The 72,089-nt window shown below is 35.3% G+C and overlaps 6 protein-coding genes and 2 pseudogenes across 7 annotated transcripts; 1 reads left to right on the top strand and 7 right to left on the bottom strand.

Annotated features, from left to right (window-relative positions):
• Positions 1-5,209: 5,209 nt before the first annotated feature.
• LOC108988858 lies at positions 5,210-6,451 on the bottom strand (annotated as a pseudogene).
• Positions 6,452-7,808: 1,357 nt separating this feature from the next.
• On the bottom strand, positions 7,809-9,609 carry LOC108988867 (scopoletin glucosyltransferase-like). The gene has a single exon (XM_018962249.2). It carries the CDS (start codon positions 9,411-9,413, stop codon positions 7,941-7,943), a length of 1,473 nt encoding a protein of 490 aa, XP_018817794.1. The 5' UTR covers positions 9,414-9,609; the 3' UTR covers positions 7,809-7,940.
• Positions 9,610-13,720: 4,111 nt separating this feature from the next.
• On the bottom strand, positions 13,721-16,409 carry LOC108988870 (annotated as a pseudogene).
• A 9,811-nt stretch (positions 16,410-26,220) lies between these two features.
• LOC108988869 (scopoletin glucosyltransferase-like) lies at positions 26,221-35,523 on the bottom strand. Its single transcript, XM_018962252.2, has 2 exons — positions 34,768-35,523; positions 26,221-27,254 (listed from the first exon to the last, which is right to left on the bottom strand). The coding sequence occupies exons 1-2, from the start codon at positions 35,295-35,297 to the stop codon at positions 26,321-26,323; spliced, it is 1,464 nt and encodes a 487-aa protein (XP_018817797.1). The 5' UTR covers positions 35,298-35,523; the 3' UTR covers positions 26,221-26,320.
• Positions 35,524-37,532: 2,009 nt separating this feature from the next.
• LOC108988868 (scopoletin glucosyltransferase-like) lies at positions 37,533-39,282 on the bottom strand. Its single transcript, XM_018962250.2, has one exon. The coding sequence runs from the start codon at positions 39,128-39,130 to the stop codon at positions 37,661-37,663; it is 1,470 nt and encodes a 489-aa protein (XP_018817795.1). The 5' UTR covers positions 39,131-39,282; the 3' UTR covers positions 37,533-37,660.
• Positions 39,283-45,719: 6,437 nt separating this feature from the next.
• On the bottom strand, positions 45,720-52,853 carry LOC108988871 (CBS domain-containing protein CBSX1, chloroplastic-like). Its single transcript, XM_018962253.2, has 8 exons — positions 52,443-52,853; positions 51,253-51,340; positions 51,108-51,172; positions 49,040-49,088; positions 48,536-48,588; positions 46,705-46,820; positions 46,314-46,371; positions 45,720-46,213 (listed from the first exon to the last, which is right to left on the bottom strand). The coding sequence occupies exons 1-8, from the start codon at positions 52,653-52,655 to the stop codon at positions 46,139-46,141; spliced, it is 717 nt and encodes a 238-aa protein (XP_018817798.1). The 5' UTR covers positions 52,656-52,853; the 3' UTR covers positions 45,720-46,138.
• Positions 52,854-55,821: 2,968 nt separating this feature from the next.
• Positions 55,822-61,070, top strand: LOC108988866 (polyadenylate-binding protein 8-like). The gene is made up of 9 exons (XM_018962248.2): positions 55,822-56,454; positions 57,715-57,833; positions 57,971-58,627; positions 58,728-58,805; positions 58,897-58,986; positions 59,223-59,360; positions 59,506-59,679; positions 59,775-59,978; positions 60,553-61,070. Exons 1-9 carry the CDS (start codon positions 56,214-56,216, stop codon positions 60,793-60,795), a joined length of 1,944 nt encoding a protein of 647 aa, XP_018817793.1. The 5' UTR covers positions 55,822-56,213; the 3' UTR covers positions 60,796-61,070.
• A 323-nt stretch (positions 61,071-61,393) lies between these two features.
• Positions 61,394-68,769, bottom strand: LOC108988864 (probable E3 ubiquitin ligase SUD1). Of its 2 annotated transcripts, none has more exons than XM_018962246.2 (9): positions 68,274-68,769; positions 66,258-66,950; positions 64,419-65,186; positions 64,104-64,315; positions 63,629-63,994; positions 63,106-63,266; positions 62,856-63,019; positions 62,572-62,718; positions 61,394-62,205 (listed from the first exon to the last, which is right to left on the bottom strand). In XM_018962246.2, exons 1-9 carry the CDS (start codon positions 68,574-68,576, stop codon positions 61,699-61,701), a joined length of 3,321 nt encoding a protein of 1,106 aa, XP_018817791.1. In that variant the 5' UTR covers positions 68,577-68,769; the 3' UTR covers positions 61,394-61,698. The 2 variants fall into 2 exon arrangements, with proteins under 2 accessions (XP_018817791.1, XP_018817792.1); XM_018962247.2 differs by having other exon boundaries at positions 63,106-63,263; positions 68,274-68,755.
• Between the last annotated feature and the right edge of the window lie 3,320 nt (positions 68,770-72,089).

Below are 72,089 nucleotides of genomic sequence, written 5' to 3'. Positions count from 1 at the left end.
TATTTGTTCCTATTCTAGAAACAATATTAGTGCAACTGTAAAAAATGAAGGGAGTGAAAAGGAATGACAGTTTACTGGTTTTTATGGCTAGCCTAACACAAATAGAAGACAAGATGCTTGGGATTTACTAATTTCTTTGAAACCTGGGACCTTGGATGGTGTGTGGAGATTTTAATGAAATATTAACTTAGCATGAAAATGTGGGTGGTAGTTTAAGAAGTGAGGCTCGAATGGAGAGATTTTGAGGAGTTTTGGAGAAATGTGGATTATATGATATGGGATGGGAAGAGTCGAGATTCAAATGGAGTAATGAACATGGTGATTCAACTTTCATTAAGGAGAGACTAGATAGAGAGGTTGTAAATATAGAATGGATCAACATGTTCAATAAGGCTAAGGTAGAAGTGATGGCAACAAGGACTTCAAATCACAGACCAATTTTAATTAGTTGCTGGAAAGAATGTAATAGAAGAAATAATGAGAGTCAAATAATTTTTAGGTATGAAATGGCTTGTGGAAGTGATGAAGAGTGTTAGCAGAGGGTCAAAGAAGAGTGGAGCAAAGATGTGGGGCAGTGCATAAATTTGAAAGGGATTCAAAACTGTTTACAAAAGAGTTAAGTATTGTTCTCAAAGTGGTGTAGATTAAAAGCTTCAGAGGATGAAAAGAAAATAAGAGAGAAGGCTGCAGTGCTAAAAGAATTACAAAATGATGATGGACAACATAATGTGAATAATATGAGACTGGAACTAGTATGGAAAAGGAGGAGGAAATTTTTAGTGCTTTCAAGAGGTATTTTCAGAATGTTTATCAATCATCTTATCCAAGAAAGGAGGATATGGATGAGTGTCTGAAGCACGTAAACTCAAAGGTCTCAACAAAAATGAATATGACTCTTATGGCACCCTTTACAGCTGATGAGGTTGGAGGGGCATTAAAATAGATGGATGCATGGAAGTCACCAGGACGAGATTGATTTGGAGCATGATTTTATCAAGATCATTGGGAAGCAGTGGGACCTAAGGTTAGTATGGCCATCCTTGCTGTCTTAAATGGAAGTCAGTTGCCTAGTGCTATAAATCATACGAACATTGCACTGGTTCCTAAGGTAACAAACCCAATTTCAGTAAATGAGTTTAGGCTCATCTCTTTATGTAATGTTTTATACAAACTTATTGCTAAAGTTTTAGCAAATTGACTTAAAAGAGTGCTTCCTTATATTATTTCAAGTTGGCAAAGTGCTTTTGTACCAGGAAGGTCCATAATAGACAATGTAATGGTAGCTTTTGAGATCTTACATTCAAGGTTGAAAATAAAGAAAGGAAGGGTGGAGAGCTTAGTACAAAAATTGGATATATCAAAAGCCTATGATAGGATAGAGTAGAAATTTTTAGAAAATATAATGAGAATGCTGGGTTTTGTGGAAGGTTCAATAAGAATGGTGATGAATTGTGTGAGATTTGTGTCATTCTCAGTTTTAATGAATGGTAGACCTAGTGATAGTTTTAAACCAAGTAGAGGATTAAGACAATGCGATCATCTATCACCTTACATTTTTGTCCTATATGCAGAAGGTTTAAGTGCTATGTTATGTAAAGCTGAGAAAGAGGGAAAGATAAGTGGGGTGGCTGCAGCAAAAGGGGGTACCAAAATCAGTCATCTGTTGTTTGTAGATGACTGTGTTATATTCAATAAAGCTAATAAGGAGAATTGGAAGGTTATTCAAGAGGTATTGAAAAAATATGAAAGGGTCTCAAGTCAAGCACTTAACAAGCAAAAGACCTATATTCTATTTAGTGCTAATACTCATAGGGAGACTAAAAGAGAAATCATGCAGAATGCAGATGTGATATTGTATGGGGACTATGGTAAGTACCTGGGGCCCCCAACGATGATAGGCAGAGCTAAATTTCAAACTTTTGAAATAATAAAAGAAAGGATATGGAGAAAAGTACATTGTTGGAAGAATTCTTTACTCTCTATAGCAGGAAGAAAAATCATGATTAAAGCAGTGCTGTAATCGATACCAATTTACACAATGATGTCTGTTGCCTAAGAGATTATGTACTGAGATTAATGCATTGATATAAAGATTCTGGTGGAAGAAAAATGAAGAAGGAAAGATTATTTATTGGAGGAAGTGGTCTAAGATGGGAGATAACAAAGTGGATGGTGGGATGGGTTTTAGAGATATTGAGGTGTTTAATAGAGCACTGTTGGCAAAACATAGTTGGAAACTGCAATTGGATCAAGACTCTTTTGTAGCAAATGTGTTTAAAGAGAAATATTTCAGAAGAACTCAGCTTACAGATGCAAAACTTGGATTCAGACCATCATATATGTGGAGAAGTTTAATGGCATCACAGTCTATTATGAACGATGGTTTGACATGGAGGGTTGTGAATGGAAAAAAAGTGGCAATTTAGTTTGATAAATGGCTACCTCAGTCTAAAACACATTGAATTAGATCACTTGTAAGGCTGCTAGCAGAAAATGCAAAGGTGGAGGAATTAATAAATGAGGAAAATCACAGCTGGAATGAAGAACTAATAGAAGAAATTTCTAACACAAAATAAGCAACTCATATATGCAGTGTCCCATTGAGCAAGAGATGAGGGGTAGACAAAGCTGTTTGGGGGTATACAAAAGATGGGATATACACAGTGAGAAATGCTTATTATGAAGAAAAAGATAAAGAAAAGGTAGCTGTGGGGGAAAGCTCCAACTAGAAGATTAAAAAACAGATGTGGAAGCTTATGTGGAACTTGAATGTGCCAAGGAAAGTAAAACATTTCATGTGGAAAGCTTTGCAATCAATCTTGCCTACAAATTTGAATATATGGAAAAAGAATGTGGTGGAAGATGCAACATGTCCTATCTGTAAAAAGGAGGAATCAATTCAACATGTCTTATGAACCTGTCCAGCTGCCAGTGATGTATGGGCTGAGAGATCTAGTGGCTTGCATAAATGGTGTTGTGAAGAAGTAGAATTTGTTCAACTATGGCAAAGACTAATTAAGACAATGAAACAAGAGAAGTTGGAGAGAGTAGCAGTAATACGGGTAGGCATTTGGTTCAAAAGAAATAGATTTGTTTTTAATGAAAAGTTTGATGATCCAAGTCTTGTAATGAAACAAGCTGAACTGATGATGGAAGTGTTTGATGAAGCAGAAGAAAAACAAAGTGAACATAGTAGAGACACGAAAATAAGTAGGATAAATACAAAGTGGTTGCCACCTAATGAATATTTCATGAAAATTGACTATGATGCCTCAATAAATAGAGAATAAAAGAATATGAGAATTGGGATGGCAGCCAAAAATCCTGTATGAGCAATTCTGTTTTCATGCTGTGTTGTAAGGAAATTTGTGGGGGAAAATTGAAGTTGCTGAAACACTAGCATTGTGGAAGGCAATGAAGACAACTACAAAACTAAATTTGCAAGGAGTTATCTTTAAAGGGGATGCACAGACAATAGCAAAAGTAGTGAATAGTAAAGATGTTTATCATGGGTGGATAGATCAACAAGTACTGGATATTAAAGAGGTTTTATCACATAGGCCATCTTGGTCTGTACAATCCATTTTCAGTGAAGGTAATAATGTAGCACATATGTTGGCAAAGAGAGCTATGAAGAGAGATGTTGAATCATTTTGGATGGAAGAAATTCCTAGCGAGTTTGTATCTTTGGTAGAAATGGATAAACCTTGTAATGAGCTATGCTCAATAATTTTTTAATGAAATGTGATCAAGTGGTGATGTTTAGGGCTGAACAAAAAAGCTAAATACCTGACCCGTTCACAGGTAAAATTGGAAACGAAAATGGCTGCACAGATTTTTTTTTTTTTTTACCCGTTATTCGTTTTCATTTCTACCCTCTCAGACACTAACCCTTTCTCCTATCCTCTCCTATCCACTCTGAGCTCTCTCTATGTCTCACTTTTTGTCGCTGCTCACTCTCTCATTCTCACTGAGTTCAATCTGTGTCCCAAGTCTCATCTCCGTGGCTCTCTCATTCTCTCAGACTCAAGCGCATCTTTACTTTTTAAGGTAAGAATTATTTGAAGGTTAGGTTGAGTTTGGGTTTCGGCATAATCAATAATCCAAATACCCATTATATGTTTGTAGATCTACAATTTACAAATGTCTTTCTCTCTCTAAATTTTTAATTTTTTTTTTCTAGTTTTTATTCTATGGGTGTTTTTTCCTTTTTGTGGGTGCTTGAAATTCTTCGTAGTGGGTTTTAATCTGTTTCTTGCGGTCTATAGTTTTCAAAATTTGAAATGGCTGCTGTGATAAATAATGCCCAAACAGGGTATATCTTACAGACGAATTGATATATCTAATAACAGATGTTTAGACCATTTCTTAATTTGTGCGTGGCACCTAGAGAGCTCTGGTTTTGCCAATGAGAGAGCATACATGAATGAACTTGAATGGGGAGAGCTTTTAGGAATGAAGACTTGCTTCTAATTTTTCTTTACTAATACATCATTCTTTATACAGTCTCTACTACTTTGTCGTCTTTTTTCTCAAGTTACAGTTTTTTAATTTGGCAATGCATTGATCATTTTGGTTTGCTTTTTCTCTTTAATGGGTATTGTTTTATGTTTAAGGCTGATGCTATTCTAAGCTGATTCATATCTATTTCCTTGTTGTTTGTGATGTACATTTTCTTGTTCTCATAGAAAATTTGTGCATTTGAGCTTTTTTTGCCATGATTGTGTCTAGCAACAAGGTGAACTAATCTTATTTGTGTTCCATTTAACGTAGATTTTGTAAAAGACAGATTGTGTTGCAGAGAAGTTTCTAAGGTGGAATATCTACCAATCTAGCTGCTACTGAGCCTGGATTGAATTGTAAATATTGTTCTCTAGCGGTCAAGTTAAAAAACCAACAAAAAAATAATTTTTTGGTTCATATGTTATATCTCGGAGAACCAATGATAAATGCTTTAACAAACATATTTGTAAATGGATTTTTTCTTGTTGAAATGTACATGATTTGGAATCTATCAAAATGCCTTTATTTCATTCTAAATCATTGAAAAAAAAAAACCGTTTCGGAATACCCGTTTGTTCCGAAAAGAATTTCAGGTTGGGCAATTGGGTATTCAGCTAAACAGCCAAACGGAAACGCTTTGAATTGGGTCGGGTCGAAATATCAATTTTCGGATTGGTTGGGGCGGGTGAACGGTCCTAGTGATGTTTAAAAAAAAAACTTAATCCTGGTTTCTCGTAGAATGATAAGACCTTAATTCTTCCAATAAAGCACCCATATCAGAGTAAGATGAGCCCCCTTCTTCAACAGCCCTCTTTGCCATCTCCCCAAGCGCCCTGGCTCTGCTTCTCATTTCCCCAACTTTGTCACCCACCATAATCTCCTTAACCGCCTTCTCTATGGCTGCCTTTTTTATATAGTCTCCCACCAGCCTAACCCATCGCTGAGCACCAACCCCAACTCCAATCTTCAAAACATCGGTGATCAGCTTCTCGTTAAAGAATTGTTCGGCGAATATGGGCCATGTTACCATTGGCAGCCCCGCGCTGATTCCTTCGAGCGCTGAGTTCCAACCACAGTGAGTCACAAAACCTCCAACTGCTTCGTTATCAAGAATCAGAACCTGGGGTGCCCACCCTCTTATTATTAGTCCCTTACCTTCCATTCTCTTCTCATACCCTTCAGGCAACCAATCTTCCTTTTCTTCTTCTTCTTCCTCATTGTTCTTGTTCTTCCTCACAACCCAAATAAATTGTTGCCCTGATGCTTCAAGGCCTAATGCAATCTCGCGCAACTGAGAAGCTGGAAACTTTGAGGTCGTCCCAAAGCATACGTAGACAACCGAATTTGGTTTCTTGGAGCCTAGCCATTTCAAGCAGTACTCATGCTCGTTAATGGAGGCTGCCTTTCCTCCTCTCTGGGCCTTATCTTCGGCTTTCCTATTGCAAAGAGAAACTGGGCCTATATGTCAGGCTTTTCTCCCCATAACCTTCCTGTAATAATCGACATAGCCCGGTTCGAGCTCGTAAAAGCTATTGACAAGCATTCCAAAGCTTTGCTTTTCCGCTTTTTGGGCACTATCTAGCAACCTTGTAATATCGTTCTCGAGTCCTAGCCGTATGGGATCCGCGATTTGCGTTCTCGTCAATTGGATCTCGTCCGGTAGGCCAGGCAAGACAAATTTCTCATTGTCGGATGAGACAGTTTTGTGAGGGTTGTACTGTATTATGCTTCCCATAGCACACATGGAGAAGAAGCTGGTACCATGGAAGATCAACCTCGGAACTCCATACTTGGATGCTAGAGCCGTTGCCCACGGAAAGAACATGTCGGCAACAAGGGCATGCGGGCGTAGTTCTTGCATTAGGTTGCTGAGAGGATGTTGGAGCAAGGAAAGGGCATCGAAGAATTTGCGGTTGTGTTCTTGATTGGAGACCATATCGAGGTTATTGGTATTGGTTTATGAAGAAAAGTATATATTTTTTATAAATTTAAAATTTTTATATATAATCTTACAAATTAATAATTAGATTTATTAAAATAATAATATAATATTATGTTTTTAATAATAATATTTTTCTTTTTTTTTTTCATATTTTATAATCACATTAATTATATGTATATTAATAATTTAATTTAATACTTAAATTATTATTTTTTAACTAATTTTTTTCTTCAACTTAATTATTAACATCATACTTCTGTGACCTTATCATCTATTACTTATTTACTTACTATAATTATTGTTTGCTAGATTCAATAACTCTCATTTCATCAGTATATGCCATCACACGAAAAATAAAAAGACGTGGGATTCAATCGGAACAAAAAACATATTTGATTGGTGGACAGAAACGTTTTAAATATGAAGGAAAATAATTTTTATAAACTCATCTTTTGACTAATCTAATACAGCTGTATTGAAAGAAATAAATTATATTTTATATTTAGTTAAAATTTTAATAAATCCAATGATAATGCTAGTCTATAGAACTAGAGAAAAAAACAAGTGAAAAAAAGAAAAAGGTACAAAAAGACAAGGACCATGATTAGCCTAGTATTAGTGGAAACTTTTTCCCGCTAATAATTCTCCCCAGTAATCATGCAAGCCTACACAATTATTAGAAATATGCTTGCTGTAAGCTTTTGATGCAGACGGTGTGCAAAAGTGATTGATATGAAATTACTTGATAAGAGAAAGATTGAGCTGATGAGAGAGACCGAACTGATAAGAGAGAGATAATTCATTTTAAATGGCATAGACGACTGCGACTATATATAAAACAACTGAAATTTTTAAACCCTTTAACGAGATAACATCATGTCTCGAACAAAATCACGACACCCGACGCATACTAAGGGTAAAGCAAGTGCTCAAAGCAGTCTCTGTATTCTGTCTTAGAATATATTTGTGCTGTGCTCAAGTTACAGCACATTAAAGTGAACACCAATCATACGTTTTCGATTGATTCACAGCAATTAAGCAAGCGATGCAAGCTTTAGATCTTCGATCAAGGCATGCGCTTAACTCGGATTAAAAGGACACCCCATTCTTCAACGCCAGATCTCTTTGCCATCTAATTCCCAATTAGCGTTTTGCATTACTTTTTTTTTATTACTATTATTCATATATCATCTGAAATGATCTTAGCATCCAAATGACTAATGAGACCTCTTTTTTCGCTATGAACACCAAGCTAGTTTATATAGGTTTGCATTCACACTTTATACATGCACGAATAAATGGATCATCATCATGATTTTAATAATGAAAATTAGCAAGTAGAAGAAGAAAGAAAGGACCATCCTGATCTCCAAAGCTTACCTTTATAAAGGGCTATTAATATAATTGCGCACAAATCCAAATTACTTCATTGTAACAGACCATCAATATCAGAACATTTATATTATGAAACCTCCCCCAACGTTTCTAGCATATATCAACCGCTGAGGATCTTCAGTTCTTCAATTAAAGCTTTCAAATCGGAATCGGATGATCCGCCTTTTTCCATGGCTCTCCTTGCCATCTCCCCAAGTGCCTTGGCTCTGCTTCTCATTTCCTTTGCTTCTTCACTTACCATCATAATTCGCCTCACTGCATTCTCTATTGCTTCCTTTTTTATAATATAAGCATCATTCGCCATCAAATTAACGAATTGCTGATCAGCACCCACAGGGACTCCAATTTTCAACACTTCAGTCACTAGCTTCTCATTGTAAAACTGCTCAGCAAACATAGGCCATGTGACCATAGGCACCCCAGCAGTCACTCCTTCTAACGTTGAGTTCCATCCACAATGAGTCACAAATCCTCCTACCGCTCCATGATCCAGAATCAAAACCTGGGGTGCCCAACCTCTTATTATTAGTCCCTTACCTTCCATTCTCTTCTCGAATCCTTTCGGCAACCAATCTTCCTCTTCTTTCTCGTCTTTGCCTTTCTTCACTACCCAAATGAATTGTTGTTCAGAAGCCTCAAGACCCATTGCAATCTCCATTAGCTGAGAATTGGTTAAGTTGGCCAAACTTCCGAAGCATATATAAACAACTGAATCACTGTTCTTTGCATTAAGCCACTTCAAACATTCGTGTTTATCGATGGAGGATTCGTTTCCCCTCTGACCTTTGTCTTCAACATCCTTGTTGCATAGGGAAACTGGACCTATATGCCATGCCTTCCTTCCCAAGACCTTTATGTAATGATTTGCATAAGCCGGTTCGAGCTCATAGAAGCTGTTTACAACAACCCCATAGCTCCTCACATCTGCTTCATTGGCTTCTTTCAAAACCTTTGTAAATTCTGTTTCAAGTACGGCGCCTTCCTTATCATTGAACTGATTGGCCATTTTCATCCTTGTCAACTTTATCTCGTCAGGAAAATTAGGAATGACGAAAGGTTCAGAATCAGATAAAACTTTTTTGTGAGGTTCATACACTTGTAGACTCACCTGAGTAGACAGAGAAAAAAAACTGGTTACATGAAAAACAAGCCTTGGGATGCCAAATTTAGCAGCAACATCAGTTGCCCATGGAAAGAACATGTCGGCAACAATGCAATGAGGTCGGTAATCTTGTAGTAGCTGCTCGAGGGGTTGTCGGAGCATCCCCGTGGCTGTCAAGAAACTAGCACTGTTTTCGACGGAAGTAAGGGAGTCGATGTTCTCGCACCCTTCTGGCAGGCCAACCTCTACTGTCGGGAACTTGATGGTTTTGATATCAATATTGAAGCCGCTGCAAGTTTTGGTTCTTTCAATCGTTTTTGAGACAAAAGGCTCGTTGAGCGGGGTGGTGATTATGGTCGCTTTGACGCCTTGGGTTGTGATTAGCCTAGCCGTGTCGATGACTGGTAACATATGGCCAGGGGCCATCAAGGGAAAGAAGAATATGTGAAGCTGGCGACTTTTGCTACCCATAACACCTTTGAAAGCGGATTTTGATTTTACAAGAACAGGGTGATCAGTACGTACGATGCGACGATAACAAGGAGATCGGGAGGAGATACAGAGGGTAGGCTAGGCTTGGCTGTGTTGTCCCCGTGTTTGAATTATATGTTAGATGAACCTGATGTATAAGGTATATATAGAAAAAGGAAGATTGGATTTTTCGTTGTAGCGAATCAGCGATGAATGCAATCCACCCATTCTTGCACTGCTGTCCATAAACTGATGATGTTAAAATATTTGAATATTTAAGGCATGAGCTGCTCTGTAACATTCTCCATGACTCATGTATAATATAAAAAATATAAATTATTTAAAGAAGTTTATAAAATGAGTTACATCTCATTGTATAAAATAACATATAAATACAAATCGTTACATTAACCTCCTACATGTTGAGTACTGTTCATCTTGCAAACAATTTTTTTTTTATTTATACTTCAATTACTCTCTCATTTCTTTTTACTTTTACATTTGATTACAAATTCTTTTTATTGTTCATAATTTAAAACACGTCTATTTATTTTTTTTTCTAAAAAATATCTTAGAAATATTATTTATCCAATTTTTTCATATTTTGATTTTATTTTTTAACTTTTATTTGGCTTATATATTTTTATTTTGTGTGTATAGGACTGAATTATATTATATTATATATAATAATATATTGCAAATATTAAAAAAAATATGGATATTACAAATTTATTGATAGAAAGGAAATGTTTAAAAAGAATAAAAATTATTATTTAAATAATATGAAGAAAAAATAGATAAAGTAATATATCATATATTATAAAAATCAGTATATAAAATATAAATAAAATAAAATTTAGTGATATATTTTAAAAAATAAGATAAAAAAATCATTATGAATGCTCTTATAGTAGCATAAATGCCAGAAAATGATGACTTGCTTTTTATATAACAAAAAAAGTATAAAAAAAGTTATTATTATTATTTTTTTATAACGAAATTCACTTTTTTACCAATCGCACTTGCATAATTTAGAATAATACTAAAATGTGTCATCACTTTATTCTCTTATTTTAATCGCTTACATATTTTTTTAATTTTTTTTAATAATTATTAGTGTATTTATATCTTTCTTTTAAAAAATATTTAAAAAGTACTTCTAAAAAAAGTGCGGCGCACAGAATCGGCTCATAAAGAACAGAGTAGCACCACTCCGCATAAAGGGCAATTTATGCATGTACTGTACCTCGCTCTATATATACTATACAACCTCTCTAACTTCTATATATTATATTTTTTAAAATTTTTTAATTTTTTTTTAAGTTTATTTTCTTAATTAATTCAATTTTTTTATTTATTATTCATATATTAAATATTTAATAAAAAAAATATGATGTATGAAAATTATATAAATAGTAAGATATTATGTAGGGGAGACCGTACAAATCACATGAATGAAAGAAACGTGGAACTGGGGAGACCGTAGGGGACTCCCATCCTACCTATTCGTTAGTTTAACTATAAATACTTTACTTATAGAGAAAAAAAAAAAAAAAAAAAAGTGGAACTAGAACTGTTTCGGATATTTCTCATTTTTTGCATTATGCTGCGCATTGAAAGTCACAGCATATCACATAGGTTTTTTTTTTTTTTTTTTTTTCACTCAATCCATTGAATTGGAGACTTTTGGATTCGAAGATGACTTGAGATGACTTGAGATAAGCTGAGATGAGTTGAGATGGATTGTAAATAGTAATAAAATGAGTTGTGAATAGTAGTGAGATTTGTGAGTTAAAATTGTTGAATAGTAATGAATAGTAGTGAGATGAGTTGAGATGAGTTGAATGAACTGAGATGATTTGCGAATCCAAACGTAGCCGAGTGTGCGGCAGCTTCAACAAACAGTAAACTGATGTTTTTCATTTCACTTTTTGCATATACAGTGTACACATCACATGAGTACGGCAAACATTTTCAACTAGTTTTTTTATTTTTTTAAAAAACATTTTTAATTTCAATTCAATATATATTTGCAAGAGAAATAATATTTATAGTTATGACTATGTAAGTGTCGTATAATCATTTTGAAAAAAATAAATAAATATAGATTCATATGAAAAAAATTAATTTTTTAATAATAGATCCTACTTTTTTTCAAAACGACTACACGACGTTTACGTATTTCACAACTATATATAACATTACTCTATTTATAATAAATATAAGAAAATAATAGGATTACTACCTTCTTACTATTCATTTATTACTCTTTTTATATTTGATTTTTTTTATAATTTTTTATTTTACTTAATGGTTAAGAAAGTGATAATTAGTAAATTTATATATTTTTTAATTTTTTTTAATGATTAAAAATGTTAAAAAAATATTTAAAATAAAATAATAAAAAAATAAAAACATTACAAATAATAGATGAGTAGTAGATAGGTTGTAAGCCTATCACTACCCATAAATATATGGAAAATATTTGCTGCAGCCTAACATCTTCAACACACCGGGTTGAGTTGAAGAAAAAAAAAAAAAAATTCTGAAGGGTATGCTGCGGATGTAGGCTGTGTCAGCATTACTCTAAATATATTTTAGCATCCGCCACTGTGCGGGATCAGCCATTTGCACACCTTACGTCATCCGGTGGGGAGCCTTCGTCTTCAAACTCACCTTCAGTTCCCCACCTCAAGGCTCGCGACAACTTCGTCTTCAACCTCACCCCGACCCCAAGCACGTCGGCTGCTCCAGTCCAAGCCCTCGACCCCAAGCACCTTCAACCTCAGCCCGACGGAAGACGAAGTCCCCAAGCAGCGAAGCTTCCAGTCCAAACCCCTAACCCCAAGCACTTCCAGTCCAAGCCCCCGACCCCAAGCACGTCGTCTCTGTGATTTCTTGGTTTGCTGTGATTTCTTCCCTGTGATTTCTTGGTTTTATATGAAGTCCCATCCTCTTCCCAATGATTTATTGGTTTTACATTTTGAATGTCTCTGTGATTTCAGCTCACTGATTTATTGGTTGTACATTTTGAATGTCTCTGTAATTTTTTCCAAATTGATAATAATCTAGGGTTTTTTTCCACAATTTTATCGTATGTTTCCTTTTAGCTTTGTGATAAGGTAATTGAGGCCTTTTTGTATTTTTTCCCAGTTTTTTGGCATATGATAACTCATTATACGGTTGGGGTGGAATACGGTATACCTCAACAAACTTTGAAATTCAGCAAATTACAAAGAACCAAAAAAAAAAATTACAAGTAAAGAAATGGCTCTAAACTGGTAGGGTTGAAAGCTTCAGTTTTTGTACTATGAGAGATAGTGTGGTTTGCTTGCATATTTTAAGCAGATCCTTCAATTAAAATATTGTGAAGATCCTTAAAACATTGTTGTGCATTCCCTCATGTCATCTTGGATGGCTTATCAACAATTTCATTCTCCGAAAACAATGAGTTGGTAGTAGGAGGTTCTCTCATTTCATGTGGAAAGGCAATCCATGCTTTCATCCTTTGATTGAAACTGATGTTTATGTTTCTGAACTATATGTTCAAGAGTCGCTTCAGAAAGAGTGCTCTCAGATACATCTACCCTCTATTATTTATGCAATGTATGATTTATGAGTTTTGTAGGTATGCTAATAGAAAAGAACTGCTACTCGTGTTCTCAGGTTGAAGGAGGACAAGAAATTGTAAACCAAGCAGAGATGGATGCCATTTTCTCATAGCAAATAATTGGCTCTAATTCTCAGTGCACAATCATTAGAAGATGCAAGCTTGCTCAGTTGATTATTTGGAGTCTTGTTGTTTATATTTTTGGATTTCAAGTTTGCTCGAGTTGATATATTCGATATTGCTTAGTTGATGATTTGAATCATTTATGATGTATTCTCATATCAGTTCATCCATTGTATAGTTTTGGATTTCAAGTTTTTGATGATGTATTCTCCGACTTGTTATAGTTTTAGATTTCGAGTTTTAATGAAGAATTGAACTGCAATTTTTACTATTGGCAGTTTTTGAATTTGCTTCTGAGGTTATATTCTTGAGTGATGTCTATTTTTACCATTTACAATTTTTACTTTGCTGCTGCTGGAGAGTACACTCCTGTTTTCACAGATGCAAAGAGTGAATTCTGGAACATGCAATGTTTATCACAAATTCAATGATGGGATTCTGCCATTGTACATTACTTCACAGCATAACAACAGGAAGGTTGTGTTTGTCATCACTGAATATCATAAGTGGTGGAAACATTTCAACCTTCAGCTAGAAACTACTAACTAACGTCCACTTTCAATATAATTAGCTGGAAATCAAGCTGGAAATGCATAACAACCTGCTTATATAATAACCATTACATATAATTAGCTGCACCAGCCCTCCACATAACAGTACAAAAGGTTACAACATCGACACAATAAAATGGCCAACTTACAGCAAGTGTTTGCACACAAAACCCCTAGCCTACAATCTACACAAGCAACACCAAGTGCATCTCCACAATATATAAAAGGTTGAACCATCTCCAACAAATACAAGCCAAAAAGTGATTGGTTACATATAAGTTGGAACGATCTCCATGACTTCAGCATGTCTTCACCAACTTGTTTCACGACACAACCAACTTGTTTCACAACACATCTCCATGACTTTGCAAAATCTCCATGGAGTTACACAGCATCAATATGATCCCAGGATGTCACCCAATGCCGATTCATCATCAAAGATTTTCCTGCAAGTCTAGATCCCAAGACAACCAAACAAATATTAGAAAGGATGCTGGAGGGTTGTTTCAACTCACATCAGAAACAAAAGAAATACAAACAAGATTTCATGATCATATGATTGGTTTAGTATTACATAAAGAATAATGAAGAATCAATCCATGGTCCAGTTCTTCTATGTAATGATCAACTCCAACAAAACTTAATAGCTAAAATCATCTGTGAGAAGGATCACAAGAATAAAGCCATACTTTGTGCAGAAATAATTAAACCAAAACAATATTTCTCTGAACAAACTATTCACAAGATCATATTAGGCGCCAAGTGAAGAGAAGGAGTTGAAGCTTAGATCTCAAAAACAAAACAAATAGAAACAACAGTCACAATCAATTAATTGATTAAGTATAAGGACATCTAGTACCCCCATTTAATGGCAAAAGTTGTCTGCACTATATTTTCTTGAAGTTCATAGTAACATTTATTATGAAACACAATGACCATACAATTAGAAACACATTGACTGCACACACTCAAAAAGCTTAATAAAGGAACATAATGTAACAAAAACATTCATTGACAACTGAAATGAAAAGCATAGAAATAATTGAGAATAACAAAGATGTCTTACAAGAGGGGTAGAGAGACATTTTACCTCTGAAGACTTCTCTTTAGGATCCTCTAAAGATCTTGATACCTATGTTTAAACATTTAAACCAACATACCAGACCAAAAGCAAACCAAGTTGGTATCCAATGTCTCCATCAAAGTCTATGAAATATTTTTAAAAATAACATATTGGAAAAGAAAAAATGGATTTCAAGAAAGCAAAATAAAAAAACGCATACAGAATCAAATGATGACATATTTTGATGCCCATTCTCAAGCATTGATGCCCTGGGAGGAGAACCTTCTTCGGATCCTTCAGGGACAGGTGATGGGGGATTTGCAGGAATGTAAATGACCTTCAACTTGAACTCTTTGACAGCCTTGCCATCATCTTTGCTAAACTACAAGAGCAATACACCACGTCTTAAAGGGACGAAAACCAAAAAACAATATATATTTGAATCATTTTTAAAACCATAAATATATATTTTTTATTAATATTTATGCCTGTTCACAGCGGAGGCTCTCTGCAAGTGCAGGCGGTTCAAATCTGCCTATTGATAGTGTGGCATGCATGCAAACCTGATGCTTCAAGGCCTAATGCAATCTCGCGCAGCTGAGAAGCTGGAAACTTTGAGGTTGTCCCAAACCATACGTAGACAACCGAATTTGGTTTCTTGGAGCCTAGCCATTTCAAGCAGTACTCATGCTCGTTAATGGAGGCTGCCTTCTCCTCCTCTTTGGGCCTTATCTTCAGCTTTCCTATTGCAAAGAGAAACCGGGCCTATATGACAGGCTTTTCTCCCCATAACCTCCCTGTAATAATCGACATAGCCCGGTTCGAGCTTGTAAAAGCTTTGCTTTTCCGCTTTTTGGGCACTATCTAGCAACCTTGTAAAATCGTTCTCGAGTCCTAGCCGTATAGTATCCGTGAGCTGCGTTCTCGTCAATTGGATCTCGTCCGGTAGGCCAGGCAAGACAAATTTCTCATTGTCGGATGAGACAGTTTTGTGAGGGTTGTACTGTATTATGCTTCCCATAGCACATATGGAGAAGCTGGTAACATGGAAGATCAACCTTGGAACTCCATACTTGGATGCTAGAGCCGTTGCCCACGGAAAGAACATGTCGGCAACAAGGGCATGCGGGCATAGTTCTTGCATTAGGTTGCCGAGAGGATGTTGGAGCAAGGAGAGGGCATCGAAGAATTTGCGGTGGAGTTCTTGGTTGGAGACCAAATCGAGGTTTTCGAAGCCGTCGGGGAGGCCGGCCTGTTTGGCAGGGAATTCGCTGACTTTGAGGCTGATTTCGATGGGAGAGTTCTGGGTTTTTTCGATAGTTTTGGTGAAGTAATGGGCGTTGTGAGTGGTAGTGATTATGGAGGTCTTGACGCCTCTGGCTGCAAAGAGGCTAACCGTGTCTATGGTTGGTAAAATATGTCCCTGTGCCATCAGAGGGAAGAATAGGACGTGTAGCTGATCAATTTCAGTAGCCATGCTGGAAAAGTATTGGATTGGCCTCGAAGGAAGATAATACAAAGCTAGAAGTTTGGCTTAACAGAGATGAAGCAGCAGCAGCAGCAGCAGCAGCAAAATAAGAGTTTGGGGATATTGGCTATTCGTGCTTACCCAAAAACAAGTGGCCGCTTTTGCACAGGGATGGAGCAAAAGCAAGGGGGCCGGACTGACTTTCTCTTAACTCCTTCCTTTAGTAGCCGCGTAGGAAGCAGTGTACGTCACCATTAGACGTGTGTCGATCAGCAAAGCTTACACCCGCGTGATTATAATAGCACACTTTTGTATTATATAAAAAATATAAATTATTTGAAAATTTATTCTAAAAAAGAATTTTATCCGATTATGTAAAAAAAATTATGAAAGATAATTAGCTACAATAACCTCCTATATACAACGGGTACTATTTATTATGTAAATTTTTTTATTATTATTGATATTTTATTTACTCTCCCTTTTTTTTATTTTGATTTTTATCATATAAGTAAATTCTTTTTTATAGTTCATCATTTAAAATACATATATTTTCATTGTTTTATAAAAAATATTTTTAAAATATTTTTAAATCAATTTTTTCAATTTTTATTTTTATTTTTATTTTTTATTTTTTATTTGACTTGTATATTTTTATTTTATGTGTGAATTATTTTACATTGTATACAAAAAAAATTGCGAAGATAAGATAAAAATATATAAAAATATTATAAATTTATTGATAGAAATAAAATATTTAAAATAAATAAAAAAAATATTTAGAGGATGGGATAAATAATCTATTGATAGTGCTATAAGAGCATTAGTATTGACTTCATCAAAAGTCTAGTCAAATGTAAAATTTGATGAATTTCATTAAAATAAGACTGCATTAGATTAGTCAAATAGATAAATGTGAAACTTTGAACTACAGTAAATATATAGGTTTTTTCAAATTTGAAGGTCTACTATTCATTCATCAAATCTATTTTTTATTCACTTTTAATCTCTAAATGTCTTTTTTATTCATATTTAATCTCCAACCATCTTGTAATAATAATGTAAGAATTAAATTATTAATCAACATATGATTAGTATAATTATAAAATATGAAAAAAATAAAAATATTTTTATTAAAAAAATAATATTATATTATTATTTTGATAAATTTAATGACTAATTCAATGTGGAGTTATGATTAGAAAAATTTTAGATTTATAAAAATTATGTACTTTTTATCAAACTTTAAAAATAATTTTAATGAAATCAATACCAATGCTTAAGAGTTGAGAACAACGAAAAGTGGCAGCCAGTGGTGACGACATGAATGTTGTAACGTGTAAATAATTTCTTTTTACGTAAATTTAATATTTATTCAGTAGTGATAAAAAAAATAAATAAATAATTAAAAAATTAAAAAAAAAAAGAAAGAGTTAGTTTACATACTATTTTTAAATAGAAACTGTTCATATACTCTTTACAATTATATTTAAAAAAAATTTAAAATTATAATAATAATATTTTTAAAATAATATTTTTTTTCTTTTATTATCTTTTATTAACAGATTGCACATGCACAATCTTCACTCAAGATTGTAAATAGAATTTTTTTTTTAAAAAAAATATTATATAAAAATAAATTTATAAATTAATATTATTAAATTATAAATTTATTTTTATTATAAATTAAATTTAAAAAATTCTATAAACTCAAATTAATTTTTAAATTTATCTTAATATAATATCTTTATATATGCAGCAAGTCTCGAATTATAAATATAGAATTTGTACTTAAAGTGGACTGCTCCCTTTCGATTCAATCACGTGTTTAACCAGTGTGATGCTATATAGTATACACTCTTTTATATTTTTTTGAAAAGGATAAATACAAAATATTTTTTATGATATTTTATATAATTTTATTTTAAAATGATAGTTATTTTTTGTAACACCCGAGTCTAGCACTAAGCCTTTCTTTTATATATTTTTGGGTTAAGTATATGAAAATGTCAAATTTTATGGGCCTAAATTGGTTTTCAACAATTATCAAATTTTTTTCTAATAGACTTATCATTACAGTTAAATTTTTGAAATGGATTCTATCCGATCATTGTGTTCCCCCGTTTTTATTAAACGGAGACCCAGCCGTAGTTTGTTTTCGAAAAAAAAAAAAAAAGATCCCAACCTCTCTTTCCGTTAGTCGTAAGCTTACACGTCTCTAATGTATTTACCCACTCCATGCACACGCATGTCTCCCTCATTTCTCTAGGGTTTTTTTGTTACCTATATATATACATACTTCCTACAAAACACCAAGCCGCATCACCGTAACTCAGTTTCTTCACACCGTCCGAAAATGAGCCCAACGCCTCCATCCACGCACGTACGTTCGCAACATGCTTACATTGCGGCTCAGCCTCCATCAAACCCTCCACCAAGTTCCAGCCGCTGCTACCCTTCAACCACCACTTCACCGCCGCAAACGAGCCAGCAGAGACGCAACTTGGTGTCACTTTCCGTGACATTATTGCGGCAGAAAAACCAACACTCGTGTGCACTCAACCGAACAGAAACCACCTCGTGCCAGTTTCCCCCTGCATGACGGAAGCCACTTGCCATTGCCCAGCCCCATGTGAAACCGTAAGCCACCGATAGCCCAATCGTGAATCATCCCAAACGCCTCATTCCTCTGCCACCATGCACCATCAAGCGATACCAGCGGGTACAAGCTCCTTTCACCACCCAGAACCTCCTCCGTGCCCAACCCATGCGAGACCGGCAACGACCTGCATAGAGAGCCAAAGACCCTTGTTTTTTTTACTCCTCCATATTTGTTCCCTCACAGTTGCTCTCTCTCTCTCTCTCTCTCTCTCTCTCTCTCTCTCTCTCTCTCTCTCTCTCTCTCTCTCTCTCTCTCTCTCTCTCTCTCTCACACATTACTTAGCTGCCAATCACGCTACCAAAACCACCCCAGCCGCCTCGCCCAGCCTCTTGCTGTCGTGTCTCTCTGCTCCGTGCCCAACGTTATTTCCGACGGAATGCTCAAGTCGCACAGTTTTCTTCTCACGTAAGCCTATTATCCTATTATATTTTTTCCATTTTCGGTCCTCCCCAATTGCATGCAAGTTTTTCTTTAATTACTAAACTACCCTTAAATCATTTCTAAGTTGTGTAGTTTCAAGACACCCTTTCGATTAAATTACAGTTTGTTTTTAAAAGAGCCCGAGCTGCCATTGCTAAATCTCTAAAATACCATTGGTAGTTTTTTTCTTAAACTGTCTTTCTTAGATATAAGAGAATAAATGAGGTTTTAATTATAATTTCACATGTTTAAAATTTTTAGTTTAAGTCGTTTGAATGAAATTTTGATGACTGATATTTTTTTAAATGTATTATTCGAAAAAGGTCATCGATCAGTATGGAGAGTAATGTTTTTAAGACACAGGGTTACGGGAATTTTAGAGTTTTGGAAAAAATATGTTATTTTAGTATTCTAGGCTTAAATATCAACATACATGGTTGATTGAAAATTTACGGAAGTACGTAACAATTTTATAGGTCACGATTGATTTTTCGTTCAGTACTGTTGTGGAAAAGTTCTAATAAGCTAAGAAATTCAGGAAAACGGGATTCCTATGCTATACTTTGCATAAAAATAAAAATGAATTAAGGTTGATTTACGAAAATATGCATTATATATTTTGAAAAGAAATGTAAAAATAACCTCAGTTATTTGTTCGTAATTACTCATTGAACTTTGATGAAAGAGAAAGCATTTTTGTTATAACTAGTGTAGACATGAGCTTAGTTTTGGCATTCTATTTCTGACCTATGTAAAAAAAGTAAATATGAAAATTTGTGCATAATTATGTAATATATGTTTTAGATCTACTTTGATTATGAAGATGATATGATTATGTTCAGTACTCTATTTGGATAAGACGTGATTTCTGAAAACTTTTGATATGACTCTCTGATTCTGAATTTAATTATATTTCCACTCTATTCAGTTACAGCTCTGCCATGGGTGATAATATTGACATACGACCCAACTACGGGTTACAATATTGGATACGGCCCAACCACAAGTAATAATAGTGGATACGGCCTAACTACTGGTTATAATAGTGGATACGGCCCTACCACTGGTTATAGTAGTGGTCTCTGTTTTGAGTGCACACCTTGGTGACAGAGTGATTTATGTCTACTTGGCTATCCGCAGATGCACAACCCTACTATGGGGGTTATACATGATCTCTGTTCTGATATGATGTTCTGATGATGATCATCATCATTTATGCTATGCCAAAGGATATTTTTGAATGAAATTATTTTTGAATCTTCGCTCGGATGTTTTGATAACATATTCTGCTTCCACACTCTGAAAATGAAAATATTTTGTTCTGCATTTTTATCTCTGTAAATCCTCATATTTACACACTAATATATGTTCTCTACTTACTGCATTGTTGATAACTCACATTTTATCTCTAAATATTTTTTAAATAATTTTGATGGTTCAGCTGGAGAGCAAGAATATGAAATTTTAGCAAGGTGAAATGATAGTAGTGGAATAAGTACATGAGGGTACAAGTTTATTGGAGAGTCTTATTTAGTAGGTTTATGATTTTCGGATTTTGAATAAATGGATTTGTACTTTTTGAGAATATTGGAGTTTTTAAATATGTTATGAAAGTTGAATTTAGGTTGCAAGAGCTAACTCTCCAGACCTTTGGGATCGAGACGTTACTAACAAACTTCGAAGATAAGAAAACGTTCTTTCTTAACGTAGTTCACGGTAAAATAACTTTTGAAGCGGAACTTTTTTTTTCTTAAATTTGATCAAATAGCCATTATTTTTTAAAGAAAATTAATTTTAATAAAAGAGTTTATCTTCAAAGAATAATTCTGGGTGCAGTCCAAAATAAGGCTTCCCCATGCACGACGAAATGAAACGATGAGTTTTAATTAATATAAACGTTGACGTTTCAATACCTTCCCCAAATCCCTGCTAGGTCTCGTCTCCCCAACACCCCCCCCCCCCCCCAAAAAAAAAAAAAAGAAAAAAGAAAATGAGCTGACTCTCCCTCACTGCTCGAAGGTGTGCTCTGTCTCTCTCTCTCTCTCTCTCTCTCTCTCTCCAAGCTTAGTACGCTTGTATGAATCAGCTATAGTAGTACTACTGGAACCATTTTAACTCCTTTGAATTAGGAATAATCGAAATCTATAGCACTGATGAAAGCGATACGCAAGTGGGTTCTCTCTCTCTCTCAAATCTGGTATTTCTTCTTTCTGATTTTGATTTCAGAGAGTAAATTTTGCCGTTAAAATCATTTTTGTATTTGATTTTGATTTTAGAGGGTATTTCATCTTGAGGATTTTGATTTCAAAGGGTATTTCTTCTTTCTAATTTTGATTTTGATTTCTCGTTAAATTTTTTCTCATATGGTATTTTCACGTTAAAATCCTTTTCTCTCATCTGGTATTGTAACGTTAAACTCTAGGTGTATGAAGATCTTCACTGCCTTTTGAGAGAATTGAATGGCCCTTGAAAGTGTGATGGCACTTGTGTTCCTTTGCAGGCATATAGAAAAGATGAATTACTTTTTCATTGAGTTGCTTGTGTTTCGTTTCGGCTGTTTAATTCATTTTCATATGTTGCAATGCACAGATTCCTTTCTCCATGTTTATATTCTATGCTTGTCATATTGCAAATATTCATAGTGAGGTAATGGTTATTTCTTCCAAGTTTTCCAGCAATGATTATTATTTCACTTGATGTTTTTGTTTCAATGATTGTTTCACTTTATGTCTCTAGCTTGTCTTCAATTTATTTCAATGATTATTTATTTCACTTTATATTTTTGTGATATAATTTTAAATATTGTTTCACTTCCAGTATCTTTCTAGCATGTTCATAAATGGCATAACATTATGCTCGTGTGCTAGCTTCTAATATTTATTCTTTTATGCAGGCATCGGTGGAGCACAATGCAAGGGAACTGAAGTAATATATTGAGGGACTTTACTAGGGTTGATGTTGTGGCTGCATTGTCAGTTTACTGGTCTGATTTAAAACAAAAAAGTTTCTGGTTTGGGTCTGGTGCAGAGTCTCTATGGTGGCATCCCTTTAGCTTCTGTTACTCTTGGTGAAGACCAGATTGCTGACAAAGAAACCTGAATGATCATGAAATTTTTTATTTACAAGCTTCAATTTTAATCTAATTTTGGTTGCTAAGATCAAGATCAAATGATGATTAATGTTGTTAATGTTGTGTTGAGGACTTAGCTCCTTTGCCAAGTTTGTAACTGTTGTAGTTAGACTGGTCACTTGTAAGTGTTGTAAGCATCTAATATCACTTTATGTGCTACATTGTACCATTGTACCAGACTTGTGGAGTTACAATAAATTTTCTGCTTTTGTGGTTTTATTTATATAGCAGTGTACTGTCCAACAACTATACTTCATAAGCAAATTCTTTGCGCACAATAATAGTAAAAACTGCACTTCATTCATAAAGTAGCATCTTTGAAAATACATCATCAAAAACTCAAAACCAACATAGAGTAACAACTCTCAAAATACATTATCAAAAACTCAAAATCTAAAACATCAATTCGGGGAGGGGTTCATCAACTGAGTAAGATGGTCATGATGTGAGGATCCATCTATAAAAATCACCAAACTCTAAATTAATAACCACAAAAATAAACTCGAAATACTTTAAAAAAAAACATGTAATTACTTAAAAACTGCATACTTATGAAATGACACTTTGTTGTGAGCTAATCACTAACACAGTCTCTGTAAACAGTGTATGGCCACTCGTGATGTTGTCATTTTCCATTTATTTCTTTATTTACAATTAAATCAGATAGGAGAACGTGTTTCTTTTGCCTCCTTTTCTTATCCTTGAAATTTTAAAATACAAAATAAATATGATAGTTGGCCTTAAAAGAAATAAAGTGAGGCTTTTCACACACAACAAAATCTTAGAGAGAAACCTTGGGATATCTGAGTGAAGGAGAAGGTGTCGAAGGTGGTGGAGGAGAAGGACGTCAATCGGGAGGGATAATTGCTGGATTGGAGGGAATTTATTGAAAGGAGCTGTTTTGATATTTCACAACATAAATTTGAGAGGAATTTACTGAAAATTCAGTCCTCCGCACGCAGTCCACCCAACATGAACTGTACCTAGGAGCGCCCATCTTCAATTGACATTGACTGTGTTTATCTGTCTTTTACATCCTCCAATATAAATTTGACATGTAGGCGATTTATGTAACCAACTATGGATGCGAGTTTGAGCGAATCTTGTCTCTCCCCTGGGCCGCGAGCCCCTCTTTCTAAATCTGGAAACCTCTCCCTTTCTCTGGAACCTTATCCTCTCACTATCTTTGAACCTTATCCTCTCACTTTCTTTGGTGGTCATTTTGACGCTGGAACTTGCTATCATGACGAGGAAACCAAATGAGATATTTATTTCCCAGAAGTAATGGGCGGGACCCGGCCCAAGGTTTCGATTCATCTACATTAGTTTTATTAAATTCATTTCTAAAATTTGATAAAAAATATACATTTTTTAAATTTAAAACCTTCAAATTCATAACTCACATATTAATTATTAAATTCATTAAAATAATAATATAATATTATTTTTTTAATAATTTTTTTTTTAAATTTTTTTTTCATATTTTATAATTACACTAACCATATATACATTAATAATTTAATTTGATGCATAAATTATTGTTTTCCAATTAATTTTTTTTCTAAACCTAATTATATATTTACATCATACATTTGTGGCCTCATCATCTATTACTTGTTTACTATAATTATTGTTTGTTAAATTCAATGACTCTCATTCTATCACTATATGCTAAGCACTTGTTTACCTGTATTGATACCTTCACACAAAAATAAAAAGACTGTTGTGGGATTAAATCGGAATAAAAAATATATTTAGTTGGTGAACAATAGCACTTTAAATATGAAGGAAATGAATATTTTACTGTAATTTAAAGTTTTTAATTTATCTTTTAATTAATCTAATGCAGCTATATTTAAAAGAAATAAGTTATATTTTATATTGAGAAAAACAAAAGGAAAATGTACAAAAAGGAAGGACCATGTTAGCCTAGTATTAGTGGAAACTTTTTCCTCTAGCTAAGGATTGATACTCACGATAGGGCTGAATTGTGTGCAATATTTCTGGAGGGTCGAAGCCTGAACCCATGTTGCAGATTTCATTTTGGTGATGTTGAAGTGGAGTTTCAGTTCTTGTGATTGTTAACTGTCCTTGTTTTGACTTTTTGGATCAATTTTTGGCTTCTTGTAAAGGCTTTAGGGTACGATTAGGTAGTGTGAAGTGTTAAAAAATATTGAGAATGTTTGTGAATAATAGTGAAAAAATAATGAAAAAGTAATAATAAAATATTGAATAGTAATAAAAAATAGGTGAAAAGTAATAAATAGTAAAAAAATAGGTAAAAAGTAATAATAAAATAAAGAATTGTAGTGTACAGTTGACCAAACATACCCTTAGTGTACAGTTGACCAGGTTGTTTACAGAGGGAGATTGATTGAGGGAGGGAGGGGAGGCGAAAATTCTTGCAAGATTCCGCTAATAGTAGGGGTGCTGCCTGCCCCATAAGAGGCGGGGCCATCCCTTTCACGCACCCAAGATGCGGGAAACGGGTGCATGACAGATTTTCAATTCGTCGTATTTCTGTATACTTAAAAAAAATATTACATTTTATTTAATTTAAAAATTATTTATAAGTGTAAAAATAATTAAAAATATATTTTTAGACTTAAATTATAAATTTAAATTCTGTAAATATGACTATAATTTAAAAACTATATCATTTTTAAATTTGCTAGTGCATATTTTATGTAAATTGTAGTGTATTAACTTTTAAATTATGCAGTCTTTAAATTTACCAATACATATTTTGTGAATAAATCTAACAAATTAAAATATATATTTATATATACACAATTTATAAAATATAAATATATATTTATATTTATATATATAATATATATAAATGTAAGATGGGGCAAGGCCAAGGCCAGAAAAATGTAAGGCGGGATTGGACCCTCCTTGCCCCCGCTAGGGGCTCTAGATTTGAGACGAGGGGCTATGCCCCGTCATGGGCGGAGTGGGATTGCCGCCCACCCCTAGCTAATAGTTCCCCATGGTCTCAATCATGCAAGCCTACACAATTTTTAAACCCTTTGATGAGATAACGCCATATTTATTTTGTCTCAACAAAATCACGACACCCGATGCATGCTAAGGATAAATCAAGTGCTCAAAGCAGGCTCTCTAGTCTGTCTTGGAATATATTTGTGCTGTGCTCAAGTTACAGCACATGAAAGTGAAAACTAGTTGTACGTTTTCGATTGATTCACAACAATTAAGCAAGCAATGCAAGCTTTAAATCTTCGATCAAGGCATGCGCTCAACTCGGATTAAAAAGACACCCCTTCTTCAACGTCAGATCTCGTTGCCATCTAATTCCCGATTAGCATTTTTGCATTACTTTTTTTTACTACTATTCTTTCTTTCTTTTTACTATTATTCATATATCATCTTAAATCACTTTAACATCCAAATGAGACCTCTTTGTTCGCTGTGAACACCAAGCGAATTTATATAGATTTGCATTTACACTCTATACACGCACGAATAAATGGATCATCATCATGATTTTAAATATGAAAATTAGAAAGTGGCTGTAGTATGAAGACGTGAGAGACCTTAATTTGTCATTAAGATTAAGGCCTCGTTTGTTTACAGAAAATATCTCATCTCATCTAATCATTACAAATTTTTCAACTTTCAAAATAAAATAAACAATTCAACTTTTTCAAATTTCAAAATAAAAATAATATTAAAAAATATATTCTAAGAATACTTTATTCAATTTATCTAAAATCATTTTAACTTATCTCTAAATCCAAATGGGAATATAAAGAGCTATTAATATAATTGCGCACAAATCCAAATTACTTCACTGTAAAAAACCATCAATATCAGAACATTTATATTATGAGACCTCCCCCAACGTTTCTAGCATATATCAACCGCTGAGGATCTTCAGTTCTTCAATTAAAGCATTCAAATCGGAATAGGATGATCCGCCTTTTTCCATGGCTCTCCTTGCCATCTCCCCAAGTGCCTTGGCTCTGCTTCTCATTTCCTTTGCTTCTTCACTTACCATCATAATTCGCCTCACTGAATTCTCTATTGCTTCCTTTTTTATACTATAAGCATCATTCCCCATCATATTAACGCATTGCTGAGCACCCACAGGGACTCCAATTTTCAACACTTGAGTCACTAGCTTCTCATTGAAAAATTGCTCAGCAAACAAAGGCCATGTGACCATAGGCACCCCAGCAGTAACTCCTTCTAACGTTGAGTTCCATCCACAATGAGTCACAAATCCTCCTACCGCTTCATGATCCAGAATCAAAACTTGGGGTGCCCAACCTCTTATTATTAGTCCCTTGCCTTCCATTCTCTTCTCGAATCCTTTTGGCAACCAATCTTCCTCTTCTTTTTCGTCTTTGCCTCTCTTCACGACCCAAATGAATTGTTGTTCAGAAGCCTCAAGACCCATTGCAATCTCCATTAGCTGAGAATCGGTTAGGTTGGCCAAACTTCCGAAGCATATATAAACAACTGAATCGCTGTTCTTTGCATTAAGCCACTTCAAACATTCATGTTTATCGATGGAGGATTCTTTTCCCCTCTGACCTTTGTCTTCAGCCTCCTTGTTGCATAGTGAAACTGGACCTATATGCCATGCCTTCCTTCCCAAGACCTTTATGTAATGATTTGCATAAGCCGGTTCGAGCTCATAGAAGCTGTTTACAACAACCCCATAGCTCCTCCCCTCTGCTTCATTGGCTTCTTTCAAAACCTTGGTAAGGTGATCTGTTTCAAGTACGCCTTCCTTATCATTGAACTGGGGCATTTTCATCCTTGTCAACTTTATCTCGTCAGGAAAATTAGGAATGACGAAAGGTTCAGAATTAGATAAAACTTTTTTCTGAGGTTCATACACTTGTAGACTCACCATTGTAGACAGAGAGAAAAAACTGATTCCATGAAAAACAAGCCTTGGGATGCCAAATTTAGCGGCAACATCAGTTGCCCATGGAAAGAACATGTCGGCAACAATGCAATGAGGTCTGTAATCTTGTAGTAGCTGCTCGAGGGGTTGTCGGAGCATCCCCGTGGCTGTCAAGAAACTAGCACTGTTTTCGACGGAAGTAAAGGAGTCGATGTTCTCGCACCCTTCTGGCAGGCCAACCTCTACTGTCGGGAACTTGATGGTTTTGATATCAATATTGAAGCCGCTGCAAGTTTTGGTTCTTTCAATCGTTTTTGCGACAAAAGGCTCGTTGAGCGGGGTGGTGATTATGGTCGCTTTGACTCCTTGGGTTGTGAATAGCCTAGCCATGTCGATGATTGGTAACATATGGCCAGGGGCCATCAAGGGAAAGAAGAATATGTGAAGCTGGTGACTTTTGCTACCCATAACACCTTGAAAGCGGATTTTGATTTAACAAGAACAGGGTGATCAGTACGTTCGATGCGACGATAACAAGGAGATCGGGAGGAGATACAGAGGGTAGGCTAGGCTTAGCTAGGCTGTGTTGTCCCCTTGTTTGAATCATATGTTTACAAGATGAACATGATGCATGTATAAGGCATATAGATAAGGAAGATTGGATTTTTCGTTGTAGCGGTGAATGCAATCCGCCCATTCTTGCATGCACTCATATCCATAAAAACAATTCTACTTGCAGTCTTAAATAGAAGATTTTTGTACAGTTTTATTGATGAATGTAAATAAAATAAAAAATATCAGTTTTATAAAAAATATTATTATAATTTTAATTTTTTTTAAATATAATTATATAAACTTGTATAAGTAGTCCATTTAAAAATTATATGTAGACTAGACAGTATTTGGATATTGAATTGAATTAAGTTGAATTGAGATTATAAAATATTATTTTTTAATATTATTTTTATTTTAAGATTTAAAAAAATTGAATTATATTTTATATTTTATATTAAAATTTAAAAAAATTATAATAATAAATTAAGATAAGTTTATAAACCAAACGAAACCCGTCATCGAATAAATTGTTTCCTACCTCACCTCTTTGAAGACGTTAAAATATTTGAGGCATGAGCTGCTGTATAAATGCCAGAAAATGATGACTTGCTTTTTCCAATTGCACTTACACCATTTAAAATGCATGTACTGCGTACATCACTCAATATATACAAATCAGATTATGGAAGCTTCATCTACCTTCAGCAGCAAAGAATTTTCTTTGGAGAGCTTGTCGAAATATACCGCCCACTAAGAGCAATCTGTACAAAAGGAAAGTTGTGGATAATCTTATATGTCCAATGTGTACTCGAGAGCCAGAAAATATTGAGCATATATTGTGGGAGTGTGTATTAGCTAATGATGTTTTGAGTCAACTGTCCAGAAAAATACAGAAATGCAAGTGGTTCTACAGAAACTTTAGAGAGTTAATAGAAGACTTGTTCATCAAATTAGATAAGCAAGAACTGATAGAATTATTTTTAACTTTTTGGAATCTCTGGTGGAGAAGAAATGAGTTTGTTTTTAGGAATATTTTGATAGATCCCCAGGCTATGATCCATAGAGTGAAACAAGTGCAATTGGATTTATGTACTGATGATCCAAGTCATGAGCATCAAGTCAATGCAAATAATAGAAGATCAGTTGTTTGGATTTGTCCACCTCAAGGATTTTGTAAAATTAACTAGGATGTGGCTGTTGATAGTACGCTTTGTAAAATAGGTATCGGGGTAGTAGTTAGAGATAAAACAGGTAACTTTTTGACAACCTTAAGGTAAAAACTTGACTTAATCCCCGATCCTAAGCTTGCAGAAACCAAAGCAGTAGGGATAGCAGTTCAGTTTGGGCTTGAATTGGGAATGAAGAGGGTTATTCTTGAAGGAGACTCCAAAGTAGTAGTCAAAGAACTCAATCTTCAGAATCAAACTGAAAGCTACTTTAGGATGATCATACATGATACTCAAGTTTCAATAGCAAAGTTAGAAACATGTACAATAAATCATGTTAACAGGGAGGGCAATTCTATTGCCCATAATCTAGCTAAGGCTGCTTTACATGTTTCAGATTACTTAGTAGACATGGAGGAAACTCCATTATTTTAACAGATGTTGTAACACTTTTTGTCATCAACGAAGAAAGTTGTTTTAAAAAAAAAAAAAAAATGACTGAAAGAAACGTGGATAGTACTGTTTCGGATATTTCTTCTTTTTCGCATGTACACATCATATGAGTACGGCAAACATTTTCAACTAGTTTTAATTTTTTTTAAAACTTTTTTCATTTTCAATCCAAATATCTTTCAATATATATTTTTTATTTTAACAAATCTATTTTAAATTTTCAAATTTTCATCCAATTAAATTTTAGTAAAAAGTAGAAAAAAAAAATCAAAACAGATTTTATAAAATCCAATATAAAAACTATAAATTATATTCAAATAATTTTTTAATTTTACCTATTAACTTTTATAAAACACAATACAAAATATATTTTTAAAAACAATAATGCTAGTCTACCACCCTCACCATACCGCTCAGTTTGACTGCTTGTCAAATTTTTTTATTTTTTTTACTTAATGATTAAGAAAGTGATTTTAAGTATATTGAAATATTTTTTTTAATATTTAAAAATGATAAAAAAATATGAATAAAAAAATTAGATAAAAAAAACACTAGTTTTGCACTAGCGGTCACTTGTAGCGGTAAGCTGCAAGCGGCACGCTAGTGCTACTCTTTTTAAAAAAGAGTCGGGCTACTCTGCCGCCCAAAGTAGCCTGCTCAAAGTTACCGTCCCTCATATTTTGGATTTTTTTTTTCATTTTTTTTCACATTTTTTAATATATTTAAATATTTTTAAAAAATAAAAAAAATACTTCAATACATTTAAAATCACTTCCTTAATCACTAAGTTAAAAAATAATAATAAAAAATTAAAAAAAAAAAAAAAAAAAACAAACACAAGCAATCAGAAACTAACACAAGGAAAGAATAAGTGCTGCATTTAGAAACTAACACAAGGTGTTGGACACGGCACTCAGAAAAACCATGCAGAGTACGTAAGACAATGACGAGAATGGTTAGAAACAAATTTGTTAAGCTAAAAGGGAAAGCAGATAATTCAGCACTTCTCACATGTAAAAGTACCATACTTGTTCAATGTTCGCATCTACAAACATGACCTTTGCATTTTCAAGGCAAAGTTTAATGTGAAGCTTCAACAATCAAAGGGGAGAGAAACAAAAACATGGATATGATATAAGAACAGAAAAAGAAAATATTAACCAAACAACTATCCACCATTTTTGTACGCATGATATAAGAAGGTAGGAACAAGTGCTCACCCTTGTCATACCTGGAGGGAGTTTCAAAAGATTTTTAAAATAAGAATCTGAAAAAAAAAATACTAATGTAGTAGGCTACGACCACTTTTCCTTTACATTCCAAGTCAATCATTATATTCTAAGAACAAAAACATGACTTTTTGAATTATAGATACTTGGAAAAGATGAGAACTAAGCAAAGCATGTTCGCCTTGCAGCCACCCAAACCATTCCCAACAACAGGCCTCTCTAGAGAGAATCTTTTGTTTTTTTATAAGTAAGCCTCTCTAGAGAAAATTCCAACATTAATACCACTTATTCTATCTATATCATACCCTTTCCATTTTTTCGGAGGCACCAACATGGGCACATAAGGAATCAACATATGCTTAACTTGCATAAAAAGTTACACCAAAAAATAATTAAGTTGCAAGAGTTAAAAGTATCGAGATATCTATAATTTACATTGCATATATAGTTGCAATCTATATAGACTTATCAATCCAATAATTCATAATACGCAACCCAAATGGGTAAGATTACGATTAGACATAGCATTTTTGTTTACCATGTAGAACCAAAGAATTCACAATACATTTAATTGACTTTATAATAACATTAATTTAGAATGCATGAAACAGGTAGTATCAACACAATATTGTGGCTCACAGTTTTATCAAGCCCCGTAAAGACTAGAGGATCGCATTCTATAACTCCATAATTCCTCACAAAATTTTGCCTACAAGGACCAAGGAATGATTCAGAACTACAATTGTGTACATATGCATACTGCATAAATATACATGGATATTGACAAAGAGTCATCAATCCAGGCAAATACATAACTGAGAAATGGCCAAACGATTGACTGTATAAGGTGATCAAATTGAGAGGCATTTGCTCCAATCCTACAAGGCAATTCACTGATAAATGCTCACCGTGGGATTTTTACTACAGCTTTATATTTGTACCTGAAAGCAGGTCGAATGTCAGGAGGTCCATCTGCTGACTGGTTAAGAGGAGGTTGTACATAAGTCAATTCAGTTAATAATTCTATTAATAGACACCCCAACTACAAAATTGCACTTGATTAATATTAGTTTCTGAATCTGCAAAATAATCAAAACTAAATAGTAAAACTTGGTAGGTTAGCCAAGAGTAGCAAACCTTAACCTGTGTATCTCGACTCCAGGACTTAATTTCTTCTTTCTTCAAAAGCATTTGCACCTACTTCAGTCTTCTCTTTCTAACTAAACTATTTACATGTTTCATAAGTATTTCCTTTTCCTTTCGCAGACCCTCTTCAGTACCAGCTACAATGTTCTTGCTCCGGTAATTCTTAGTTTTCTCCAAGAAACTATGAATTCTAACATGAAAGAAGCTGAAGACGAAAGGAGAGATGGTTTCTGCAGGAGACGAGAGTGAGCCCATGGTGGAATCGGTTCTATGGGAGACGAAACAGAGGCTGCGGTGGAATCGTCTTCGGCTCAGGATAGACGTGCTGTCGAGGGCCCGGAGGGGGAGGGACGCCCCGTCGAGGAAGGGAGGCTGTGCTTCGTGCGGAAAAAACACAAAGAGGGAGGGAATTGGGGAGGGAAACTGATGAGATGAAAAACTGAGGAACGGGAAGCAAGCAGTTTTAATTTTTAAATGAAACGGTAGGTTTTGTTTTTTCTACGTCAATACCATTTAAACACCGACTGTATGGGACCATGGGTAGTCTGTATCCAGCGTTTTTCTACATAGAATATAGATGTTTTTCTTACCTTTTCATATAGTGGGTTCAGGTGAAGATCATCTGCTAGTCCTAGTTATTATCCTTTGCTTTAGATGGAATTGAAAACGATCTTTATCCTCACTGAAGTATGCCACTCTGATCAACTGTACAGCAACTTCAATTTATAATGTTATGGGCTTAACAAATATTTATACTTTCACTAAGAGTTTTGACTGTTTGAATATAAATTACATCAAAATACTGACTACAATGTCAGCTTAGGCTGCACCAAGTCAAATCCAATCCTCTAAGCCAATCTTTCTCAATTTATATAACAAAGAACATAAACTGATAATTACAGGCGCAAGCTACGTATACCCCCCAGTGTATAACAGAAGAAGAAGAAATCTATCAGTCACTTTAAAAAAAAAAAAATCTAAATGCTGTACTCGGGCAGCAAATAACTGGGACAGACAAAATTATAAAGCCCCCTCCAAACGAACCCATAATAAGAGAGCACCACAGTGACGCCAAAAGAACGATGCATCAATGCGATTCAAAGACTGCACCAGCAAAGTAGTTCCAACAGTAGTCTTCTCAACTAAGCCGACTTTTCGCCGGCATGTTTTATCTGAAGAGCAGCTCTAACAACATTTCCCCTGGTTATTATTCCAACCTACCAAATTTAATCAGAGAGATCAATCAGAAACTACATATTCCTGTTAAGCATCTTTCAAATGCAATTTCAAACAGAAAAACAAGCAAATAATTTTCTTACCAGCTTACCATCACCATCTACCACAGGCAATCGACGGGATTTTGTTTCAAGCAACAACCTAGCATTAGAAGAATTGGTTAAGAGCATTTAGAGTTCAAATTTTGTGACCAAGAAAATGACTATGGGCTCATCATATCATACACAATGCTTGGGGTTGCAGTCTGTAGTTCATGTATGCATATAAACAGTAAAACCACCACTTCTGTAAGAAACAATCAGTTCCCTCCCTCCTACATATGGTGCCGGAATAGTCTGAAACACACTTGTGTCACTTTGACTGCCACAAAAGAATAAATAAGAAACTGTTTTATGAAAAAAAAAAAAAGACAGGTAATAAAAAATTTGCAATTAGTGTCTAACGAGCTGTAGTCCAAATTATAATAAAAACTTCTTTATGGCTCATAAAATATCACTAATATTACAAAGGAAAACAAAAAAGGGCATGCAAACCAAAAAATTATACAACCAATTTTATGATTCCCTGCCAAAGGAAAAAGGATAAAAGAGACAAACTAAAAGATTTGAGTTTTTTAATCAAAGAAAAGAAGTTATGCCAACACAGAAGATGTTATGATGACAGCAATGACATCTTATATGATATGTCATGCCAGAAATTCCCAAATCCTGAACAAATTTAAGCAACCGCACATTCCCAATCTTTTTAATGAGTACACATTCCCAAATATAGAGTCATTTATAAAGCAAATTCTAGATCATAATACCCATTCTACCTGATATTGAATCGAGTGCTAACAAGTCATAGTCTGAAACGACACCAACCTGCCACAGGAAAAAATCTCAAGTCAACGCATTGGAATAAACAATCTCAAAAAATTAAATTGTTTTAACATAGCCAGATTACCTTATTTTTTTTTAAGTATAAAAATGACAATAAAAATAATAGAAGCTTACAGTAATAGAAGATCTTGTTCAAAAACTAATGATAATCTTTAATAACAAAAAAAACCATGTTCAACTAAAAAAGTTGGACACGTGCTCATTGTCAAAAGGGATTAAATTATGATCTACATATACCAATATGAGTTCGATATAGAACAAATCTAGAGAACCTGTCTACATCTGGTGAGCTCGGAATTTTTGGAAAATTACTGTGTTAAGAACTTGGAAATGTATAAACTTGATAAGGCTTTATACCAAGCTTTTAAATTTCGTTTCGTATCTGTCGTAATATGCCGATATAATTTAGATGAGATTATTTATGATTTATATATATTTATATAGAAATTATTTCAAACAGTACCGATATCGAGAAATATATTATTTCAATATCTTGACCGAAACGTATTCTATACATTGTTTTATAATCCAAACACAACTTGGAAAAGATTGATCTTGAAGGTGTGTGAAGAGGGGATGAAACAAGAAAATAAGGTTGCAAGAATTAGAGGCAGCAGTAATTTTTTTTTATCAGTAAATAAAAATTTTATTGACGAGGACTAGGCATAGCCCAAATACACGGCACAGCTCAAATACACAGCACATATACAAGAGCAACCTTGTAAAATCGTTCTCGAGTCCTAGCCGTATAGGATCCGCGAGTTGCGTTCTCGTCCGGTAGGCCAGGCAAGACAAATTTCTCATTGTCGGATGAGACAGTTTTGTGAGGGTTGTACTGTATTATGCTTCCCATAGCACACATGGAGAAGAAGCTGGTACCATGGAAGATCAACCTCGGAACTCCATACTTGGATGCTAGAGCCGTTGCCCACGGAAAGAACATGTCAGCAACAACGGCATGCGGGCGTAGTTCTTGCATTAGGTTGCTGAGAGGATGTTGGAGCAAGGAGAGGGCATCGAAGAATTTGTGGTGGTGTTCTTGGTTGGAGACCAAATCGAGGTTTTCGAAGCCTTCGGGGAGGCCGGCCTGTTTGGCAGGGAATTCGGTGACTTTGAGGCTGATTTCGGTGGGAGAGTTTTGGGTTTTTTCGATAGTTTTGGTGAAGTACTGGGCGTTGTGAGTGGTGGTGATTATGGAGGTCTTGACGCCTCTGGCTGTAAAGAGCCTAACCATGTCTATGGTTGGTAAAATATGTCCCTGTGCCATCAGACGGAAGAATAGGACGTGAAGCTGATCAATTTCAGTAGCCATGCTTGAAATGTATTGGATTGGCCTCGAAGGAAGATAGTACAAAGCTAGAAGTTCGGCTTAACAGAGATGAAGCAGCAGCAGCAGGAGGCAGCAAAATTAGAGATTGGGGATATTGGCTATTCGTGCTTACCCAAAAACAAGTGGCCGCAGCCCGCTTCTGCACAGGGATGGAGCAAAAGCAAGGGGCCCGGACTGACTCTCTTTAACTATTGCTGTGGGTGAGGAATATTTCGTTTCTGACAGGGGATTGTACAGGTTGAATATAATGGATAGGGTGATGCTACAGCCCGCCTGGAGGCTTCCGCTGAGAGCTTTCGTTAGGATGTAATATTATTTTATGAGTAATATTAAAGAAAAGTTATTATAACAATATCTATTTTATATTTTTTATGTGATTATTTTTAGTTGATTATTTCTAATATTTATTTAGAGATATGTGTGGTCTAAATGATGTTATATTATGTGTGTAAAATGAATATTCTTAATAGTAACTTCTATCTATATTTATTATTATTTTATATGTGTTTTATTTAAGTAATTTTTTATATAAATTTTTTAATATTTTAAAATATTTTAAAAAAATAAAATAAATTTAAAACATCATTAAAAAAATATTTTTTAATCAAAAAGTAAAAAATAATATATTAAAAAATACTTCCTTAATCAAGAAGTAAAATAAAAAATTATAAAAAAAATATTTTCTATAATTTTTTATTTTACTTTGTGATTAAGAAAGTATTTTTAATAATATTATAAATTTTTTTAAAAAAAATATTTTAAATGGTCATGCTACAGCCCTGCTGGGACTCCTGTTGGGTTTAATATGTACTTTTTTATGTGTATTTTTTTAATTTCTTTTTTATATAGATTTTTTTTACACTTTTAAATATTTTTAAAAAATAAAATAAATTTAAAATATCATTAAAAAACACTTCTTTAATCAGAAAATAAAAAAAAATTATTAAAAAATACTTCTTTAATCACGAAATAGAATAAATATTATTTTTTATTCTATTTCGTGATTAAAAAAATATTTTTTAATAATATTATAATTTTAATTTTAATTTTTTAAAATATTTAAAATTGTTAAAAATATTTATATAAAAAAATTAAAAAAAACACATATAAAAAAATATTAGAACAACGGGCATTTAGCATTTTCCTATTAATAAAGTGTCGGAGGTGTCTCTTTTTGGCAAAAAAAAAAAAGCAGTGTACGTCACCATTAGACGCGTGTCGATCAGCAAAGCTTACACCTGCGTGATTATAATTTTCTAATGCAAGAGTTGAGAACAACGAAAAGTGGCAGCCAGTGGTGACGACATGAATGTTGTAACGTGTAAATAATTTCTTTTTACATAAATTTAATATTTATTCAGTCGTGATAAAAAGAAAATTATACAAAAATAAATTTATAAATTAACGTTATGAAATTATAAATTTATTTTTATTATAAATTAAATTTAATAAATTCTATAAATTCACATTAATTTATAGATTTATCTTAATATAATATCTTTATATATTTATCTTTATATATGCAGCAAGTCTCTAATTATAAATATAGAATTTGTACTTAAAGTGAGCTGCTCCCTTTCGATTCATTCACATGTATAACCAGTGTGATGCTATATGGTATACACTCTTTTATATTTTTTTGAAAAGGATAAATACAAAATATTTTCTTATGATATTTTACAAAATTTTATTTTAAAATGATAATTATTTTTATAACAAATTTCGAAGACAAGAAAACGCTTTATTTCTTAACGGTTCATGGTAAACCAAATGAGATATTTATTTCCTAGGAGTAATGGACCTGGGGATTTGATCGATTCATCTTGGTGTAGGTGTGTGATTCATCAAAATCATCTTTAAAATTTGATAAAAAGTACATTTTTTATAAATTTAAAACTTTCATATCCATAATCTCATAGATTAGTTATTAAATTCATTAAAATAATAATATAAGATTATTTTTTCAAATAAAAATATTTTTTATTTTTTTTATATTTTATAATTATACTAACTATATATATTAATAATTTAATTTGATACTTAAATTATTATTTTTTAATTAATTTTTTTTCTAAAACTAATTATCCTTATCATACTTCTGTAGTAGGCTCATCATCTATTACTTATTTACTTTAATTATTGCTTGCTAGATTCAATGACTCTCATTCCATCATTATATATGCCAAGTACTTATTTAGCAGTATTGGCACCATATGCTAGATTCAAAACACTCTCATTCACACTATATCATTACGGCCCTGCCACAGGTATATTTTTATTGTAACAGTCCATCAATATCAGAACATTTATATTATGAAACCTCCCCCCAACGTTTCTAGCATATATCAACCGCTGAGGATCTTCAGTTCTTCAATTAAAGCATTCAAATCGGAATAGGATGATCCGCCTTTTTCCATGGCTCTCCTTGCCATCTCCCCAAGTGCCTTGGCTCTGCTTCTCATTTCCTTTGCTTCTTCACTTACCATTATAATTCGCCTCACTGCATTCTCTATTGCTTCCTTTTTTATACTATAAGCATCATTCCCCATCATATCAAGGTACCGCCGATCAGCACCCACAGGGACTCCAATTTTCAACACTTCAGTCACTAGCTTCTCATTGTAAAATTGCTCAGAAAACATAGGCCATGTGACCATAGGCACCCCAGCAGTCACTCCTTCTAACGTTGAGTTCCATCCACAATGAGTCACAAATCCTCCTATCGCTTCATGATCCAGAATCAAAACTTGGGGTGCCCAACCTCTTATTATTAGTCCCTTACCTTCCATTCTCTTCTCGAATCCTTTCGGCAACCAATCTTCCTCTTCTTTCTCGTCTTTGCCTTTCTTCACGACCCAAATGAATTGTTGTTCAGAAGCCTCAAGACCCATTGCAATCTCCATTAGCTGAGAATTGGTTAAGTTGGCCAAACTTCCGAAGCATATATAAACAACTGAATCGCTGTTCTTTGCATTAAGCCACTTCAAACATTCGTGTTTATCGATGGAGGATTCGTTCCCCCTCTGACCTTTGTCTTCAACATCCTTGTTGCATAGTGAAACTGGACCTATATGCCATGCCTTCCTTCCCAAGACCTTTATGTAATGATTTGCATAAGCCGGTTCGAGCTCATAGAAGCTGTTTACAACAACCCCATAGCTCCTCACCTCTGCTTCATTGGCTTCTTTCCAAACCTTTGTAAATTCTGTTTCAAGTACGCCTTCCTTATCATTGAACTGATGGATGATGAGAATTTTCATCCTTGTCAACTTTATCTCGTCAGGAAAATTAGGAATGACGAAAGGTTCAGAATCAGATAAAACTTTTTTGTGAGGTTCATACAATTCTAGACTCACCTGAGTAGACAGAGAGAAAAAACTGGTTACATGAAAAACAAGCCTTGGGATGCCAAATTTAGCAGCAACATCAGTTGCCCATGGAAAATACATGTCGGCAACAAGGCAATGAGGTCGGTAATCTTGTAGTAGCTGTTCGAGGGGTTGTCGGAGCATCCCCAGGGCTGTCAAGAAACTAGCACAGTTTTCGACGGAAGTAAAGGAGTCGACGTTCTCGCAGCCTTCAGGCAGGCCAACCTCTACTGTCGGGAACTTGATGGTTTTGATATCAATATTGAAGCAAGTTTTGGTTCTTTCAATCGTTTTTGCGACAAAAGGCTCGTTGAGCGGGGTGGTGATTATGGTCGCTTTGACGCCTTGGGTTGTGGATAGCCTAGCCATGTCGATGACTGGTAACATATGGCCAGGGGCCATCAAGGGAAAGAAGAATATGTGAAGCTGGCGACTTTTGCTACCCATAACACCTTTGAAAGCGGATTTTGATTTAACAAGAAAAGGGTTATCTGTACGTACGATGCGACGATAACAAGGAGATCGGGAGGAGATACAGAGGGTAGGCTAGGCTTGGCTGTGTTGTCCCCGTGTTTGAATTATATGTTTACAAGATGAACCTGATGTATAAGGTATATATAGAAAAGGAAGATTGGATTTTTCGTTGTAGCGAATCAGCGATGAGTGCAATCCACCCATTCTTGCACTCCTTTTCATAAACTGTTTTCTGCCTCACCTCTTTGAAGATGTTAAAATATTTGAATATTTGAGGCATGAGCTGCGCTGTTATAGCATTCTCCATGACTTATGTATAATATAAAAAATATAAATTATTTAAAGAATTGTTTATAAAATGAGTTACATCCTATTATATAAAAATAAATAAATAAAATACAAATTGTCACAGCAACCCGATACATATTAAGAATACTGTTCATCCTTTAAATAATTTTTTAATTATTTATATTTCAATTACTCTTTCATTTCTTTTTATTTTTACATTTGAATACAAATTCTTTTTATTGTTTATCATTTAAAACACCTCTATTCATTTTTGTTTCTAAAAAATATCTTGGAAATATTATTTATCCAATTTTTTCATATTTTGATTTTATTTTAAATTTTTATTTAGCTTATATATATATTTTTTTTGTGTATAGGATTGAAGTATAGGATTGAATTATATTACATTATATATAATAATATATTACAAATATTAAAAAGATATATGGATATTACAAATTTATTGATAAAAAAGAAATGTTTAAAAAGAATAAAAATGACTATGTAAATGATATGAAAAAAATAGATAAATTGATTTATTATATATTATAAAAATTAATATATAAAAAAATTTTGATGATATATTTTAAAAAATAAGATAAAAAATCGTTGTGAATGCTCATAAATGCCAGAAAATGATAACTTGCTTTTTATATCACAAAACATTTATAAAAAAAGTTATTATTAATTTTTTTTTATAGTAAAACTCACTTTTTTACCAATTGCATTTCACAATTTAGAATAATATTAAAATGTCTCGTCATTTTATTTTCTTATTTATTTATTTAATTTTTTTTAATAATTAAGAAAATGATTATTAATATATTTAAAAATACTTTTAAAAAAAGTGCGGCGCACAGAATCGGCACATAAAAGGACATGAAGGGCAATTTATGCATATACTGTATACATCACTCAATATATACAAACAATAGGAATGAAAGAAACGGGGAATTAGTACTGTTTCAGATATTTCTTCTTTTTGCATGTACAGTTACACATCATATATCTATCAACTTTTATAGATCACAACATAAAATATATTTTAAAAATAATATAATTGCATAATATATAAGTGCTATAAGTTATTTTAAAAAAATATAAAATTTATTATTAAAAAATTAATTTATTTTTATATAAATTTTATATTTACTTATTTACTTATAAATATAAATCTCATTTCTTTTTAAAAATATATATCAAAATTTTCTAAACGTCACGCATGACATAAACATTGAAGAAACTAGAAAGTGAAGGTACTTTGCCAGGCCCTGTCCATGGTTTTGTGGAGCGTCGGTCGAGAGGACTCTCAAATAATAGTTGTCACGCAACAAGGACAGTACTTTGTCCCATCCAGCTCCACGTGTCAAGCACAAGAAACAGCTGACAAAAGGGGTCATGTCCCCCTCTCAGCTGTAGGACCACCCACAATCGTCTCATCCTGTATCGTTGGACCCAAACTGTACGGCAGGTTTGGGCATTAGATCATACACAATTTTTATGCATATGACTTCATTTTCAAATATAATTTAAATATAAATATTTTAAAATTTTATTTTTAACTGTATTGTTACATGTTCTAACACCATCCATAATTACAACCTTTACCAATGACACCATATACTATAAAAAATAAATAAACATTTATGACGGTTTATTTACGATAAAAATAATTATTTACGATGAAAATAGATTCATTTTAACAAAAAATAATAATTTTCATAAAAAATAACTAACTGGTCACAAATAAATAATTTTTTTATAGTGATATCCAACAACGTTCATGTACCCTCCATCGACTAATCCGGAGAGTTCGGGCAATGTTCAACAAACGAACTAGGTATATTCATTTCTTAATTTTTTTTTTATTTGTGCGTTGTTACCCGTTCTAACACCATGCATGATTGCAGTCTCTACCAATGCCACATTTTTCAACAACGTTCATGTACCCTCTGTCGACTAATGCGGAGAGTTCGGGCCATGTTCAACAAACGAACTAGGTATATTCTTTTCTTAAATTTTTTTATTTATTTGTGCGTTGTTACCCGTTCTAACACCGTGCATGATTGCAGCCACCATCAATGCTACATTTTTCAACAACGTTCATGTACCCTCTATCGACTAATGCGGAGAGTTTGGGTCATATTCAGCAAACGAATCAGATATATTCCTTTCTTAATTTTTTGTTTTTTTTTGTATGTGTGCGTTGTTATCCGTTCTAACACCGTACATGATTGTAGCCCCCACCAATGCTACATTTTCCACAACGTTCATGTACCCTCCGTCGACTAATGCAGAGAGTTCGGGCCATGTTCAACAAACGAACCAGGTATATTCATTTTTTTTTTTTTGTATGTGTATTGTTACCCATTCTAACACCGTCATACCCTCCGTCAAAACGGAGAACTCGGGCCGTCCCAAACAAATTGATGGCCCTCCATCAAATACCGGAGAGGACATGGGAAGTTTTGAAAAGACCGCAAATAATGCAGAGGCTGCACCATTTATATCTGAAAGTGAAAATAATGTGAGAGGTACATCACTTTTAACTATATACATACAAATCCGAGCAATGTGAAGTATCGGAAGCTCCAGAAAGTGGTCAGGTAATACATTTTTCTGTGTATAAATTCTATATTGCTTCCCACTTAGTTCATAAGCAATTTCTAATGATTATTTTTTTTGGTATCTTAAATTTATTAAGATACCCAGTGTAGGCAATGATGATTTTGTTATTTTAACACAGTGCAGTACTGTCGCACAACCAACGCTACCTGACAATGAGTAGGTGCTCCAAGAAGACTGATGTATTTTGGGAGACTGCAATATCCAAGATTGTAGTTTGGTCTTTGTAATGTTTTATGTGTAGGTTGGGAGACTATTATGTATTTTGGGAGGAAAATCAGTTTTTATGTGTAATATTTGGGAGACTATGATGGTTTATGTGCAATTTGAGAGACTGATATATTTTGATATTTTGGGTGTTGCCATGTATTTTTATCGATGTTGGAAGATTGTGATGTTTTTTTATTTTTTTTTATCGTAGGAAAGTATGATAATACATGGGATTCATTAATGTTATTTGTTACAACCATGCATACATGTTATTTGTTCCAACCATGCATACATTGTTATTTTGGAAGGTTTGAAAATTGTTTACATTAGTGGGTGGTGACCACTTGTGAGTGTTTGTGTGAACTTTGAGTAAGTCTCTGAATAAATAAGAATCATACTTGAAATAATACTACATGGGATTCATTAATACAACCAGGTACTATTAACACATAAGTTAATTGGAACTTGTTCAAAATACATTTATAGTTGAAGTCAATAAAAAATTATTACAATTGATAATACCCAATAAGTACATAATAATATCTGTGCACATCTATTCTCTACGAGCTACTTTTCAATTTTCTCCTCTTGCTTGTAAAGGACACACTCTCTCTCAACTAGTTTATCTTTCGTTTTCTGAACTTCATACTCGCACAACAATAAATTGTCCTCCATTTTTCGAGCTGCATTCTCTCTTGTGCGAATTTTCTTCTCTACTAGTGCAAGTATATCTGTCCATATAAAGAATTGACCCATTGCTTCTCCCTGCATATAAATTGTCAATTCGGCAAACGTTAAATATGACAAAGAGAAAAAGTAACACAAAATTATGATAAAAAAAATATGATTTACCATGTTATACTTCGAGCAGGCGTAAAATTTCCTTTTAAGATTTTTGCTAGTATGGGAGGTCTTTAATGGGGCTGTTAAAACTGTGAGTGCCACTGTTTATCAAGATTGTCCTGCGCATATTTTGCCAGCATTTAGGAAGAATATGAAGTATCATCTACTGAAAAAGAAATAATTCAGATAAGTGTAGAGAAAGGTTTCTAAATTTTACAGCTTCCAGGAAGAATGCCCAAACTCAAGTTCGTATGAGAAAGGAATCAACTACCTCCTTGAAGTTGAAGGCTCTTCCTAGTCTTGCAGTTGTACTCCACTTGCTACTTTGGTAAGTAAGTTTGCACCAAGTTTATCGGCATTACCATTATCAGCATCAAGTTAAGTATGAAATAGAGGATCAGATAAAAGGAACATAACATTTCAAATTTAACTATGCGATCCAAAGAACTACTGGAAAAGAAAGGAACATAACATTTAGTCTTCAAATGTTTTATATCACAATACTGTTAAATTTAAGTCTTGGCCTCTCAAAATGGAGAGGGAGAAAGATAAGACTCGTGATACGGACATGAAGTAGACAAACCAAAGCACAACTCCAACAGCCTTTAGTGTGTCTCTCCCCTAATTTATGGCTAAAATTGAGAGAAAAGAGATGTTCAAGCTTTAGGGGAGTGGATTGTGTCCACTCCAAAGTCTTCATTTATCAGGTACATTATTTCTCTGAAGAGTTAAGACTCCAATTACATCTAGCGTTTCTAAGGAAATCAAATACCTTATTCTTTAGTGAGTTACTATACTAAGATATAGAGCCATTGGTCAAGGCTTGCCCAAACAAACAGTACGAAAATGTAGCAGAAAACTTGATCACATTCTCGGCAATATGATGAACTTACTACAAGGAAAACCCCTCTCGCGACTAACTACAACAACAGTCAACATCGGAATTTCATTTTCAATGTAAAGTAGAGGGGAAAAGAGAGTAATATGTACAGATGCTCTCTCTCTCTATATATATATATTTCTCTCTCTCTCTCTCTCTCTCTCTAAAGATTGTAAGCAACAATACATCACGAGGCTTGCAATTTTACCAAGGACAAAGATACCGTTAATAGAGAATGAGGCAAACAATCAAATCTCAATTAGATTTCATCTCAAGATCTTCATTTTCCTTGTTGGCATCATGATTATCCCGTGGTAAGAGGCCGAGGAGTGGCAAAGGCAACAATGAACTCAAATTACAAAGGATTATCCAAGCCATCAAGTTATCAAATCTGTCTTTTGTAATACCAAACAGCTGGGTCAAACCAGCACCAATCAGGTTTTTCAAAAGTCCCTCTCAACCAATGATATGAGTCCCCCAACCCCAATGTATTTTGAACAAATACTACTATTAACATAAGTTAATCATAGAAAAAATTTATACTTCAATAATCAACCACATCCACATGTTACCCATAAAATTCATTGTTTCACCATAATTGGGTAGCAAGCAAGACATGCAGTAAAAGTCGCATTACTATTGTAGTGAACATTCACACAGAATGACCTTACCATCGTGGAGTGGAAGATGCGCACCAGATGAAAACGATGGAGAAGAATCGACTATTTAGGGTTTCTTCGACTGGCGAAAAAGGGAGGGGGGAGATTTGGAGTTGGAGGGATTTCTGGAGATGCATTCGTGGGGATTCACCTGACATTCGCAAATGGAGATGCGTTTGTGGGGATTCGGCCCAGATGGAGATGCGTTTTACTTGAAGGAACCTCAAATTTTTGAGAACCTGCAAAATGTTGAGAACGTGACCGTTGAGAAAGGAAAAATGGTCAAAACCTGCAAAATGTTGAGAAAGGAACTACTTTGGTTCAGAACTTGCAAAATGTTGAGAAATGAACACTGCGATTTTGGTGGGTGCGGGTCATTTCCTGAGATTTTGGGCGATTTTGATGGGTTGCAAACAAAGGGAAGTGAGAGAAAGTGAGGGAGACGGGAGGAATGAAGCTGTGAAGGGACGAACCCCATCATCTGAGTCGGAAGTGTAAAACCGTGATGTGACGATCAGACCAAGCTCATCACGTCACGATGTGTGGTGTTAGTGACTTCAACCAGCTTAGGGATAGATTTATTGAAGAGAAATGCTTCGGAATCCAAAAAGTGTCCCGAATGGAATTTTTTTTTTTGAATGATTAAAAAAATATTTTTTAATGATATTGTGAATTTTTTATTTTTTTAAAAAATATTTATAATAATTAAAAAAAATACCCTATTCGAAAATTTTTTGAATCTCGAATTTGTGATCCATAACAGTGCTTCCTTATTGAATAGAGAAGGACATTCTAGCTCAGAGGATGCCGGATCCATTGGGCACGGCGCCTTCTAGGAAGATGTTTCCCTCCGGCTGGAAGTGCTTTTCTCAAGATTTGTATGGCTTTTTCGATGAATGGGTCCTACATAGAATATAGATGTTTTTCTTACCTTTTCATATAGTGGGTTCAGGAGAAGATCATCTGCTAGTGCTAGTTATTATCCTTTGCTTTAGATGGATTGAAAACGATCTTTATCCTCACTGAAGTATGCCACTCTGATCAACTGTACAGCAACTTCAATTTATAATGTTATGGGCTTAACAAATATTTATACTTTCACAAGAGTTTGACTGTTTGAATATAAATTACATCAAAATACTGACCACAATGTCAGCTTAGGCTGCACCAAGTCAAATCCAATCCTCTAGCCAATCTTTCTCAATTTATATAACAAAGAACATAAACTGATAATTACAGGCGCAAGCTACCTATACCCCCCAGTGTATAACAGAAGAAGAAATCAATCAGTCACTTAAAAAAAAAAAAAATCTAAATGCTGTACTAGGGCAGCAAATAACTGGGACAAACAAAATTATAAAGCCCCCTCCAAACGAACCCATAATAAGAGAGCACCACAGTGACGCCAAAAGAACGATGCATCAATGCGATTCAAAGACTGCACCAGCAAAGTAGTTCCAACAGTAGTCTTCTCAACTAAGCCGACTTTTCGCCGGCATGTTTTATCTGAAGAGCAGCTCTAACAACATTTCCCCTGGTTATTATTCCAACCTACCAAATTTAATCAGAGATCAATCAGAAACTACATATTCCTGTGAAGCATCTTTCAAATGCAATTTCAAACAGAAAAACAAGCAAATAATTTTCTTACCAGCTTACCATCACCATCTACCACAGGCAATCGGCGGAATTTTGTTTCAAGCAACAACCTAGCATTAGAAGAATTGGTTTAGAGCATTTAGAGTTCAAATTTTGCGACCAAGAAAATGACTATTGGCTCATCCATATCATACACAATGCTTGGGGTTGCAATCTGTAGTTCATGTATGCATATAAACAGTAAAACCACCACTTCTGTAAGAAACAATCAGTTCCCTCCCTCCTACATATGGTGCCGGAATAGTCTCGCCGTCAAATACACGAGGATACATAGAAACAAGCACAAATACAAACAAATTTCCAGAAAACAAAACAGACACAAGGATATATTTTTTGTAGGTACACAAAGAAGATGTATTAAAAGAAGCAAAAGACATAAATACCTAGCAGCATCTTCCAGATTGGTGGATTCGTGAACAACAAGTGGAGCAGGTGTCATCAAGTCGCCGACAACCTTGCCATTAGTTTTATTTAGTAGGTTATGTATCTCATTGAATGTCTGCAACAATGATCAAAATTAGACGAAGCGGTAGTTGATCAAGCAATTACAATTTAATGAATTCATTGATCGGGAGTCTATTTGATCTAAGGAGAGAGAGAGAGAGCATGGCTCTGTTCAAGGCCAGGTTTTTTACTCCATCTTTTGTGGACTCACACCAGGCATACTAATTTTAGCAATGGCTTATGTGGAGACTGAGACCAAGAGTAGTAAAGCCTATCTTGATGATAATGAAAAATTGCATTTTTCACCCCAAACTATCTGTCCTTTTTATTTAAACTCTAAACTACTAAAACTGATAACTTGCGCCACAATGTAGCAGTTCAGGGTACAAATTGTCAAATCTTAGTCGAGGGCAAATTGCCAAAATTTGGTAGTTTAGGTACAAATAGCCAATGTTGGAAGTTTAGGATGTAAATTGAAAAAAAATGTGATAGTTTCGGGTGCAAAACGTCATTTTTCCTAATTATGATTTTAGCAATTTCAATAGAATAACACTTGAGTAAGGTCATGTTCATATGATATGGTCCAATGACTCAACAGCTTAATATTTCTTGCATAATCAAACTTCAGTGGCATAGTTGCCCTTGCCTTGGCAGTGTCATGACATGGCTGCCCAAGCCAAATCCACCAAATTTTTTTCAACATGTATACAAAGTTCTGACCGAACTAATCTAAATAGTTCATCGAGAGGGCTATGCTCGCGGAATCAAAAGGGTTCTAATAAACTCCTAGATACCATGAACAAGGCCAAATATTTTCATTTGATTGTCAATATTTAATCTTTTTCCAAAAAATAACTCACGATTAGATGTCAGAGCAATTGATATAAGTCCATTATAATCCCTAGAATAGGTGATAAAGTTATCAAACGAATTAAAGTTTTGCATGTGGTCTAACTGAAAAGTATTCTTTATCAGGAGTACATAGAATTCATGAATGCATGTCAGGGTCACACCAATTGAGTATAAAATAAGAAGTCAGTTGAGATAATTTGGACACGTGCAATAGAGGCCTATGAATGCTCCAATACCAGCAAAAAAAGAGATTATATTAATAAAGGAAACAAAAGGGAAGGAGGGGGGGGGGGGGGGGGGGGGGTGCCAAAATCACTTGTACAGAACTGCGAAGGAAAACATGATTACTATTGATTTGTAACTAAATCAGGCCTAGTGGTATTAAAGATCCATGTAATAAAAACCCTATTCTGTTGGGACGATGGCTCATTGAGTAAGTTGAGAGTAACTGTACACGTCCAATATACCAAACCTACTGGACTGCAATGCTCTCGTAGCATAGAAGGAATCATACAAAATAGATAGTCAAGTTGCTATGATGCTAAGCACTTTCTCAAAGACAATAAGGTTTATGCTAAAATGCATAATATTATAAGACCAAGGCAGTAGAAGTCTTAAATGTTGCATGTATAGATCCTGGAAACAAAATCCCAATGATTTCTAATAGCTAATTGGGCATAATTTATCATAGCCGTATGACTCGACAATCGACATGATAGTGGAGAATAGCTGGTATAATATTCTCATAATCCGGGATTTGGTCTTTTGACTTCAGAAGACTCTCAATATCAAACGTCTAACCAGAGAGGTTTCCAAGTGCCTGTGTACGGGCACAATCCAAGAATCTCACTAGGCAATGAACAAAATCAAATCAATAATAGAAGACTGGCATTTAAAAAGAGGATGCTTCTTACATACTTTCCATGAACTATTGACATCAGGAAACACACTTGTGTCACTTTGACTGCCACCTACCAGCCACAAAAGAATAAATAAGAAACTGTTTTATGAAAAAAAAAAAAGAGGTAATAAAAAATTTGCAATTAGTATCTAACGAGCTGTAGTCCAAATTATAATCAAAACTTCTTTATGGCTCATAAAATATAACTAATATTCCAAAGGAAAAAAAAGACATGCAAACCAAAAAATTATACAACCAATTTTATGATTCCCTGCCAAAGGAAAAAGGATAAAAGGGACAAACTGAAAGATTTGAGTTTTTTAATCAAAGAAAAGAAGTTATGCCAACACAGAAGATGTTATGATGACAGCAATGACATCTTATATGATATGTCATGCCAGAAATTCCCAAATCCTGAACAAATTTAAGCAACCGCACATTCCCAATTTTTTTAATAAGTGCACATACCCAAATTTAGAGTCATTTATAAAGCAAATTCTAGATCATAATACCCATTCTACCTGATATTGAATCGAGTGCTAACAAGTCATAGTCTGAAACGACACCAACCTGCCACAGGAAAAAATCTCAAGTCAATGCATTGGAATAAACAATCTCAAAAAATTAAATTGTTACAACATAGCCAGATTACCTTTTTTTAAGTATAAAAATGACAATAAAAATAATAGAAGCTTACAGTAATAGAAGATCTTGTTAAAAAAATAATGATAATCTTTAATAACAAAAAATACCATGTTCAACTAAAGAAGTTGGACACGTGCTCATTGTCAAAAGGGATTAAATTATGATCTACATACCAATATGAGTGTGATATAGGACAAATCTAGAGAACCTGTCTACATCTGGTGAGCTCGGATTTTTGAAAAATTACTGTGTTAAGAACTTGGAAATGTATAAACTTGATAAAGCTTTATAGCAAGGTTTTGAATTTCGTTTCGTATCGGCCGGCATGGCTGAAATATGCCGTACCGGCTGAATAGCCAGTACACAGAAGGATATAGTTTCGTACCGGTCATAATTTCGGCCCATACTGGCCAATATTTCAAATTTCGGCCAATATACAGATTTTGGCCTTTACTTTTTTCTTTTCTTTTTTTCATTTCTTCAAACTGTAAGTTCATTTTTGGACCCCCCCAATTCAGACTAGACTATTTTAATTTATACATATATTTTATATATAATTTATTCATATATAGACTATTCCAAAATGGTATCCAAAACAATACCGATACCGAAATATCTCATTTCAATGCCTCGACCGAAATGGTCACCGAAATGGTATTCAAAACATTGCTTTATAGTCCAAACACAACTTGGAAAAGATTGGTCTTGAAGGGGTGTGAAGAGGGGATGAAACAAAGGAAATAAGGTTGCAAGAATTAGAGGCAGCAGTAATTTTTTTAATCAGTAAATAAGAATTTTATTGATGAGGACTAGGCATAGCCCAAGTACATGGCACATATACAAGAGCAACACCTAAGCATAAGTGAAGAACTTAAATTCAAAATTTTAAAGTCGATTATAACATAATTCAAAATTTTTGGCTTATGTAAGGCTCTTATGCCAGGGACCAAGGTACTTCTTGTTCCTCTCACTCTATCTCTTCCTGGCTTCACCATACTGTCCATAGCCTATAGATAGATTCCATTGCAGCATGCGAAGCGTATAGCAACAATTGGACTAATAAAAAAACTCCTCATGGGACTCGAATAAAGCCATCACGCAAAGTCCATTCTCAATAAAATCCATAAAATGAAACCAAAGCTACCTATGGCCCAAAACAGCATTGCAGAATTATGAAAAGGCTATTGCTTTCTAATTCTTGTGTGAGTCTCTTTGAAAGAAACTTCAGACAATTTATTTTTCCAGGACCTCGGATTCCAATTTAGACAAGGTATTCATATGACCATTAAACAGTCCATCAGTAGATGGCATAAGTGCTAGGTTCTCATCCTCACTTGCACCCAATCTTGCATCCAGACTTCCTCATCTCCTATCCCACAGCAACCTACTCATGGCAGAGGAGAGTGTTTGGGAAACAGAAAACTCGTTACTTCCTCAGGTACTAATATCATAAGGACATAATTTAACCTCATAGACATCATATCACATTATGACCATAGTGCTGTTTCTAAATTCAACATGTTTGAAACACATATCCTTCAGCAAGTTTCACCTTGTCCTTGGCGAGACATATAAAGGGCTCAAATTCTTCCTTTTTCGTGATCTTTGGAAGGAATATTTAAATTTATAAATTCACATTTAACTTGGTGAAGCCCCCTCAGCAGTAACTTATTTAATCAGGGAAACATATCGATTACCAACCACATATTCTAATTTCTGTAAATCATTCTTTAGCATTCCACAGATAACTATCTCCAAGAAACAAAGCTGCTGTTAAAACATGTAATCAAACAGCAATCTTATCAATGTTGTCGACTAGATCTACAATGCAACATTGAGAACGATGAATGATTCACGTGCCATAAGATACCACACCATATCACGCTGTATATATGAATGCAATTCCTTCTTTACTTATAATGATTAAAATGTTAGTGGAATTACCAATTTCCAGTCATCATCAATCACTGGAAAGCCAGTTATTCTCTTCTCCACGAGAGCCTCCAATGCTGTAACAACAAAATCCAGTGAATGAAAACATGAACCGATATGATACACATGAAAGTAGAAGCACAAGTATCAGCAATACCTTCATCAACACTTGTTGTTGGTTTCACAACATGTAAATTCTCCTTCCTTGTCATAAAATCACCTACTGTGTATGTTTCACTTCCAGGCTGAAAACCAACATAATAAATCAGAAGGGTAATACTAGAGGCTAACCCACCAAAGAATTTGTTTACGTAATCCATCAAAGAATATTGTAAAATGCATATAACAAGCAATGCCATCGCTACCCCAACTGGAAGATATGAATGGGTGAACGAAATTCAGTAGCAATACATATGTAAGTGAAACCTTTGCAGAATTAATTCTTAATTTTTTATTTGAGCAGAATTCTTGATTTTTGCAAGTACAGATAACATCCAAGAAAACTAAAAAGGACATGCATATGTGTCTGTCTAATACGATTGCAAAGGCAAGTTAGCTACACAGAACCATCCTTCCTTTTCAACAAATTTCTTTTGTCGTAGTCAACGAAAAGGACAGAGCTAAACGTTCATATGATTAAATTCTTAATTTTGTAAACAAAACACGTCAATAGCATGTGCCTTGCTCTCTAGTATGATGAATAAATAAATAAATGAAATTGCATTGCCAACCGAGGCGTGTTGTTTGGAATTTTTTAGCGCGATGTCGAAGCTTCTAATCGGTCTGTGACCAAAACCCAGAATCAAAATTGAAGGCTTAAACAAGGGCGTACTCGCTCTTCAGGCTACATACATGCTGAATCTGAAGTAATTTTTCTCCAAAGGTGCTTCATAAATAGGAATGGTACCGTTTGAACAGTGAGTTTGACGTAAGATAAGTTGATATAAAATTTGAAGGTTAAATAAAATATTATTATTTTTTATAAGTTATTAGAATATTATTTTTAATATTATTATTATTTTAAAATTTTATTATTTTAATATTTTAATATCAGATGGTTCAACTAGATTCAAGATTAAAAAACTTAAATGCAAAATCAACAGTAGAATTTTTTGAATAGCAAACATTAAAAAAAAAAAAAAAAACTTATGAAATAGTAATTGGAAGGGGCAAAGGAACATCATAAAATGCTGCCAAATCTGACAGAAAGAAAGCCAGAAGGGCAAAGAGTACTATAATTATAAACCATTCCCATCAATAGCTGCTTTTCCAATTTAGGCATACAAAGAGAGAAAATAAATTAAGAGAAACAAAAAAAAATGCAAACAATGAGATAGAAGGAATCACCGGCACGGAGTTGGTGAAGCCGACGGCGGGCCCTTGGAGTGCGGAAGGGCGGCGGTAAAGTTGTAAAGAGAATCGTTTGGAGAGAGAAGTAGGGAGAGGCAGAGGTGATCTGGGGGGGCAGCGAGGGTAAGAGCAAAGTAGATCAGAAGGTAAGCGAGGGTGAGAATGGAGAACAGCGGAGCTGGCACACGGTGAGAGAGTGATCAACCCCATGGTGAGTCCCGTCTCCAACCCTCTGCTTTATTTTATTTGTTTTTTGATCTTTTTCCTGTTGAGATTCCGGATATGTATAAGTAGAGACGCAGAAAGAGATGGAGGATCGGACTCGGATTCTGCAAAGGGAGTTCCAGAACGCCAGAGCAGTTACGTATATGTACGGATGGCTGATCACGTTTTACATTTAATACTTTTATTTATTTATTTATTTGAAAAGAAAATGTAGAAAATTTTCGTCCATATATGGATACGTGTGTACTTTCGTTGCTGCTTCCGTGCCGTAACAAGCGGCTGCTGAAATAGAGGAGTTGCTCCTCTGTGACACTTTTGTCAAACATTCAAATTTTTTTTTGTCGACTCCAATTTGGACTCACCTCAATTATTCTTAAAATTATTTGATTATTTGAAAAACCGGCTTTATATAAATGAAGCCTTTAATTAATTATATATATATTACATTTTGCATTTTTCATATTAAATTATAACACTTGACTCGTATTTTTAAAAGAAAAATATTATATGTAATCGTGGAGTATGCAAGCGTATTGCAATCGTTTTAAAAAATAATAGGATCTATTATTAAAAAAATATAAATCTCGTATTTATTTATTTTTTTTAAAGTGATTATACAGTATTTACGCACTTACGACTATAATTATCATTTATCTTTTTAAAATTTTAAATAATTATAAGGTGTTCTTTCTATTATCGTATTCTTTTTTTATACAGAAGTAGAGATCGAACCTAATTCTTTCGATTAGAAATCAAGCCTTATGCCATCTGATTATTACTATTCATCAATTTTGATAGCCCACATTCTACAGAATTTTCAGCCATCCATAAACGTGTTAGGAAAAAAGTGCGATCGAAGATCTCATATCCGACAATCGACATTAAGCCACGCATGAACATTGCATTTATGAGTCAATGCTTTTATATTTGATTTTTGAGACCCCTTCTTCATAAGCCAAAATCCACCGAGAGTTTCGCCTTTTGTTCCCATTTTAACGTCTGAATTTTCTCCCAATCATTTCGGGACTAGCGCCGACATGTTTTTTCTGAAAGAAAAATACAACGTTTTTGTTTCCTAATTCGTTGGATATGGATTTGATTCATTTCGAAATCACAAAAATTGTATTGGGCTTTTGGCCTTTGGGTCGTCAATCCAACCTGGGAGTAAAAGATAAGACCCAGTAAGCCCAATGGAAGTTGTGGGTATATAATCTATGATACGTGTACAACTCATTTAAAATAGATAAATAATATTTATAATCGTGAGTGTGTAAATATCGTATAGTTATTTTAAAAAAAGTAAATAAATATAAAATTTACATAAAAATTAATTAATTTTTTAATAATAGACCATACTCTTTTTCAAAGTGATTACACGATACATTCTATGACTGTATGTAACATTACTTTTTAAAATATAGTTATATAAAAAATTGTAAAAATAATTATAACTCTATCATTTTCCTATAAAATCATGTGTGACATTGGGTCATTGCTTATAAATATTATCTCAAACTCTACCATGAGTTAGTATCGAGAATGGTTGATAATTTTAAACTAATGTGATTCAATATGAGACCTCAAATATCTTATTGATTAAAATGCGTGCATGAATTTTTCCTAACTATATTGTGAGTTTAAGATTTTGTTACAGGAGAATCTTATATACCAAGCTCATATCCCAATATGATGAAGTAATATTGTTCATTAACTTTTAAATTATTTTTTTAAAATAATGAGTAATTATCAAATAATAATAAAAGTGTCACATTTTATATAAAATGAGAGTGTGGTCTGCACCATTATTATTCTCTATAATCATCGGTCAAAAATATTATAGAAAAATGATAACTTTACAATTATTTTACAACTCTATAGGAAATTAATGGTAGTTTTATAACATTGAAATTTATTTTTAATGGAGCGATATGATTTCATTAATTGTTAGAAAATAAATTGTAAAAGATTTGTAACTATACCATTACTCGTATTATAATTAACAGAGAGATAGTCATAATTTTTGAATATTATAACTCAATATTTGATATTGTAAGATTACAGTGTGGTATTTTTTTAATTGATTATTTAGTATACATGTAACAAGTATCACTAATTATTATAACACTTACCAAAATTTCTTCCGAAAAAACCGCTTTCTAAAATGGTAATTAGTTTATATAGGGAATTATCTTTCTTTACAGAGATATTTGCTACTTGTATCGTTGATCAGAACTCTTACCAAAATTTATTCAAAGAATAAAAATAATACACCAACAATTATTTGTAAACAATCAATAAATTTATATTATTTCATTAAAAATAAATTTTTGTTTTATAAAACTATCATTCGTAGAGTTATAAAAAAAACTATAAAATAATTGTAAGGTCATTATTTAAAAAAAAAAATCTAAAATGAATACAGGGTTAGACCTTTGGTCCTTTATCTATCGAAAAATGATAAACACTTCACGACACATTACACAATTATATTTTAAAATAAAAAGTAATTTAATAAAATATTTTATAAAAATAGCATCACTTTACAAAAATATCTTCACTTTTAAACATATATTGTGAAATAGTAATTCCACATATAATCATGAAGTGCGTAAACGCCGCATAATTATTTTTAAAAAAATGAGTGGAATTCACTATTAAAAAATTAATTAATTTTATATAGATCTCATATTTTATTTATTTTTTTAAGATAATTACGTAATAATTATATAATTCATAATTATAAATATCTTTTATTAATATAAAATATATTATATGTATATCATTATCCTTATTTATTAGAGAAATGATTTATATAAGTTTTAAATAGATAAATTTCATACAAACTCTTGTAAAAAAATAAACTCTATTTTAAAAAAATATAAAAAAAAATTATTCTTTATTAATAAAACCTATTATTTTATAAATTTTCTTTATAAGATTTATCTATTTAAAACTTATATCCAACGTTACTTTATTTATTATCACACGCCTATTTAACGAAGCAACCTCAAACACACTTTACCTTCTACAAACCAGCCGTTACCGGTTACCTTAACCACATCCCCCCGACATGACAGCGTCATGTGGGTCCCACCAAAAATTCTCGGATCCTATGGCTCAGATCTCGTTCTTAGATCCTAGGGTAGTAGGGTTAACCCAAACCCACCCTACATAACCCTCTCAGCTTCGAATCCACTGTTTTCTCTCAGTGCAGTTCCAGCTGCCCTCTCTAACTAAACCCCACCACAGTCCTCTCCATCTCTCGCTCTCTCTTCTCCTCACGAGCCGCTCCTCCGGCGGATCCCTGACCCGCCCTTCCCTCTCCTCCCACCTATCATCATAAACAAAAAAAGCAAAGAAATTTAGTATCCGAGGTCTTTTGTCGAACACTTCGTGTGCGTCTAGGCGTTACTTTAGCGTTTTCTTCATTTCCAGCTTCATTCCGTTTCTTCCTAGGGTTTGGTTATAATAACGCGAGGAGAGGGAAGAGATAAAGAAAAAAAATTAAAAAAGAAAATTTTGGATTGAAAAAAAATCTTGGGTATGGCACAGGTACAAGCTCAGCCTCAGAATGCGATTCCGGGAGCCAACGGTTCTGGTGGGGCCAACCAGTTCGTGACGACGTCACTTTATGTTGGAGATCTTGACGCTAACGTGACCGATTCGCAGCTCTATGATCTGTTTAACCAGCTGGGCCAGGTGGTTTCGGTTAGGGTTTGCAGGGACTTGACCACCCGCCGATCTCTTGGTTACGGCTACGTCAATTATAGCAACCCTCAAGACGGTCAGTTATTGGTTCAAATTTCCAATTTATTTTTGAAGATTTATATACCTTGCAATTTGATTATTTAGCTAGATTCGTTGCCAATTGATTTTTAGTATAATTTATAATGTAGTTACATATTCTATGTTTTTGCATGAATTGTTTTGAAATAATGTAATTCAGGAATTGGTTTTTGCTTGTATGCTGAATAGGCAGCTTACATGTAAGGTGGGCGTGCCATTGTAAGAAAAACTTCAAAGAACATCTGAACATGGTACCCATTGTATGGAAAAGAGAGCTTTGTTGGGTATAAACTTGCATCAATTTAGTACCGACTTGTGGCTAGTTAAGAAAAAAGGGGGGAGCGGGGTTGGAAAGGAAATTATATTTCTTTTAATCCAGAACTTGTGGAGCCACAATGGTTTCCTTTGATAGCAGAAGTTTTCATTTCTTTATTGCACTACTGAGGAAAATAAAAACTTGTTTAGTTATATATTTCTAACCCCTTGTATCCTGAAAGAACCAAGCTTATTAAAATTAATTTTCACTCTAATCAACATAAGATAGTTTAGTTTAAGACGCTTTTACACCATTTGTGAGACCTACAAATCGTGAGGCGATCTTATTCTATTGTATTTCTCTTCCAATATATTTATAATTAGACATTGAAAGGAGGAGAATATGTTTTTCTCTACTTAGTAGCAAACATTAATCTGAACAAGCTAGAACCTTAATATAAGTTGCCTTAGTGGTAACATGAGCAGGATCTACACTGCCCAAAACTGAAAGGATGATTCAATTCCATGACCACAACTTTGACTCTACGCCCAATATCATTGAAAGCATTAGTCTCAGTTCAGCACAAAGGCCTCACGTAGAGTAATTGCAGAGTGCAGGGTCTAAGCACCCACTCGAATGAAGTGAAAGCACACAATTTATTCTGCACTACATATTAGTATTATTATTTATTATTTATTATTTGTTTAGTCTGGTATTTGCTTTTGATACATATGAATGGTGTATGTAACTAGGGCCAAACCAAAATCGGTAGAGAATGATTTTGTAGTTAGGATTTGTTGGCTACATTTGTAATATTAAATTATATATTCCAGCCAAGCTAACAATTTCATTTTTTTGGGCCAATTTTCTCCCTTGAACATTCGTTTTGTAGGCATGTTCTTGTTAATATTGGGATTCTTCATTTTTTTTCCATGTTCGGTGCAATGAAATTGTCAATATTTCTTTATTCTATCTCACATCTCTAATTTGAAATTATTACAGCTGCAAGGGCATTGGATGTACTGAACTTCACCCCTTTCAATGGAAGGCCCATTAGGATTATGTATTCTCACCGTGACCCTAGCATTCGCAAAAGCGGGGCTGGAAACATATTTATTAAGGTATTCGTGTCTGATATTTGCGAGTTTCTGATCGGACCCTTCTTTTTATTTCTTAACAATGCCTTTTGGATCCTTGCTGATCTTGTATGTTTTATTTTCTCTTTGTCACTAATCTCCAGTTGTTTTGAACTTGGCAGAATTTGGATAAGGCGATTGACCACAAAGCATTACAAGATACATTTTCCGCATTTGGGAATATTCTTTCTTGCAAGGTAGCTACAGACTCCTATGGCCAGTCAAAAGGCTATGGGTTTGTTCAATTCGATACTGAGGAGTCTGCCCAAAAAGCTATAGAGCAATTGAATGGTATGCTGTTGAATGATAAGCAAGTTTTTGTTGGACCCTTCCTTCGCAAGCAGGAAAGAGAAAGTGCCATTGACAAGATGAAATTCAACAATGTCTTTGTTAAAAATCTCTCAGAATCGACAACTGAAGAAGATTTGAACAATATTTTTGGAGAATTTGGAATTATCACCAGTGTTATTGTGATGAGGGATATGGATGGAAAGTCAAAGTGCTTTGGTTTTGTCAACTTTGAGAATGCAGATGATGCCGCTAAGGCTGTTGAGGCTCTTAATGGGAAGAAAGTGGATGATAAGGAGTGGTATGTTGGGAAAGCCCAGAAGAAGTCTGAAAGGGAAAATGAATTGAAGCTTCGATTTGAACAGAGTATGAAAGAAGCAGCAGATAAATATCAAGGGGCAAATTTGTATGTTAAGAATTTGGATGATAGCATAGGTGATGATAAATTCAAGGAGCTTTTCTCTCAGTTTGGTACCATTACCTCATGCAAGGTGTGTAGCATCTATTTGGGAAAGCAGAGCTCTTATGTTTTGTCCTGCATGATCTAATGGCAAGGCTTTGTAAACTTCATTCTTCTTGATGCATGAACAGGTTATGCGAGACCCTAACGGAATAAGTAGGGGATCAGGGTTTGTTGCATTCTCTACTCCTGAAGAGGCATCTAGAGCTGTAAGTTGATGTCTTTAGCATGTTCATGATGACATTCTCTTCAACATTTTTTTTTCTTTTTTTTCAAAAATATTTTGCAAATGATTGGCAGATGTCGGAGATGAACGGCAAAATGCTTGTGAGCAAACCTCTATATGTTGCACTTGCACAGCGAAAAGAAGATAGAAGAGCTAGGTTGCAGGCATGTTTTGCTTTATGTTGTTTTGATCCCTCTACAAATTGTAGTGGAATTTTCCTTGAAGGATTCTGACTTAGGTGTGAGACTTGAGGCACACCCCCCCCCCTCTCAAGTCCCCATGGATACTTTAAAGCAGATGCTGCTGTCTGGTTTTAAATTTGTCAGTGTTTTAATATCTGTTATTTTAGAATTGTCATGTGTGCTTATCTGTGATTGATAGAGTACTGCTGCGTATACAGGCTCAATTTTCTCAAATGCGGCCAGTTGCAATGCCACCGTCAGTTGCCCCTCGTTTGCCAATGTACCCCCCTGGTGCTCCAGGTCTTGGACAACAAATATTCTATGGCCAAGGTCCACCTGCTATCATTCCTTCCCAGGTACTTTATTCCTGATTTGTTTCTTACCCTATTTTGTTTATGTTCCATCTTGGACATCCTTTTATTTCACCTCTGGCTATTTGGTCAATGTGCTTACATAATTTGGCTACAAATTTATAATCATATTCAATATGCTCTATGTCAGCCTGGATTTGGATATCAGCAGCAACTTGTTCCTGGTATGAGGCCTGGTGGGGCTCCGATGCCCAATTTCTTCATGCCAATGGTTCAGCAGGGGCAGCAAGGGCAGCGTCCTGGTGGCAGGCGTGCAGGGGCTGTGCAGCAAACCCAGCAGCCAGTTCCACTAATGCAGCAGCAGGTTGGTGATATTCTGTTTCCATTTCCTACCATATTAAATAGTATCTATATGTATAGATCTAAAACAAACATTATAATGGATTCTTTGAACAACAGATGCTTCCAAGGGGCCGTGTCTACCGTTACCCCCCTGGGCGTGCCCTGCCCGATGTTCCCATGCCTGGTGTTGCTGGAGGCATGTTTTCTGTTCCATATGACATGGGTGGTATGCCGCTGCGTGATGCATCTTTGTCCCAGCCAATTCCCATAGGGGCTTTGGCTAGTGCCCTTGCAAATGCTACTCCAGAGCAGCAGAGAACAGTAAGTATTGACTTTTTTTCCTATCGTCTAGGGGGAGAAGTTGGCTGGTTTTCTTGAAGTTTTTCACGTAAGTAATGCTAAGTACAAGCCCTAAATAGGCAACTCCGCGTAGGCTTTTTTTTTACACTTTTTCACGATGGGGTCCACTTTTTTACAATGGGATTGCACGAGGCTTGTCTATTTGGGGCTTGTATAAATAATTTATCTTTTCACATTTAAGCAGGTAAGATTTGAAGTAGTGATCCAAAAGGATTATTAATTGCTTGGATCTCGAAAAATTATTATTTTCTGAAAATGCTCTACATCTATTACCCATTACCATCTTTGGCACGAACAATGTGGCCACCATTTCTTAGATGTGTTTTTCATCACAAAATTGTGGTGTGCATGCTTGCATGTGGAGATTACTTCCATGCTATTCAAAATTATGTTGGAGGTGAAGCACGGCAGGATGAGAGTTGCTGGCGATCCTAGACAACACAGTCCTGATGTCTGATGTTTACTGCTTTAGTGGAGCTATGAATTATGATGATGTTAGTTGCTGATTTTGATTTTCGTGGATGAAAATCTGTAGATGCTGGGTGAGAACCTCTACCCACTTGTGGAACAGCTGGAGCCTGAAAATGCGGCTAAGGTTACAGGCATGCTTCTGGAGATGGATCAGACTGAGGTGTTGCACTTGCTCGAATCACCAGAAGCTCTGAAAGCAAAGGTGGCTGAGGCTATGGATGTTCTGAGGAATGTTCAGCAGCAGCAAGCTGGCAATGCAGCCGATCAACTGGGCTCATTGTCTCTGAATGACAGCCTCGTTTCCTGAGGGCATTGAATGTGTGCTTCTACCTTTTGAAATGGTTTGAAACTGATGTAGGCGTGGCTTTGATTCAGTTAAAAGTGAGTGCCTATTTCCTCCTTTTTCATGACTACGACTGTTGTGGCATCCATGCTTGAATTCTTTTTTCCTTTGCGTCTAGTATTTCCGAATATTGCGACAATTTGCTTCCATCTTTCGGACATAGTGTAGTTGGTTCTATTTAGTTTTTGAGCTTCCACTTGTGGAAATGAGCAATATCCAAGTTGATTCTATTTTCTCTAGATGAACTTCCTGCTTGAACTGTGTAAGCTGGTGATTAATAACGTGACTAATAAATAGTACGATCTCGTTCTGTTAGGCAATTAATTGTAAAAGCGTGGATCCCAGGCGAACAAAGAGCCAAAATCGTGTAAAAGCGTGGATCCCACGCCTTGCCGAGAGAGACTCAACGTCGGTCATTTTATAGTTTGGCCATGGGAAGGGAAAGTGATCCGTACAGCACAGCCCACAGCTCCCATGAGCCCTTCTCCTACCAAAACCATGTTTCCGGAACTCAGTAATTTCTCGCTCATCTCCTGGTTCACCCGCACCGTGACATATATACTTCTGACAAAACAATGGAAATGCAACTCAAATGAGGTCCTAATCTACATCAGCAAGGCTAGAAGTTTAGGTATCATAATTATACACTTGGAAAACGTGGCAAATATAAGACAATCTATGCAATTTTTTGAACAAAATATATTTTATTTGTTTGTCTAATAACTGAAAAAGTACAATATGCACAAACCCCACATAACCCTCAACATAACATAGCATTTGAACACACCGAAGAGAGAAGTGTACACATCCAATGCTTCCATTAAAGCCTCGACAATGCCAAAACTGACAAAGCGCATGCCCAATATGTCAAGGATCATGTTGGTTAGCACGCCTCAGCCGCAACCCCACATCAACTTCTTGGTCGTGTCTAATTAAACTAGTGCCGTGCAGATTAGAATTTTGCGTTTCCAAGGAAGTCCCTACCTCACTTCTACTCTCTTCAATGTGTTCCCCAAAGTTATGAAGCCTCCGGCCAATCAAATAGCGATCATCACGTATGGAATTGTGAAGATTGGTGAACCAGACATGGAATCTCTTGGCACAAAAAAACAACAGGCTAATGCAGAGGCATCCCAGCCAGGCAAACCGGTAGACTGCAGAGTTTACTACTAATGGATACCCAAGAACAGGAAACACCCCTCTGGCTAAAACATAAGGTACACATAAGGCTGTCAACAGCTTCATTATGATTGGGAACACAATCTCACGCAACACCCAAAATCCTTGCAGCCTGGAGAAACCATCTTCTCTCACTCTCTCAAATTTTATTCGCCAGCTTTCGTCCACCAGTGGCATCATGTGATCCAACATGACCTGTTCAGAATTAACAACAAACATCAGAAAAAAAAAATACTAAATCAACTAGAATGAAGCAACCCAGTTGTAGAGCGCTTGATGACTACAATATGGTCCTCATCTACAGATGTAAACGACTCATTTCCCCCCTGATAAGTTTCCTCAACTGTCGTATTCCCAGTTATAACAGCATTCTAATGATCCAGTAAATACCTATATTGGCCTGATAACTGCAACAGCATACTTTAAAAAAAAAAAAACCCTCCAACACCATACTTCAAGGGGCTTAAACAATTGCAACTAGATGCGAGGACAATCCCAGCTATGTATTATTTATTTTGCCGATACCAAGTTGAAAAGAAAAGAATGTGATTTAACACTCACCAGTCTAGTCCAGATCTTAAGAAAGATCAGACCCAATGCCCAATCCTGATACAGGAGGAAAACTGGGCTTTCATCCACGGGCACTCGCATAGGCACAATCACCAAAAGCTCAAATAGTAGTCCAATCAATACAGGGATAACAAAAATCTGGAACACAAGCATATGCAAGAATTTTAATCAGTCTGAAAAAAAAAAAAAACACCGAGATGGATGATGAACAATAACCGGGTCTAAGAACAAAAGAAAAGGTGACTTGTTGGGAAATATCATGGATTAATTCTTACCCATATAGATAGAAGTGCAGAACTCTTGAAAACAATGCCACACCACTTCCAGATTTGGCTCAACAAAACTGCAGCCCTCTTTGTTCTAATATGCTCAATGCAGTATCTAGCACCAGCTATAGCAGTCCAAATCATATAGCTTCCAATGATGAAAGCATAAAGATCTAAGAACATAAATAGAATGAAAACATATTAGCATTCGCACCCAGAAGTATGAAGCCTGAAAAATAATTCAGTTGGACCATTTTACCATTACACTTGATGCCATGAGTCATCGGAAGAAGAGGAATTGCATTGAAAATTGTCCTTCCAAGTGAAACTGGTATAACTATCAAGGTAGAGTTGAAGATAAGTAGAGTCATCCATGCCACCACCAACAAGAGGACAATGCGAAGTACAAAGCCATACCTGCTAAAAGACGAAAGGAGTAAATTTTAGATTGTTGCCAGAGTAAAGAATCAATAAACAAAAACATCAACCACAATAACATATGTTGAAGATTACACGGGCTATGCTTATAAAAAAAAAAAAAAAAAACATGTTGAAGAATCAAAAAAGAAAAGAGGTCGAGGTGACAACTCCATCTATATATGATTTAAATTTGCAAATTAAAAACAGCTTAGTCAACTAATCAATTTGCAGAGTCGAGGGTGAATGCATACCTATAGTGGTAAGGTCTAAACTAGCAAGGAAAGATAGTATCATTAAAAAAATGGTATCTACGATTAAGACCCACTCATGACTCTAAAACCGTGATGCATCCAGAAACTTACTCTGAATCAGATTGTTCGTCACTATCATAGTCTTCTGAAATATTCAAGTCCTCTGATGCAAGAACACCTCTATTTGGATCATCCACACCAGCAACTGCCACCAGGGCACGATCCTGTACACCTAGTTGTACTGCCTGTACTCTATCTTGCCTTCCTGGGTCCCCAGTCCCGTTTTCCTGACCACCATTGTCCTCAGCTCGGGGCAATAAGAAATCTGTTAAACCAAGTGCCCAGCCAACTGCTGTAAACCAATATCTTAAAAAGGATTTGATTGTTGTCCGCAATTTAAAATGCTCGATGGCAAATGGAATGCAAATTTGAAAAAGAAGCATGTCAGCCGGAATTTCAGTAAATGGGTCAGACACCCTGCAAAGATAAGAATCCATTAGTTAACAAACAGCAGTGGCATGTCATGGAAATCACATGGGTTAATCATTAACAACAGGTCCCACAGAAACATCAAGGACTAACTTACGATATATCAAGTGGAAAAATGGCGGGAGCCATCCGCATGGCAAGTTTAACTGGTAAGAACACCAGCATGACAATCAAACTCCCATAAACAGCAACTGATAGCAGAACCCTGCGAGCATGCTTGTGCACAGGGTCATCAATCAAATCACGGAATGGATTGTAGTTTGGATCAGCAGGATCACGAAGAAAGTACAACACTCCATTACGCAAAACCTGACAATAGCAAGAGAAGAAAATTCCATCACATTAATAACATAACAAGATAAGGGGTTCAGAAATAATTGAGGCATTATGATATGATGGCAAAGAAGAATACCCCTCTAAGAAGGCTGACGAATATGCTTATTTGTAGCATGTAAACAATTCCAACAACCCAATGAACCAATGAGCTTGCTAAAGGAGAAGCTGAGAAGAATTGAACTCTTTGAGCCATGGACTTCCCAAACATCCTTATAGTACAAACATCTATCCACCATCCACACATCAGAGGAAACACTCCAAGTTCAATGACAAGAAGGAAAGCAACCTTTATCATGGTCATCAAATGCCTCATTGCGGCCAAAAACTGCCTGAAGAGAGATGGAACTGTCTCTGCTATAGAAGCAATACCATAGAATCTCCCCATAGTCAAAGGCTCACCCTTAGTGTATCGAATCAACGCAACAATGCCAAGATAGAAGAAAACTAGAGAAAAGATAAAAATATATCCAACAGCAAGAGTAGTAACATCAGAAAGCCGTGATACCCCAACACTGGCCCCTCTCAATAGATCTGTTGAGAGTGCTGAAGTAATGTTGTTTGAGGCTTCATTTAGACCACTAAAGTTACTATTCAACATTTCGGCAGCCTGGCCTACCAGACCATTTTCTTGACTTTCGGATGACAAATTTGTAACCGCAGTTAATGCATTCTTCAATGTAATATTTGCTAAGGAGAGGGCAGTGTCTGTAATTGGCAGGACCGTAGACAAAACTGATCCACTAGCAGCAAAGAAAATCCAAGATACATAATAGAGTATAATCCGACCTAACGAAAAAGGCACAAAGATCACAACACCAAGGAATATCATATTGCTTGCCAGAACCTGCATAGGCATCGGACCATGTTATAAACCAATTAAAAATCAGGAGCAAAAATTGAAAACTTCAGTTCTTTTCCCCTTTGGAACAACACAATAACTTAAAACAGATAAATTGCAGCAATATTATGTCAGACATGCTGCAATGATAAGAGAATTTCACCAGATAAAATAATGTAGAACATAAGGTAGACAATACAATGCAAATGACATAGGCCCCAAAAAAGAAAGAATGCTTTTAAATCTCATTAAGTATATTTTTATCCTTTTTTATGTTTTTTTTTTTATAAGTTATCCTTTTTTATGTTATCCTCTCCCCAATTGGAATTGAACACATAAAATATGTTTAGCATCTCATCGGTAACAATGGAGGAATCCATTGACTCCATGCAACTCCTTACTTCTTCTAGTACAATCAACCACCACTCAACTCCTTTTTTTGTATGCAATCAAAATGTTAAAAAATGCAATATATATATATATATATATATATAGCCCAAGTACACAGCTAGCATACCAAAAAAATACTCAAAATATTATTTCCAATAGTGTACTTCAATAGAATTATTTTTGTTCTCTATTATTTAATGTCTGTACTAAATATCTATGTAAAGCCTCCTTTCTTTCCCCGAGTATTTTTATGTCAAATACAACACAACCCCATAGGACAGTTGTGGATAATAATTCCCCGCCGACCACAAATCCTTTTTCTTTAATGAATAATTGACAGTTGCACCGAATGCAGGAAAATACAAAGCAGTCTTCCAGCAAAAAATTTATGATGCTGAACAAAGCTTCAAGGATCTAGTAACATACTGAGAAATCAATATAAGATTAAAAAAAACTCATAAACGGAGCAGCTTAATTCATGATTAATTCTTTGGTGTACTTGCCAATACATAAAACTTTAGACAATCCTTTTTTGTACTTGTCAATACATAAAACTCTCCCAAAAAAAATTCAAAAACTAAGTGAGCCATAAAAGCATTGTAGCTTGGGAAACCTAACTGAAGAATAGAAGTTATAACAAGAATCAACAGAATAAGAATAAAAACAGAATCAAAATGATGAACTCACAGTGAATGCATTTTCAACCAAATGAAAGACAGGGCCCTGCATGCCAACAAGCTCGTCAAAAGGCACATCCTCTGCACCATCAGCATCATCCAAACCATCAAACATCTGTTCAACATGAGCTTCAAGACGAGCTGCCTGCATCTCCCACCGGGCAGCAACATTTTCTGCATTCCTCCTGAGCATTTGACCAGCTCCTGCAACCCCTTGTCCCGCACCCACATCTTCAACATTTCCATCACCTGCATTATTCCTATTAGCTTGCCCAGGAGGTCTTCTTCCAGCACGAGCACCATTTCTTTCCCCTTCATCTTCTCTCTCAGCATCCTGACCTCCAATTTCCCGTAAATGCCGGAAGTAATCCCTCAAAGATGTTGCACAGAGAAAAATGAACACGATGCTAGCAGAAAGTAGGAACCCATGTAGACAATCGGTAAGGATAACTGTAGTGGATAAATGACTTAGGAATAATCTCTGGGCTTCGCCAAAACTCCTCACAAAAGCCAACCGCCATATCCAGAATGTAATGAAAGGTATAATGAGGAGCCAAACTGAAAGGACAAAACCAAGGCGCAAAACAAATTGCAGAACATGACAAGCTTTCATTGCCATCCCAACTACAAACTCCTGAAAAGGAAGCCTTGCCGGAGCATTCTCAGCATATACTGGGGAGAAGGAAAATGCATGTTTGCAGACCTGTAATACATTACGAAGTTATTTGATCACACCATAAATTAATCTCCAAACAGATTTGAGACATAAATCAAGTTAACCATAAACAAAAGGTAGAAGATCGAGGTTGTGGCCCAAGAAACCAATGTTTCCTAGTGAAATGCAAGCCTACTCAAACCCATAAAAATAAGGCTCAAATATCATTGTGCTTCAGTGCGATATCATATTGAATGATAAGGGTAGGTGGTGTATGGGATCCCACATTGCTTGGGAAGGAGAAGTGCTCTTTATAATAATTCCAATAGGGCTCCAATTGTATCATTGACTAATCATTTTGAAGTATAGGCCCATAGTGGGTTGGGCCTCCCTTAGGGCATTACATTCAGATTGCATGATATCAAGTAGCCCCTTTGGGATTCATAGGCCTAGTATTTACCTAGGACATTATTATAGTTATCATATTCATGATAAAATCAAAACAACATGAGATTGTACATTTTAAATGCTAGCAAAACAATATCATAGTTCCTTAAAGTGCTTAAACTGTGAGATTTTTGAAGCTCAGTTTACAGAGTAATTTGTTACCTTATAAATGTTTTTCTTTTATAACATGGAACCTCGCTAAGGTATGAACCCTTGGACTTATTCCCTGGAAGATAATCCCAAACACACAACCCCAGCAGTCAGAACTATGTATCGAGTAATTAGAAGAATTCTTAGGGTGGAATATGAACCTAGAATGTCTGAGTCTACAACTCATCCTAGCCCACCCTTTGACCACTAGGCTGCACCATGACGGGTCCTTGTAAATGTTTAACAATCCATAACTAGGAAAATAAGGTTCCAACCGCTTCAAAGATTGGCCATGCTATTGTAATTTGTGTAAGTTACGTTGCTTAATAATTGCTTGCTACACTGACAGAGGAGCGATAAGCAAACACGTGAAACCGCCTATCAGTCTTCAACATTTTTCTGTTAATCACCAAGAACAAATACAACGCTTTCTACTTCAGGAACAATTATAAAGAATTTTTTTATATTACTTTCTAACTTGTTAGAAATAATTATTTAGATAGTCTAATCAGTTATTTTTTATTATTATTTTTTATATCGTCAGCTACCAACTCAAACAGAGTTAACGCTTAAAAGTAAAATAAACAAGAAACCCTAAAACCCTAATTGCACCATCCATTATCGATCTTTCAACATTTATGTCAACCAAAGAACCGAGCCCAACTTTTCATCTAAAATATTCATTAAAGAACTCGAAAAAAAATACAAACCAATAAATTTAAATGATAATTCAAGACGATCAGATCAGGGCAGGGGAGAGAGAGAGAGAGATACCTCGCACTGGCGAGCGTTGCTGTGATTGAGCCACTGCAAAAGGCAATCCTGGTGGACGTACTTGATGCTTCCGCTACACGCACACGGGAACCGGAGTGGGTTATCCGTGTCCCCTGGGTTCCGGCAGATTCGGCACACGTCCTCCTCCTCCTCGTCCTCCTCATACCTCGCCGTCACGGTCATCGCCGCTTCGCTCTCCTTCATACCTCGAAGAGAAGACGAAACATAAGGAGACGAAGACGACGACGACGATTCGAGACTATCGCCGCCTCGAATAGGCGGCGACTCCGGGGCGATCTCCATGTCGATGGGTTCGAGTCTGCGATCAGGGTTGACACGGTGAGTTTGGGGAGTCCGAATCGGTCTAACCGTCTGATCCTCTGTACGAAGGGAATCGAGACAAGGGATGGAGGGAAGAGATGGAGTCTGCAGGTGGGAGGAGTCTTTTATTGGCCTCCCGCGTTTACCCCTCGCGGGTGGGATTATACTAGGACAAATAATATAAAAAAATGTGGATTTTATTAATAAAAAGGAAAAAACTTCAGGCCGGATGGATTTGAAATCTATTTTCACACTGACTAATAAAACAATGACATGGAGGCATTACATAGAAATTTTCATTACAGCCGCATACACCCTAAAACATCTCCCCCTCCTTTCTCTCCTCTCAACCCCATCTGCGAGACGCACAAAGCCCCAGCCCCCCCAAAAAAAAGCACGAAGTTGAAGCTCCCTCTCCCTCCCTCATCTGCACTCAAGACGCCAAAGGAAGGCCAACGACCTCTCTGTCAGTTAGCTCCTCTTGTTGCCGCCTTTGCTCCTGTAATACTACAGAACTAGATGTATTTATTTTTTCTATAAAAGAAGTTCTATAATTGATAATGTTACTCACTTAGAGGGTGAGAACCTCCATGAGAGAAATAGAGAAGAAATAGAGAGAGAACATAGGGACGGAATAACAGATTTCTCATATGATTTTGCATGTTTTTCCAGGTGCGGACGTTCCACCCAAATAGGCCTGACACAACAGGCATAACCGAAAGTTCCTTCTAGAAGATTACCATAAAACTGTAAACTAAATGCATAAAAACAACGTAATGTTTAAAACGTAAAGGGCCTCAAGGCCGTCACTCCCTACTACAAATGGGCCTTATTATTTTATTAAAATTAAGCCCAACGACCCTCACAAGACTCACGGCCTGGTCCCGCTTCCTCTGTCTGTAGGGTTGCAGGCGCAGGTAAACGACATCTCCTACTTCAAAAACTTGCTCTTTTCTTTTCATGTCATAGTATTTTTTCATGCAATTCTGGGCCCTCTGAATATTGTGCTTGAGTAAGCTATTCATGTGTTCTCTTGTCTGTAAATCTTCTTCAACTGTCTGCACTTTAGATAAACCCGACATGTAACTGATTAGCTTGGGGGGTTCATACCCGTACAATGTTTGAAAATGTGTTGTCCGAATAGTTGAGTGTTGGGTGGTATTGTACCACCATTCGGCTAAGGGCACCCATTGGGACCAATCCCAAGGTCTATCTCCTGCATAGCACCTGAGAAAATTCTCCACACACTTGTTCACAACCTCAGTCTGCCCATCTGACTGTGGATGGTATGCAGTGCTGAAGGCTAATTGCACCCCCTGAGACTTAAACAGCTCCTGCCAAAAGGTACTTGTAAAAGTACTATCACGATCAGAAACTATGGAGTTGGGCATTCCATGTAGTTTTAGGATGTGCTTAGTAAACAACTGGGCTATGGTTTTGGTAGTATACGGGTGGGTTATAGGAATGAAATGGCTGTATTTGGTGAGCCTATCAACAACTACCCATAGGCTATTAAAACCATGTGAGGATGGTAGACCTTCTGTGAAATCCATAGAGATTTGAGTCCAAGGTTATGAAGGGATTGGAAGGGGTTGAAGTAGGCCGCTAGGCTTTGTCTGATCCACTTTCACACACTGATAGATTTCACAATCCCTAATGTAATCCTTCACATTTTTCTCCATACCCTCCCAATAGAAATCTCTTCTAAGTCTATGGAGGGTTTTATCATACCCCAAATGTCCCCCCAAGGCACTAGAGTGCACCAACTGCAACAATTTCTGTTTGAAGGCTGCATCATCAGCCACTACTAATCTCTGCTTGTAAAAAAGCAGTCCCTCCCTTACTGAGTATTTTTGAGGTAATTCACCTTTTTGAAATCTCTCTATTAACTCTAGTACTTTAGGATCCTCCTTGTACCCTTCTTTAATCTCTTCCATCCACTCCACAGTTGGTAAGGAAATGACCGCCAAGGTGGCTTCCACTCTTTGCTCCTCTCCCTCACCTCTTCTAGATAAGGCATCTGCTGCCTTGTTTTCCAGTCCCTTTTTGTACTCCACCAACATATCATACCCTAGTAACTTTGAGGTCCACTTTTGCTGCATAGGAGTACCTATTTTCTGCTCTAAAAGATACTTCAAACTTTGGTGATCTATCCTCACCACAAACGGATGTCCCAACAAGTAGGGTCACCATTTTTGCACTGCCATCACCAATGCATAGAGCTCTTTCTCATAGGTGGACAGATTTAGGATTCTGCCCTTTAAAGTCTGACTGAAAAAAGCTATGGGCCTGTTCTTTTGCATCAAGACAGCCCTAATTGCCCCTCCCGATGCATCACATTCTATTATGAAAGGAAGGGAAAATTTTGGGAGAGCCAATACAGGGGGTTGACTTACTGCCTGTTTAAGGAGCTGAAAAGCTTCCTTTGCCTCCTCATTCCAAGCAAACTGATTTTTTTTGAGCAACTGTGTTAATGGGGTAGTTATGCTCCCATACCCTTTTATAAAATGACGATAATAGCCCGTCAATCCCAGAAATCCCTTTAAGGACTTCAAAGAAGTTGGAAATGGCCATTTTGTTATAGCGACCAGTTTTTCTGAATCTGCCCTTACCCCATCAGCTGAGATCACATGGCCTAAGTAAGACACTTCCGGGACAGCAAACCTGCATTTAGAAAGCTTAGCCAACAGGCTATGCTGCTGTAACACCTCCAATGTTAATTGTAAGTGCCTGAGATGATCATCCAAGTTAGCACTATAAACCAAAATATCATAAAAAAAAAAAAAAAAAAAAAAACCAGTATAAACTTCTTTAAGTATGGTCTGAAAACCTCATTCATGAGGCTTTGGAAAGTACTAGGAGCGTTTGTTAACCCAAAAGGCATGACTAGGAACTCATAGTGCCCTTCATGAGTCCTAAAAGCCGTTTTTGGGATATCTTCAGGCTTGACCCTGATTTGGTGGTACCCGGAACGCAAATCTAGCTTTGAAAATAGTTTAGAACCGCTTAATTCATCCAATAACTCCTCCACCACTGGTATAGGAAATTTGTCCTTAATTGTCACCTTGTTCAAAGACCTATAGTCCACACACATGCGCCATGTCCCATCCGCCTTTCTCACCAACAGCACCTGTGAGGAATATGGGCTTTGGCTTGGCCTTATAACACCAGAGGACAGCAGCTCCTTCACAATTTTTTCTATTTCATATTTTTGAAAATAAGGATATCGGTAAGGTCAGACTGAAATGGGTTGAGTGTTTGGTTGTAGGGTGATATTGTGGTCGTGGGATCTTATAGGGGGTAGGCCTTTTGGTTCTCCAAAAACTACTTCGTATTGGTTTAGTAATTCTTGAACAGCTGGGTGTATTTTTTGCTTCAGCTCTTGGTTCTCCGTCACCTCCACTAACTATAACAGCACCCATTTTTTCTCCAGCTTATTGTTTTTGTTCAAGCTGCACTCTTCAATTAATTTGGCTGGACACAAGCCCTGTAACT

Source organism: Juglans regia, chromosome 13 (assembly GCF_001411555.2).
Source record: "Juglans regia cultivar Chandler chromosome 13, Walnut 2.0, whole genome shotgun sequence".
Lineage (NCBI taxonomy): Eukaryota > Viridiplantae > Streptophyta > Magnoliopsida > Fagales > Juglandaceae > Juglans > Juglans regia.
The sequence above is the reverse complement of the archived record's forward strand: the minus strand, read 5'-3'. Positions and strand labels throughout refer to the sequence as shown.

Bases quoted from the DNA above. Each gene is read 5' to 3' on its own strand.
- LOC108988866 (XM_018962248.2), top strand. From the start codon at position 56,214: ATGGCACAGGTACAAGCTCAGCCTCAGAATGCGATTCCGGGAGCCAAC. The intron at 58,628-58,727 runs GTGTGTAGCATC...ATGCATGAACAG, and splicing joins GTACCATTACCTCATGCAAG to GTTATGCGAGACCCTAACGG. The intron at 59,361-59,505 runs GTACTTTATTCC...GCTCTATGTCAG, and splicing joins CTGCTATCATTCCTTCCCAG to CCTGGATTTGGATATCAGCA.
- LOC108988869 (XM_018962252.2), bottom strand. From the start codon at position 35,297: ATGGCTACTGAAATTGATCAGCTTCACGTCCTATTCTTCCGTCTGATG. The intron at 27,255-34,767 runs CCTACCGGACGA...CGTCATTCCTAA, and splicing joins GAGAAATTTGTCTTGCCTGG to TTTTCCTGACGAGATAAAGT.
- LOC108988867 (XM_018962249.2), bottom strand. From the start codon at position 9,413: ATGGGTAGCAAAAGTCGCCAGCTTCACATATTCTTCTTTCCCTTGATG.
- LOC108988871 (XM_018962253.2), bottom strand. From the start codon at position 52,655: ATGGGGTTGATCACTCTCTCACCGTGTGCCAGCTCCGCTGTTCTCCAT. The intron at 51,341-52,442 runs GTGATTCCTTCT...GTTGGTTTTCAG, and splicing joins GCTTCACCAACTCCGTGCCG to CCTGGAAGTGAAACATACAC. The intron at 46,214-46,313 runs GTAAGAAAATTA...TAAATTTGGTAG, and splicing joins TAGATGGTGATGGTAAGCTG to GTTGGAATAATAACCAGGGG.
- LOC108988868 (XM_018962250.2), bottom strand. From the start codon at position 39,130: ATGGGTAGCAAAAGTCGCCAGCTTCACATATTCTTCTTTCCCTTGATG.
- LOC108988864 (XM_018962246.2), bottom strand. From the start codon at position 68,576: ATGGAGATCGCCCCGGAGTCGCCGCCTATTCGAGGCGGCGATAGTCTC. The intron at 66,951-68,273 runs GTATCTCTCTCT...AATGTATTACAG, and splicing joins GCAACGCTCGCCAGTGCGAG to GTCTGCAAACATGCATTTTC. The intron at 64,316-64,418 runs GTATTCTTCTTT...TGCTATTGTCAG, and splicing joins TCGTCAGCCTTCTTAGAGGG to GTTTTGCGTAATGGAGTGTT.